This window comes from Phyllobates terribilis, unplaced genomic scaffold (assembly GCF_046119375.1).
Source record: "Phyllobates terribilis strain yellow unplaced genomic scaffold, ASM4611937v1 Scaffold_9__5_contigs__length_417890890, whole genome shotgun sequence".
In the NCBI taxonomy this organism is placed as follows: Eukaryota; Metazoa; Chordata; class Amphibia; order Anura; family Dendrobatidae; genus Phyllobates; species Phyllobates terribilis.
The window spans coordinates 207,654,765-207,726,853 of NW_027362769.1; the positions used below are offsets into that span (position 1 = coordinate 207,654,765).

Genomic DNA, 72,089 nt, shown 5'->3' on the forward strand with positions numbered 1-72,089 from the left:
ACCAAAAAAATGCCCTGTGCCCTTAGGAAGTAGAACAAGATTGTTTTTCTGAAGAGTAAGGCCTCATTCAGAAGTCTGATTTTTCCAGGTACGAGAAAAATGGACCAAATTTTTAGCTCAAACTTTGATCAGAGTGGAGTCTAAGTGTCATCAGTTTTTCTCGTACGTGGAGAAAAAAAAAGATGATGACATCTGAGTGCGGTCTGATTTTTTCAAGGACCCATAGACTTGTGCTGTTGATTTTGATCCGACCCTCTTATAAAAGTTGGACATGACTCCACGATTTCCCGCGGTCTGCACAAAAATTACAGACATGTGAATGGCCCCATTGACTATCACAGGTACGAGTGCTATCCATGAAAATCTCAGATAGCACTTATATGCAAAAATGTAACTTCTGAAAGAGCCTTGAGGAGGGACTAAATTCTTTTTAGTCTCTTACAAACCTGTGCCTTTGATCATCCCTGTTCACCCATCCTGGAAAGGAGGGCCTTCAAAGTTTACTTCCATAGGATAAAATTTTTTCCTGGTCATGTGATGAACACAACGATGCAGGACTCTGATAACTGTTAGGGCAGGTTCACAGAATCGGTTTATCGCCATCCTAGAAAAATGGTTCGATTATGCTGATCAAACTATAATCAGAGTTTGAACACAGTTTGATCAAAGTGACATCAGTTTTTCTCGGACGTGGAAAGAATAAAAAAGTTCCCCCGCTTTCTCCATTCTTTCAAAATTGGACTACACTCGGATGTCATGTGAGTGCGGTCTTATGTTTTTCAAAGACCCATAAACGTGCACTGACGATTTTGATCCAACATTCGGATCAAAATCGGACATGTCTGTGATTTTTTTCCTCGGACATTAACACAGCCTTGTGGAATATTATGAGTATGAGTGCTATCCGTGAAAACCACGTATAACACTCGTCCAAGATGATCGGTCACATGCACAAGCCTTTATTGTAATTGGTCCTGCACCCATTGTACATTTGTACATCACATACCCAGCCAGGACCAATTTTTATCCAATGGAAAAAAACATTGAAGATTCCTATAGAATAACAACCAGCAGAGAACTTGACAACTGCGAGGAATTAACTCAGAAAGCATATTGGAAAATGTTATAACTTTTAATAGTACAAAGTTCAATATTTTTATTTTATATTTATCTTGCATGGTAAACCCTGTAAAGAGATGCCAGAATTGCAGATTTTTTTTGTTACATTGCATCCCCCCCCTCCCCAAATGAATTAAAAAAACTATTAAAAAAAGCTGTATGCACCAATAAAACTATTATAGTTATAGAAATATTATAAAGTTGATATACAATTTTTACCATACAGTTAGAGCTGTACATACAAAATCCAAAAATAATAGCGTTATTTCATTTCATTTCCAGCCAATAGTTTTTTTTTACTTTTCTTATAAACTATGTGGTAAATTAATTGGTACAATTTAGAACGAGAACTTGGTCTGCACCTGTCAAAACTTTATGGCTCTTAAAAAGCTAGAAGAAAAAAACGAAAGTGAAAAAAGAAAAGAACTTGGTAGAAAGAGTTTAAGTTTGCACCTTCTCTATTAAAACAGTAGAAGTCTTTCAGTAAGCATTCTTTAAAAGGGATGGGCAGAGCTGAAAGAATTGTTTTGTATGAAGTCAAGATAGTCTAGTTTCAAACAATCATTGCATGTCACAGCAATGCACTAGTTCACTGGCTACGACAGATGGACTAGAATCAAAGGTATAATTTAGGGCTACTGGGCTCAGATTGAACTTACTGTATGTATCAAGGCCCTCACCTATTTTGTGACATTTATAGTACAAGCACCTATTCTTAAGGCCCCTAGGCTCATCCATGCATTATGACCTGAGTGCAAATGCTTCCTCTGCCCCCCATTATAACTACACCCTTGATTAGAACTTGGAGCCTGAATATCTACCTCTTCCGACAAGCCTACAACCTGCAGAAACCCTCGTTCCACCATATCGCTGCACGACCAGCTCTACCCTAACCTACTGTATCCTCACCCATCCTTTGAAGTCTGTGAGCCCTCGCGGGCAGGGTCCTCTCTCCTCCTGTACAAGTTAGTGACTTTATTTTCAAGATTATTGTACTTGTTTTTTAATATGTATACCCCTTTTCACTTGTAAAGCACCATGGAATAAATGGCGATTTAATAATAAAGAATAACTTTTAGAGCATTTGTAGTCTGATTCCATAGCTCGTAGACATACAGTAGCTACTACCTATAGACAGATTCTCCTTTATCCAAAACAAAGGTTCTGTTTGCTGCCCTTGACTTGTATGTAAATACATGTCCAGTCCATGGAACATGGCTCATTGGCATCTTGTTGGCATTTTCCTTGATGGATGGGGGTAGAAGAATCTGCCTCATTTAAGCCAAAGCTATAATTTAACACATTCCCGACATCAAACCTATGTGTACTGTGGATTTTGGCTGCACAGGTATCTGACAGGCTCAGGAGTTGAGCATCTTCCTCTAAGGGCTGTCATCTGCCTCTGATTGTTTCTATTAAACACTTCAGAAGCTGTGGTATAGCAGCATACAGTGGGTATGGAAAGTATTCAGAAACCTTAAATTTTTCACTCTTTGTTTCATTGCAGCCATTTAGTAAATTCTAAAAAGTTCATTTTTTTTCTAATTAAAGTACACTCTGCACCCCATCTTGATTGAAAAAAAAACAGAAATGTAGAAATCTTTGCAAATTTATTAAAAAAGAAAAACTGAAATATCACATGGTTATAAGTATTCAGACCCTTTGCTCAGTATTGAGTAGAATCACCTTTTTGAGCTAGTACAGCCATGAGTCTTCTTGGGAATGATCCAACAAGTTTTTCACACCTGGATTTGGGGATCCTCTGCCATTCTTCCTTGCAGATCCTCTCCAGTTCCGTCAGGTTGGATGGTGAACGTTGGTGGACAGGGATTTTCAGGAGGGCTCTCCAGAGATGCTTAATTGGGTTTAGGTCAGGGCACTGGCTGGGCCAGTCAAGAATGGTCACAGAGTTGTTCTGAAACCACTTCTTTGGTATTTTAGCTGTGTGCATAGGGTCATTGTCTTGTTGAAATGTGAACCTTCGGCCAAGTTTGAGGTCCAGAGCACTCTGGAAGAGGTTTTCATCCAGGATATCTCTGTACTTGGCCGCATTCATGTTTCCTTCAATTGCAACCAGTCGTTCTGTCCGTGCAGCTGAAAAACACCCCCATAGCATGATGCTGCCACCACCATGTTTCACTGTTGGGATTGGATTAGGCATGTGATGATGGTTTTCTCCACACATACCGCTTAGAATTATCACCAAAAAGTTCTCATCAGACCAGAGAAAATTATTTCTCATAGTCTGTGAGTCCTTCATGTGTTTTTGAGCAAACTCTTTGCGGGCTTTCATCTGTCTTGCACTGAGGAGAGGCTTCTGTCAGGCCACTCTGCCATAAAGGCCCGACTGGTGGAGGGCTGCAGTGATAGTTGACGTTGTGGAACTTTCTCCCATCTCCCTACTGCATCTCTGGAGCTCAGCCACAGTGATCTTGGGGTTCTTATTTAACTCTCTCACCAAGGCACTTCTCCCACGATTGCTCAGTTTGGCTGGACGGCCAGGTCTAGGAAGACTTCTGGTGGTCCCAAACTTCATCCATTTAAGGATTATAAAGGCCACTTTGCTCTTAGGAACCTTGAGTAATGCAGGAATTCTTTTGTAACCTTGGCCAGATCTGTGCCTTGCCACAATTCTGTCTCTGAGCTCCTTGGGCAGTTCCTTTGACCTCATGATTCTCATTTGGTCTGACATGCACTGTGAGCTGTGAGGTTTTATATAGACATGTGGGTGCCTTTCCAAATCAAGTCCTATCAGTTTATTTAAACACAGCTGGACTCCAATGAAGGAGTAGAACCATCTCAAGGAGGAACACAAGGAAATGGAAAACATGTGACTTAAATATGAGTGTCTGAGCAAAAGGTCTGAATACTTATGACCATGTGATATTTCAGTTTTTATTTTTGAATAAATTTGCAAAAATTTCTACATTTCTGTTTTTTTTCAGTCAAGATGGGGTACAGAGTGTACTTTAATGCGAAAAAGAAAATGAACTTTTTAGAATTTACAAAATAGCTGTAATGAAACAAAGAGTGAAAAATTTAAAGGGGTCTGAATACTTTCCGAACCCACTGTATGATACAACCAACCAAGTGATCACAGGTTCAAGTCCTTTTGGGGACTAAAAAAAGGGAAAAGTTTTCAAAACAGTAAAAAAAAAACTGTAAAATAACTCACAAACTACCAGTTCATGGAGGGGGTGATTGCTTAGTATTAGGATTGCACACAATCGCAATTATGAGGTAGGTCTTGTAAACTGGGGCGTCTGTCCTCATGAGGTACACTTATAGTGCTGGGCAGACAGCCTCATCTAATGGTATGGGCGTCACTAATAGGCTGTAAGCCAGACACTGTGCACTACCTGTGTGTGACCAGCACCCTATTCAAGCTTATTTTGTGTGCAATCCTAATACTAAGCTTTCACCCCATACATAAAGAAAAAGTGGGAAAAGTCTCCAATAAAAATCTAAACGTGTTTCTGGCTTATGCCATTAGTCACTGACTAAGTGCGTAAGCCAGAAACGCATTGAGATTGCATTTCCGCTATCATGGACCTTTATATATTTTAATATTTTGCACAAATAAAGTGAGAATTAATTTTTATTGGAGACTTTTCCCACTTTTCTTTATGTATATTGGGCAAGAGTCACGGCATTGTGGGTCTGAGCCCAGAAGATATGAGCAGCAGGATGGATTAAATGCGTGGTGAGGCATATATTGCGTTTGTTTGTTTGTAAGCTTTCACCCCCTCCATGAACTGGTAGGTTGTGAGTGATTGTCTCATCAGTATTTTGCACCTGTTTTGCTGCCATCTTTAATATATGGGTTTTCAGCATCCTGATAGTGCATTAGTTCCGAGACCTGGGCAGTTTAACACTGCTTTTTCATCATATCACCGAACAAAAAGTGGCATAAAACACGATTAAAAAGACAAATGTTAATAAAAATGGTATCTCTGAAAGCATCATCTTGTCCCACAAAAAACAAACCACAATATAGCTCCATCAGCAGGGAAATAAAAAAAACTAAATCTCTCAAAATTCTTTTTTTCTAAAAAATAGTTTTTATTGTGTAAAAGATAACACATAAAAAAACTCTTTAAATGTGGTATCACTGTAATTGGACTGACCCAAAGAATAAAGCTGCCTTACCACTTTTACCACTTAGTGAAGGGCATAAAAATGCCTTGAAAAAACAATTCCTGAATTTCTGTTTTTTGTATATTCAGCCTCACAAAAATCGGAATAGAAAGCAATCAAAAAATGTCATGTGCCCAAAAATGGTACCAATAAAAAAATGAAAAAAATATAGCTCTCAAATATGGCAATGCAAAATTTTGTTTTTTCAAAAAAAAGCGTCTTTTAGTGTGTGAAAGTAGCCAAACATAAAAAAACTATATAAATATGGTATCGCTGTTATCGCACTGACCCTATGAATAAAGTCATCTAATCACTTATACTGCACGAGGAACAGCATAAAAATAAATAAAACCAATTCTTCACCTACTATTGATTTGTTCATTTTGCCTCCCAAAAATTGCAGTAAGGCTCGGCCCACAATTATCCTGTGCTCCCAAATCCAAATGCCCCTCCTCCCTTCTGAGTCCCTGAGCTCCACAGTGTACCTAAATTGCAGTTAGCATCCACATTTGCCATTTCTTTAGCGATGAAAGCCCATTTAATTTATGGGGTCTGTGTCTCCAGAAGCACAAGCTGAGCACAATGTACTGGGAAGTACAATGTACTGGGCACTACAATAGCAGATTTGCAATCTACACTCATCAACATTCACTGCTACTTGTTTCTGGCAAACACCATGGAGTCAAAATCATCACTGCATCTATAGATAAATTCCCAAAGGGGTGTAATTTCCAAAATTGGGTCACTTAAGGGAGGATTCTGCTCTTCTGGCATTTAGGGGCTTTGTATATGGAGTCTGCAAACTATTGTATGATAATTTGTTCTCCAAGAGTCAAATAGCTCTCCTTCCGTTCCGAGCCTTGTCGTTTGACTAAGCTGTAATATACAGCCACATATGGGGTATTGCCATGTTCAGCAGAAATTGTGTGCCATATTTACCCATTTCCCTGTATAAAAATGTATAATCTGCTGCCAAAAATTTTTTTGTGTGGTAAAAATGTAATTGTTTTATCTTAATTACCCAATGGTGTAAAAGTCAATGACACACCCATGATGTCAATATGATTACTTCACTCCTAGATTAATTAATTGAGAGGTTTGAGAATTAGCGTACTCAGGAGAAATTGCGTAACATACTTTGTGGTCCATTTTCTCTCATTATATCCGTTTTGAAAATTTAAAACTTGAGGCTAAAAAAACAATTTAGTGGAAAAAATTGTAATTTTCCCTTGACTTAGACCAATGTTATACAATTCTGTGAATCGCTTGAGGGTTAAAAATCCTCTCTACATTGCTAGACAAATTTCTCAAGAGGTGTAGTTTCCAAAATGGGGTCACTTGTGGGGGTTTCTGCTGTTTTGGTATGTCAGTGGCTCTTGAAATGTGACATGGCATGCTCAATCTGATCCAGCCAAAATTGCACTCCAGAATTCAAATGGCGCTCTTTTCCCTCCTAAGCCTGTCTTGTGCCCAAACAGTAGTTTTTCACAGGAAGTGGAGTATCGGTATACTCAGGAGAAATCACACAATAAACTGTATGGTACATTTTCTCCTGTTACCCTTGTGAAAATGAAAAGTTTGGGGCTGAAGCTACATTTTTGCTGGAAAAATGTATTTTTGTCATTTTCACGGTTCAACGGTATACAATTCTGTGAAATGTGGTGTACATTGATGGGGTCAATTGCAGGGGACTTCCACTGTTTAGACACATCTGGGACTCTGCAAATGCCTCATGGCGTCCGTTATCTTTTCCAGTCAATTTTGCACTCCAAAGGTCAAATGGCTCCTTCCATTCTGAGCCCTGCTGTGCGCCCAAACAGTAGTTTTCCACCACATATGAGGTATCCGCATACTCAAGAGAAATTGCACAGCAAATTGTACAGTCCATTTTCTTCTTTTACCCTTGTGAAAAATGAAAAATTTGGGGCAAAAGGAACATTTTTGTGGGAAAAATGTAATTTTTCTTTTTCATGGCTCAGCATTATAAAATTCTGTGAAGCTCCAGTGGGTTCAAGCTGGTCACCACAACTCTAGATAAGTTCCTTGAGGGTTGTAATTCCAAAATGGGATGACTTGTAGGGGGGTTTCCACTGTCTAGCTATATCAGGGGCTCTGCAAATGCGACAAGGTGTCCACTATCTATTCGAGCCAATTTTACACTACTAAAGTCAATTGGTGCTCCTTTCCTTCTGAGCCCTGCCGTGCACCCAAAAAGTAGTTTTACACAACGTATCGGATACCGGCTAACTCAGTAGAAATTGCAGAACAAATTTCAAGGCTAATTTTCTCTTGTTAAATTTGTAAAAATATAAAATTTGGGGTTGAATGAACATTTTTTGTAAGAAAAATTAAAATGTTATTTTTTTCCTTCCACATTGCTTTAATGCCGGTGAAGCACTGAAAGGGTTAATAAACTTCTTGAATTTTGAGCACTTTAAGGGGTACAGATTTAAAATGGTATCACATTTGAGTATTTTCTGTCATATAGTCCCCTCAAAGTCTCCTCAAACGTAATGTGGTCCCTAAAAAAAAATCGCTTTGTAAATTTTGTTCCTAACTTCCTAAAAAAATAAGTTGATGCACATGTAAAGGAGATATATGGGAAATGTTATTTATACATTTTTTTGTACAGCATAACTAGCTGGTTTAAGGATATAAAATCTGAAAATTTTAAAATTGCAAAAAGTTCAAAATTGTCACCAAAATTCTGATATTTTCACAAATAAATGCAAAAAAATTTTACTTAAATTTACAACTAACATAAAGTACAATGTGTCACGAAAAAAACTATTTCAGAATCACTGGGATTCGTTGAAGTGTTCCAGAGTTATTACCACAAAAAGTGACACTGGTAAGAATTATAAAATTTGTCAGGAAGGTGAAAATAGGCTAGGGGGTGAAGGGGTTAAATATTCTGCTATTTTCTTCTTCATCTCTTATGTAGAATTATGTAACTATTATAGTCAACTAAAATAAACTCTACATACTATAAGTATTGATCCTTTAGTCATACTCCTTACCACCTATAGATTCATATGTGATAGAAAATAGAAGTAAACAGAATCAAGGGGTATGGCTGCAGGATTAAAATTCATCGCACTTGTAATTTGCAACCAGAATGGCCTCCAAGTGCCCTTGGATGATAAAGTCACAGTGTATCCACTTGTGCCTCAACTCCTTAAATCCCTCCAGTATACTATGCAACAATAATACAAAAGTTATAGTTTTTGTGAAAGTTTTTGCAGCATTTTCTTATGTGATCCCCCCCCCACCCCCACCTCCCGAAGTAAAAATAAATACCCTGAGAACCAAAGAGGCAGCAGTATGTCACAAATACTGTCATTTAAACCTTTAACTTCTGGAAACTGTGTTTTACTTTTTTAGATCACCACAGGAATTTTTTTTTTTTACATTTTCACATTTATACCTATAACAGCCATCCAGGGTGTCATGTAATTTTAGTAAGCACATTTTTAAAGTCTATTGCACCAATTCATCAAGACAGGCATCTGATGAGTGGCATGCACCTCCTTGTGTTTCACGACAAGCCTTACTGTAACATTTGTGCTGTAATGTACGCCACAGCTCAACATGAATTAGATGAGCTTTGGTGTCACATCCCAGTCGTGCCCCCATTTTGCCCCATCTCAGCCCATTTTGACAAAGCTTGGGCAAAACTGGAGGGAAAACACCAAAAGTGGCAACATTTTTGCACAACTCCATGTTGCGCAAAAATGTTCTGACTCTACAAAGCAATTTATGCCAGAATTCTGGGATAATTACTTTGATGAATCTGGGCATGTGCTTAAGAATAATTGGAGACACTCTCCTTTATGTCCTGTTTTATTTTCATACACTTCCAGGATTACAGAAACAAGTTTTTGACCATCTGTGAAAGGAATTTTGGAAGTACAATAATGAGGGTTCAAAACAAGCACATGAACAAGCAGTTCATCTTCCCACTTCATTGTCTTTTCATCTATCTCCACCCATTATTCTTTAACTGCCAATTCTGACTTGATAGAACCAGGGAAGAGTGGAGATAAATGGGAAAACAAGTCGATGGGAAGTTGCACTGATCTGTTTAGCCACCCAAGGGTGCAACACTTGGCAATGCTTGATTTCAACAATCATCACTTTTAGATATGGGATGGACCACCACTCCATCTTAAAACAACCATAACTACAGTAAACTTCGACACTGGACTAAATACACAAACACATTATTTTGGTTGTCAAAATGGCCACAACTTTATTTAAATCACAGGGTTAAAGCAATCACAGTAGGAGTCAGGTGAAGTGCTAGTACATTGGAATTCACAAATACTGTGATATCCCCAGTTGTCTGACATACTGCACCAGGACAGACAGCCATAAAGGGGCGGCACACATGGGCTTGCCATTCAAGCAGAACCAGTAAACTTTCAGGGCACCAATGACTTTATAATCCTCACTCCTGTGCTTAACCACTGTGTCCTCCCCTGATTGACATTACCAATATGATATCCTTCAGGTTGACCACCAAAGCTGAGTCTGTTCATCACCATGAGATTTTATATCCTCCAATAGTTAAAATTAGTCCACCTGGTACACACAGCATGATCAGTATATAGCACAGAGATGAAGGACACATACAAGTCTCCAGACTCTCTAAATGGGAAGGGGAACGAATCAGCCCAAAACAGGGGGCAGTATACACTGCACTGAAATAAAGTCATACATATAATATCCCGGGCCCTGGATCCTTTCTCACCAGTCTCTAGTACTTGTGACTGTCCAACACCACCATAGTAATGGCAGATACTGTATGTTTCTATGCTCTGTCCTCCCTCTATTACACAGTAATGGCAGGTATCAGCTCACAGCCTTTGTTCCCCATATAATACAGTCACCAAAAACCCTGGAGTCATGAAGAATCTGTGTAATACAGCAGTAATGTTTCATAAATCAGCTGTGTCTGCAGTGAGGTCACGCAGGAGCTGCATCTGCAGTGTGTGAGGTACATTGTAGCAGACCAAAGAAGGAACATGGTGGCTCCATGAAATTCTGAGATAATATTGATTCCATATATGATGTAGGAGCTGGGTGAAGTGGCGTGCACCACTATCCCTAGTTAATTTAGTAGGTTTGGTCTGTTGGATCACCTGAGTTTGGCAACTCTGGCCCATCCTGTGTTATGTGGATTAGGTGGCTACTCATGTCCTAACCATCAATTTGGTGATTCTGAGCTGATTGCTCGGAGACCCTAAGTTGATTGAGGAGGGCTGTTCCTGGTGAGAAAATAAAACGGCAAACATAAAAATGTACCCAAAGCATATAATAACATGTAAAAATATAGCATTAGTGCATGATTTCTGAGGTGAATGTGGTAATATCATTTCTAATGTGAGGTGATAACCTCAGAATTATACTCCCTGACACTGTAGACCTGTTTTCTCTAGTTCTTCTGGTGAGAGACAGAGGGAGCGAGATAAGTCAGAGAGTTACATCCTCTTCATAAGCCTCACTCTCTATGTTCCCAAATGTTGTGTTTTTTTTTTACGTCAGAAATCTGCAGCAAAACTTATTTCTGTCAGGAAATCGGCTGCAAAACGCAAGTTTTGCTGTGTTTTTAGATTAGTTTTTGATGCATTTTTTTCACTGCCCTTCTGTCTCTATTTATGCATGTACATAAAGTTCTGTGAGAAAAAAACCAACATTCTTTTTTGCCATCGAAAACGCTGAAAAACGTTGAAAAAATGTACCTGCGTTTTTTTCAGTGTTTTTTTTCACCACCCATTACTTCCTATGGGTGAAAAAATGCTGAAAAAACGCTGAAAGAAGTGACATGCTTTATTTTCCAAAAACCCAACCAAGGCACAAAATACGCAGCAAAAAAAAACCTAGATGTGTGAACAGAGAATTCTGGTTTCTCATAGACTTTGCTGGTACTGCAAAACGCAGCTGAAAATTTGCAGAAAAATCTGCAGCAAAAAACGCTGAAAAACCCAACGTGTATGAACATAGCCTAAGACACCAGGCAAAGACAATACTTTGCTCCTTCCCTTTGAAGCAGAATCACTCTTAATTAAAGTCTACACAGCCATACAAACAAAGCTCAAGGAGTTCTAGGTCCATCCCTCCCAAAGTCATGTCCTCCTTTGCTTAGTGCTTCGAGGGTGTCTTATTGTACTGACAGACTCCCTTCCACTTTTGGAATTGTACTAGATCAGCAAAGAGACTGTACAGAGATTTTAGAAATTAGCTCTTTTCACTTCTTGTAATTTGGAAGTGTTAAATGAATCATTCTGCATGTCAACTGAGTGTGAAGCGGTAGGAGTGAACTATGCCGTCAAAACATGTACGATGTCTGTAATTCAATCTTCAGTTGTGTTTAGGATTGCCAAACTTTACTATACTAAAAGTATATAATGGAGAAATGAAAACAACTGAAAGTGGTGCAATAACATCAAATTTTATTATATTTTATTTATGATTTGAAAATCAACATTTTATATACTTTCGACATATAAATATCATTTTATCTGTAGTTTCAGAATTTTATTACACAATAGATTTAAAAAATGTTCACAGAAATATGCTATTTATTAGCATGAGTCCTATTATGGTGACAAGGCTGAGACCAGAAGCTTGGCCTGCAAATAAATAAAATAAAAAATCTTAATCCCAGGGAAATAATGGCACATAAAGCACTAAGAATCATTTAGTAAATTTGCTCAAATGAACATAATAATAAGACAATTTATTCCTAATATCCTTTTTTACTTTAAAGGGAATCTGTCAACAGGTTATCTGGCAGCAGTAAGATGTGGGAGCAGAGATCCTGATTCCAGCAATGTATTCAGTTTACTTGGTGCAGCAGTTGTGATTAAGCCACAGTTTTCTCTGCTGCAGATCTACCAGCTCTCTGAATGCTGAGCCCTGTGTGCATTTTTAATAATAGACAACCACACCCTCCATGAATTTGTAGGTTTGTGAGTGGTTGGTTCATCAGTATTTTGCACCTATGCTGCCCCCATCTTTATCATGGGGGCCTACTACATCCTGCTAGTGCATTAGTAATCTGATCTGGTGTTAGTAAGGCTGTTTCTTTTTCTGTGATGTTTTTTGTTTCATATTATAATCAACATTGAGAAATACATAAAAAAAACATTCTGCATTTTCCCAGGAGATCAACCAATGTTCCTCCTCCTTTAAACTGTCCTGTGTCTGGCTGTAGGACAACTGGCTGCAGCAGGAGCCTCATTTAACTGCTTTGTGTCAATTAGAGACAAGGAAATCTGCCAGTTATCTGCCAGTGGAAGAATCCTGGAAGGATGTTTTCCCAAATTTTTAAAAAGTGGGCAAAAAAGAGTGAATATTTTTAAATGAAGAAATAAGCATGATCCCTTATGTCCCTTTTCCCTCTACCATTGATACTCCATTGGTTCCCATTGATGATGATATTCCAGTCATTGGCCTCAGCTAACTTGTACTATATATGCCAACATGATTGCTAAATTCGGGCGATGGGCTACAGGGGTCACATCATTTGTTGACATGAAGTCATCTCTTCTGGTACCAATCAATACAACTAAAGTATTGCTTTTTTATTTTAAATCATTTCATAGTCCAAAAAAACTATTTAAACCCTGTGTTCACTGACAACATTTCTACAAGACTGTTACAGAAACATGCAAAATACCCTACAGACTGAGAAGCATTGCATTCATTGTTCATCTCTCCTGTTTGCTTTTACTTTTCCATTTTAAATATAGGTTTTCTATAAGGAAATTAAATCCAGAAACTTACCGACACTATCTGTTGTATCATCTTCTGGAAAAAAATCTTCTGGAAAAAAAGACAGACAGATACAGTTTAAGATAATTTTATATTTGATGACAAAGTAGGTTCTAGTAAATTGTGTTTTTTTATTCACAGAATTGAGAATAATTTGTAGCTACAATAAAATGTCAAAATACAAAACAATATATATGAGAGTATAATGTAGTAGTGAAATGTACAGTACTAAACCCATCTGGAGTGATCTTTGGAAATTCCATAAAAAAGTATGATTATAAAAATAGTGATGGTGGTAAAATCCATACTATACTAAGCTACTTGAAAAGACTTAGGGGTTAAATAAATAATTTTAGTTAATTCAAATAAAATCTCGTCATATACCAGGCAAAAATTTGTTGCCTAAATTGTGCATCTAAACATGTTGGTTAAACCTAAGTGACTGGTTTCCACCTCCGCCTTAAAGCTCAGCACCTGCGGCACATGCCCTGCCAGTCTTGACACCCAACTATGCCCATTGATAATATAAAATCTACTATACTTTAGTAAAAAAATGTACTTTCATAAACTTAAAAATTATGTAAGATTCTTTTGCCTTAACTACATCAAGAGGTAAGTTACTGTTTTCACTTGGCAAAAACTTTGGAGTAAACATCTGAACTCCACTAAGATCATTAGTGCCCTATCCGATTTTTTATAAGTAAGCATCATCCTCTGGTATATTAAGATGACAATGAATATACGAACATCCAACTTATGTACAACTCATAGTTACAAATATAAGAAGTAAATAATAAACTAATCCCTCACTACTCAACACTTCGGTCACCCAGTTTCCCACCATCTGGTCCTCTTCTTTACATCATCACATGTTACATCTCTGGCTTTTTCACTATAGGCCAGAACTTCTGGTCAAGCCTAGGCCTTGGCGGTCACTTCACTGCGTGTTGTAAGGTCGCAACATCATGATTAGTGTTGAGCGAACATGCTCGACACTGTTCGGTACTCGCCCGAGCATCACGCTACTCGGGATGTTCGGCGAGCACCGAGCATTTCCGGGTTACTCGGGCGGGAGCTCGGGTCTCCACCCTGCATGTTTGGCGCTCTTTACAGAGCCAATGAACATGCAGGGATTGCCAGCCAGTCACTGTAATGCCGGAGCCATGTTGGTTGTGGGCATTACATTGATTGGCTGGCCGCACAGCGTCACCTCGAGTATTTAAAACCGGGTGCCGCCATCTTGGACACAGACGGCTGGGATCAGACAGTGTAGGGACAGCGCTTCTGATTTAGGGAGAGATATATACTGCGAAATAGTTAGTGTAGGGTCTGTAAAGGCTGCCAGATCAAACAAACAGTCCTTCTCAGGACTAATATCCATCCCATATATCAGGCAGGCAGGCAGGCTGTATAGGAGATGCAGTGTTTATACCAGCAAATGCTGCATTACAGTCTTGTGTGCTCCTGTTGCTGAAATTGCTGGACTTAGCTCCAGGTCTCGGGGGCCAGGAAAAATCCTTTTTTTTTCATCTAAATCCTCTTTTTTTTTTCCTCCATCAAACTGTACAAATACCCGTCTTATTAACCTTTTGGTGTCCCCCTCCACCAAAAAAAAAAAAAAAAAAAAAAGTGTGTCTGTGACAGTTTCAGACACAAATATATCTGTTAAAAATAGTCTGGTGTAGGCCAGAGAAACAGAAGTGTGGTTTTGCAGTTCCACGGGTCAAACCTCTGTATTATCCACTTTTGGGCCATTTGTATCTAAAGAAAAACAGTTTGAGTGTGTCGCTCACTGTTCACCCGCAAATATATATATTTAAAAAAGTGTGGTACACCAGTAAATTATAACTGTGGTTTTGCCGTTCCACGGTAAAAAATCTCTATTAACCAGCTTTTGTTATTTTTTCCGTAAAAAGAAAACTAATAGTGTCTTCCTGATTGTTCAGATTGTTTAAAAGAGTCGGGTGTAGGCCAGAGAAATAGAACTGTGGTTTTCCTCTTCCACGGTTGTAATCTACTTTCTACTACCCTTTTTCCATTGATAGTGCGAGTGTAAGCTATTTTACTTCATTTACAATGGGCAAGGCGCGTGGCAAGGGACGTGGAACTGGACGTTCTGGTGATGGTGCGTGCAGAGGACGGGGCCGTGGCCAAGGTGAAAATGTGCCACAACCAACAGCCACATCTTCTCGCTCCCACTTCTTGACCGAATTACTAGGGAAGCACACAACAACACCACTATTGCAAACTGATCAGTGTGAACAGGTTATTAATTGGATAGCAGATAATACTTCCAGTTACCTGGGCACCACCACCTCCGGTCTGTCTTCCACACGGTCAAATCTTAGTAGCCGTGAGTCTCGACCGCATACTCCTCCTCACCCTGATGCTTATTACTCCCACCATGCCGAGTGTCGTCAGACAGCAACTGATCCCACACTTGGACACTCTGAAGAGCTGTTCACTGGTCCATTTCCAGATTTGTGCCCCTCGCCTGCTCCGCTTGAAGTGGTGGAAGAGGAGATCCCATGTAGCGATGCCCAAATATTTGAACAGCCACGGCCATAGGAAGTCGACACTGGCAATTTGTCACAAGAGGTGGACGATGACAAGACACAATTGCCAGGAAGTGAGGAGGAGGATCGTGGTGCGCAAGTGGAAGAGGAGGAGGTGGTGGATGATCTTGTAACTGACCCAACGTGGCAGGAGGACATGCAGAGTGAGGCCAGCAGCACACAGGGTGAGGGAGGCAGAGTATCCCAACAGGCAGGAAGAAGCAGTGTGGTGGCCGCACACAGAAGGCAGGCAACACTTCCCCGTAACACCAACACGAGGGACGTTGCCAGTACAACCAGTAGGTCTTCCAGAGTCTGGAATTTTTTTAAAGACTCTGCTGATAACCCCAAAAAGGCCATTTGTACCACCTGCCATGCCAGCATCAGCAGGGGTGACAAAACTACCAGCGTGACCACCACCAGCATGATCAGGCACATGGCAGTAAAGCACCCGACTTTGTGGGGCGAACCCCAGGGTCTACGACCAGTGTCAGCGGGTGTCACCACAGCTTCTTCCGCTGTTGTGCATGCAATAAAACCCCCTGTTGTGTGTACAAGGCAATTCCCTGTGCATACTGCATGCAAAGATGCCCCCTCCTCTCAGTCTTCACTTGTTATGGCAGTTTCTCAAGAAACAGCATCAACGTCCACGTCCACGTCCCACCGCAGCGTTCAATTGTCCATATCCCAGACCTTTGAACGAAAGCGGAAATTCGCAGCTAACATCCCACAGGCCACAGTCCTAAATTTGCACATTTCACGACTGCTTACGTTGGAAATGCTGCCTTTTAGGCTGGTGGAGACGGAATCCGTCCTCAACCTTATGGCGGTGGCCGTCCCTCGGTACTCGTTCCCCAGCCGACACTATTTTGCCCGGTGTGCCATCCCCGCACTACACAAGCACGTGTCCCAAAACATCTGCCGTGCCCTCAACAACGCAGTTACTGGGAGAGTCCACCTGACAACGGACAGGTGGACGAGTGCTTGTGGCCAGGGACGGTACATCTCCCTGACGGCACACTGGGTAAACATAGTGGAAGCTGGGACCCAGTCGGACCTTGGGACGGAACACATCCTCCCCACACCAAGGATTGCGGGCCCTATGTCAGTCAGAGCTGCCCCCACAGTGTACAGCTCCTGTGCATCATCCTCCTCCTCCTCATGTTCAGCCTCCATCTCAGATATCACCACATCAGTTTTAAGCTGGAAGCACTGCTGTACTGCCTCCGCCAAGCGGCAACAGGCTGTGCTGAAACTCATAAGCTTAGGTGAGAAACCTCACACTGCTTGTGAGTTGTGGACAGCTGTGAAAGAGCAGGCAGATCTGTGGCTGAAACCGCTGAACCTACATCCAGGCATGGTCGTGTGTGACAATGGCCGTAACCTGGTGGCGGCTCTGAGGCGAGGCGAGATCACACACGTTCCATGCCTGGCTCATGTGCTTAACCTCGTGGTTCAGCGGTTTCTTAAATCGTACCCCAAGTTGTCAGATCTGCTTGTCAAAGTACGCCACCTGTCAGCTCATTTTCGCAAGTCGGCTACAGCGTCCGCCGCCCTTGCTGTGTTGCAGCAGCGTTTGTAGCTTCCGTCACACTGACTGGTGTGTGATGTCCCCACACGTTGGAACTCTACCCTCCACATGTTGCAAAGGATTTGTGAGCAGAACAGAGCAGTTGTGGAGTACCAGCTGCAACAAGGCCGTCGATATTCATGTCAGATTCCACACATAAGACCTCAGGAGTGGAACTGGATGTTTAACATATGTACCATCTTGACAAACTTTGAGGAGTCCACCAAGATGGTGAGTGGCGATGACGCCATCATTAGCGTCAGCATTCCACTTGTCTGTCTTTTGCAATGCTCTCTGCAGAGAATTAAAGAGGAGACATTGCAGCCAGAGTATGATGAGAAGGATCAAGAAGCCGTAGCGGTCGATTACACACAGCCCAACCTCATCTCATCCCAATGTGCATTGGGTGACAATGAGGGAGAGGAGGAGGAGGAGGAAGAACAGGAGCTGGTACAACTGTCATACTGACATTTCAGCGTGGGTGGCCTGAGGACAGGGGGGAGGAGGAGGAGGAGGAGGAGAGCATGGTTAGTCGTCATCTTGGTGAGGACACGGAAGTCTTGCCCATTACCAGTCTGGCACGCATGGCTGACTTTATGCTACGCTGCCTTAACCGTGACCCTCGCATTGTCAAAATGTTGGGTGACAGTCATTACTGGTTGGTGACACTTTTAGACCCCCGCTGCAAGGAGAACTTTCACTCTCTTATTCCGGAGGTGGAGAGGTCTACAAAAATGGGGCAGTACCAGAAGGCCCTTGCTGCAGAACTGTTAAAAAAATTCCCATCTGAACACGCTAGCGGCAGAGGTCACAGTTCGTTGCCCAATCAAGGCGTACATGCGAGAGAGACGCAACTCAAATTCAGCAGAGGCAGGGGAACACTGTCAACGTTCTGGGACAGTTTTCTCAGACTCTCCCTTCGGACAGACACTGAGGCGCGGGGTACTCTCACAAGGAGTGTAAAGTTTCAAAAGATGATGAGGGAGTACCTTGCTGACCGTACCAGCATCCTCCGTGATTCCTCTGTGCCTTTTAATTATTGGGTATCCAAGCAGGACACTTGGATGAACTCGCTCTGTACGCCTTGGAGGTCCTGGCCTGCCCTGTCGCTAGCGTCTTATCGGAGCGTGTTTTTAGTGCCGCTGGGGGAATTATAACTGATAAGCGCACTCGCATGTCAAGTGACAATGCTGACAAGCTGACCCTTATCAAAATGAACAAGGGCTGTATTGGGCCAGACTTCTCATCACCACCAAATGACAGCAGAGTAACATAAAGTCAGATCCACTGTGTTATTTCGGGAGGTGTATTCACATGCACCGCTTCACACCCAGACATGGGTCTACGCTTCCTCATTTCGGCTGTTTTATGTTCTTCTCCTTCTCCTCAGCCTCCACCACCACTATACCACCAGGGTGACCGTGGTCCGTGTTGCCATTATTGAAAGTTCCTCCGTCCTTATTTTTGTCAGCTTTTGCTTAGAAGGTATAAGCTAAGACTGTGGGAGACCCACTCCTCAATAATGGGAATAATATTTTTAAGATGCTGTACTTTATGGCTCTTGTAAGGGGCATTAAAACCGTCTTGTTAAGCTACTGCGACCTCCACCACTTTTCCAAGGGGCATTAAAACTGTCTTGTTAAGCTACTGGGACTTCCATGTCTCCTCCAAGGGGCATTAAAACCGTCTTGTTAAGCTACTGCGACCTCCACCACTTTTCCAAGGGGCATTAAAACCGTCTTGTTAAGCTACTGCGACCTCCACGTCTCTTCCGAGGGGCATTAAAACCGTCTTGTTAAGCTACTGCGACCTCCACCACTTTTCCAAGGGGCATTAAAACCGTCTTGTTAAGCTACTGCGACCTCCACGTCTCTTCCGAGGGGCATTAAAAGCGTCTTGTTAAACCACTCTGAACTCCACAGCTCTTCCAAGGGGCATTGAAATGTTGTTTTTAATTAACTCTAACTTCCACGACTCTTCGAACGGGCATTGCATTTCCTCCTAATTTTTGGCAGCTTTTGCTTGGAAGGCATAAGCAAAGACTATGGGAGACTCACTCCACAATAATGGGAATAATGTTTGTAATATGCTGTACTGCATGGCTCTTGTAAGGGGCATTGCAAGTTCCTCCGTCCTAATTTTTGGCAGCTTTTGCTTGGAAGGCATAAGCAAAGACTATGGGAGACCCACTCCCCAATAATGGGAATAATGTTTGTAATATGCTGTACTGCATGGCTCTTGTAAGGAGCATTGCAAGTTCCTCCGTCCTAATTGTTGGCAGCTTTTGCTTGGAAGGCATAGGCAAAGACTATGGGAGACCCACTCCCCAATAATGGGAATAATGTTTTTAAGATGCTGTACTGTATGGCTCTTGTAAGGGGCATTAAAACCGTCTTGTTAAGCTACTGGGGCCTCCACGTCTCTTCCAAGAGGCATTCAAACCGTCTTGTTAAGCTACTGTGACCTCCACGTCTCTTCAAAGGGGCATTAAAAGCATCTTCTTAAACCACTCTGAACTCCACAGCTCTTCCAAGGGGCATTGAAATGTTGTTTTTAATTACCTCTAACCTCCACGACTCTTCCAACGGGCATTGCATTTCCTCCTAATTTTAGTCAGCTTTTGCTTTTCAATGCAAAGGCGAAAACTAAGGGAGACCCACTTCCCAAAATTGGGTATAAGGTTTTTAGTATGCTGTAATCCACGTCTGTTTCAAGGGGCATTGCAGTTCCTCATAATTTTTGGAAAGCATTCCATTCACTGCTTAGGGCAACAGTGTACAGGAGAGCTAGTTGCTATAAATGGAAAAAAACAGTTTAGTTAAGGCCCTCTGACCTCCATGTCATTTCCAAGGGTGTTTGGAGTGCCTCGAAATTTTTGGCAGGCATTGCACTCACTGTATGCCCTATAACTGTGTTGCCGAACCGCTCCTTTTGGTACAGAAACATATCCTACAATACATATGTGGTTGACTGGCCTGATATTGATGTTAATGGTCCCTGTTCCTCCTGCTCTTTCTCCTTTGCCACCACCTCTTCCATCATTCATCACCTGAAGCTTTGTTTTAATGGGAGTCATAGAATGGGGATAGTAGCAGGAAAACATCCAGCAATCCTCGGAGGAGGTAGGATATGCGCCAAAACGCTGATCACCTCAGGCCTAGCCACTACTACATACATGCGCTTGCATTCCAAGAAAACAAAGCAGATGCTAACTTCTGTCATCATCATCATGCTCCTCACCTTGGCACTCTCAACTCCCCTGATGGAGAAGCCAGGACCCACCGGAGGAGTCAGGTTGGTTCTCTGGTGTGCTCGTCCAATGCTGCCCTAAAGCAGGCCAGGCTAAGAAAAGTGTGTGGGAAGGTGACAGGAGAAATAGGGGCGGCTGGGGATCGTTTATGGACACCCGGCCGCCCCCAGGTGGCTGGGGACCGTGTGTAGACACCCGGCCGCGGGGCGGCTGGGGACCGAGCGTGGACACCCGGCCGCCGGGCGGCTGGGGACTGAGTATGGATACCTTGCTGCCGAAGCAGCCATGAGGTAGTGGCCAGCTTCGACCTCCTCCAAACTAAAAGGCCCCATTTCAAGTGCAAGCTAGCAGTATGAAATTGCAGCCTGGGGGTGGGTGGGTGGCAGGCTGCACACTTACGCTTGCATTCCAAGAAAACAAAGCAGATGCTAACTTCTATCATCATCATCATGCTCCTCACCTTGGCACTCTCAACTCCCCTGATGGAGAAGCCAGGGCCCACCAGAGGAGCAGGCCAGGCTAAGAAAAGTGTGGGGAAGGTTACCGGGACAAATAGTGGCGGCTGGGGACTGAGTATGGAGACCTCGCCGGCGACGCAGCCATGAGATAGTGGCCTGCTTCGGCCTCCTCCAAACTAAAAGGCCCCATTTCAAGTGCAAGCTAGCAGTATAGTATTGCAGCCTGCGGGTGGGTGGGTGGTTGGCTGCATATTTGCGCTTGCATTGCAAGGAATGGGGGAGGTGCAATTGAACACTGCCCTGGGACAAGGACTTGCACTGGGATAGTTGCAAGTCTGCATCTTCTGATGCGGCAAGGATCACTTCTGATGGGCACACTTTTATGCAGTGACCTGGGTGTCAGAGATGCTTCCAGGGGTCTTCCCCATGCTGTTTCCATGTATTTTCAGCACTGTGTGCATGTGTCACACAGCACATGGCCAGATAAGGTTGTAAAATGTTAAAATGACATTTCCTGGTGAATGCATTTGTCATGGTTGAAAGCAATACAAAACTGCAAAAACGCATAAAAAATGCTACTTGTGAACATAGCCCAAGGTGTGGAGGAGTATTTTTTTTTTGGTTATTTATTTTACCTTATACACAAGTATTTACCCTGGAAAGGAACTTCCTTAACATATTTCACAGGAAAGCAGTTTCAGTTTCGTTTTTGAACGTTTTATTATGAGCCCGTTAAAGTGGCTTAATACCTCTGACCACGTTGTTGACAGCAGTGACCTGGGGGTCAGAAATGCTTCCTGGGGCGATCCCCATGCTGTCCCCATGTCATTTGAGCACTGTCACTATCGTTTTGGGCACTTTTTAGGCTTTCTACCGACTGCCGGGGGTGCAGCCGTAAAAATGCTCGGGTCTCCCATAGACTAACATTGGGCTCGTTGCTCGGGTCGAGCACCTGAGTATCACGGCTCAACACGTGCTCGCTCAACACTAATCATGATGTCACAATGTGCGTCTTGAGATTAGGACGTGCAGTGACTTCTGACACCTGGATGCGGCTGAAAGTCCTGGCCTACAGTAAAGAGACCAGAGATGTGGCACATAGTGGCTTATAGAAAAGAACCAGACAGTGAGCAGCAGGGCGGCTGAAGAGGTGAGCGATGAGGTGAGTATTAGTTTTTGGGTTTATTTTGCCAGCCCTGCACCTGCTCCAATCTACATATAAAATCAAGTTTTGAACAGACTTGCAGAACCTATCTAATCTGAAGACTGCCTATACTTATCTAATGGATTTGGTACAGATATGAGGCATCACAGCATACCTGAAAGATATATTGGTCCAAGGGTTAAAGATCCTTGGATTTCATCAGCGTCATTAGCGGATCTAGAGCCAGAGCAAGACTGTAAGAAAACAGAATTAGATGTTAGCATTTCTGGGAAAGCTTAGGGATAACATTCCACAACCTCAGATTCTAACATGTCTAGCTCTACACGTGATATGGGAGGTTCAAGTGTGGTCTGGGCTCATGGGCAATGTAGGACATTGTCATTAACAACCAACTCATTTTTTTAATGGAGAGATTTTGGAATAAACCACTGACAAATCATTCTGGACAAAGATTTGGGCATGTTTCAGTGCAAAATACCTACGCCCTTCAAAGAATTTTGCGGCTGGTGTAATAACCTATGTCTGATGGCTACCGCTATATGACACCTGTTACCGGCCTTTGACAGACATATACAGTGGGAACTCCAGTGACAAAATTATGTATATAAAGGCAGTTATCACTGTAGATTTCCTGTGACATACTTCAGAGAGAGTCACTTTGCCCTTCATAAAATGGCAGGCATCGGTGAAACGGGTCTCTCCTTACTCCTTCTATCAACAAGTTCAGCAGGACAGTGACAAGTTCATGGCTGCCAAATGCCCCCTGGAGGAGTCCTTCTATAAGGAGGAGTCCTGATTAGTGATGAGCGAGTATGTTCTGTTAACCCTTTCGGCAAGCATGCTCGTGCGAACACCGAGTATCTTCAGCGTGCCCGGGTGTTATGTTTCAGTCTCTCTGTGTGCATGATTTGCGACTGTTTGACAGCTTTAATATATGTGAGGAATGCCGAATGAGGAATGTGAGGAATGAAGAAACAGACATTCCTCACATGTATTAAAGCTGTCAAACAGTCGCAAATCATGCACACAGAGAGACTGAAACATAACACCCGGGCACGATGAAGATACTTGGTGTTCGCCCGAGCATGCTCGCCGAAAGGGTTAACAGAACATACTTGCTCATCACTAGTCCTGATTGATACATGCAAATGCATATTTATATAGACATTGGGTTCAATTTTATAGGAGACCAATAACTCAGCAATTGTAAAGAAATACTTACAGGCGCACACGACCCGGAGCAGAGTCTGACTCCGCAGTGGAGGTATACATAGCTGTAATCCCCTACAAATTTAAACATTTGTATATAGAACTTCCCAAAAGGGCTAACACCATTTTGAAGTATGACTATTGTATCGTCTCTTGGGTTACGACATCTGTAAGATAATATTAGCATACTAAGTGTTACTACAGTATATACAGTAGAAGCGTGAAACAATAAGTAAATACAACTAAGTAAAGAAGAAGTTCAGAAGTTTCAGTAATTTTCAACATTACTCCTGTAGAGTACTAGCCATAATTTCTGCTAATGGATCCCTAAATGCAGGCATGGCGAAGTAGATGTTCCCCAATATCCCTGCACATTTATTATACGGTAGTTGACATTACTTTCCAGAGAAATGCTATGAAAGGCCATTTGGTGTAAACTATGAGGAAAGTTTATGTCAAGTTCTGGTGTATGGAACTAAACTATACCCAAGAGATGCTGACTGTGATACCCTGCAGGCATAGTGCTGTAGCAGCAGCAACCAGAGCTTTCTCTGATCAATGCAGTTTAACCATTTAAATGCTGCTGTCAATCAATGATAATGGCATTTAAATAGCCCAATCGACAGAGCGCATATTCTTTTGGTCCCATCGTCCCCTATGACTTATGGATTGTGATGGCAGTCGGAAACCTGCTTAATGCCCCCCATGGCTACCATATTTGTCCTCCTGTGAAGCTCAAGCTGAGGCTCTACTACTTAGGAGAACATAGTTTTGTCTATATACTGCAATTTTGTGATATTGCAATTTGTAGAGAAAGTGAGCAGGTTCAAGTCTCCTTGGAAGGCTAAAAAAAGGTAAAAAAAAACAAAGTTTTAAAAATATATACAAAATATATAAATATTTGAATCACCCCTTTTTCTCTCCCATTAAAAATAAATGAAAAAGAAGTTAATAAATATATTCGGCATGACCACGGTTGTAAAAGCTCCATCTATCAAAATATATACCGTAATCAACTAATCCGAACAAAGTGCGATATTTTTCGTTTTGTTCCAGCACCTTTCAAAAAATGTAGTAAAAAAGCAATTAAAATGTCATATCTTTCAAAATGCAATCATTAAAATCATCAGCTTGCCATGTCAAATACCAAGCCCTCATGCAGCTCCATCAATGGAAAAAATATATATATATATTTTTACAAAATTAAAATGTTTTTTTCATTACTTCAGTTAAAGAAAACTACACATGTTTAAAGCGTAAGTAAACTTTTGTTACTTTTTGAGGTATTTTGCATGCCTTTAAAAGTTCTCTAATCATAAGGGAGTTTTGGGGGTGAACCCTGTGATTCTTATTGATTGATTTATTAAGGAGCTGAGACCTTCTGGTCTGCAGATTTAGAGATTGGTGGGAATCTCGGGAACAAGGCTCCCACAGATCTCCAGGGCTTTTAAGAGGCTATAGTATATATAAAAAATAACAATAAAAATGTAGTTATGGTGTAAGCATTTTTAATAATCATCACTATTATTAAGGTGTTTCTTCAACCACAAAACATTAAGAGATGGTTCTTCTGCTACATAAGAAGATGCCAGTATTATAAATGGTCTATCGTAGGTGGAGGATACTATTCTAAATTTTGCATTGAGTCAAAGGGTCTTGAAGTTGAACCTCTTCTCAAGACAAAAGATTGCAATAAACCTCATTTTGTATTCTTAGACAGGCAAGGTTCAAAGAATCTGGATTTTCCTTGTAGCCGTGATATAAATGTGGAACCATCATTTACATAATATATATGGAATTTTGGGCACATGCAGATGACCATATTATTGGTCCAAGTGCGATCAGACCAAATATAGGATCGCACTCATATCACCTATATCAATGGATGGCAACCAACTATATCCCCCATCCCATTCTTACACTGACTGTCATTTCAATTATTATACACCAGTTTTCTCCCTAAAGATACCAATAAAAATGATTCCATCTAAGACAAAACAGTATGGAGTTAAGTATTCTGAATATGATCTTACTTATTTTGAATGATGTCATATCTCTTGGAGTCATAGAAATTGTTGGTCGGCGTGCTCCAGCAATTGACCATCAGAAGACTATAGGCTTGGATAGGGTTTACAATGTAGACTCCTACATATAAATTAGATGTTGTTGAGAGCTTAACTTCTGAAGAATTATATGGAGTTGTGTAGCTAATGTTCGTGTAGATCGACATCTTCACCTCAAATGAGCCGATGTTTTCAATGGGTATATAGGTGATGCTATCAGGATGAAAAGAAAGTTTTCAAATGGTTAGTCTTACGCATATTCAATGTCATAGACTTGGTAATGGTGATGCTAGAATGTATGTCACATAACTGTTGGGGCAATGATTGAATGTAGCCGTTATATTATTACTATGCTGTTTTTTATTAAACTTTTAGACAACATTAAAGGGATTGTTACTATGCCTGATGAAGAGACTTGAGTAGTCTCGTATGCTTGCAACCTGTTACTATCTTTTCAGTTAGGCATTAAAAGGTATCAACCACTGAGGACTCTCAAATCTAAAGGGATTGTGTGACCAGCTTTTTGCTATGTAATTTGAGAGCAGCATGATTTAGGGGCAGATATGCCTATTCCGGCAATGTATCACTTTCTGTGCTGCTTGCTGTGATTTTCATAAAATCCTTGTTTTATCTGCTGCAGATCTAGCAGTTTTCTGAATGCTAGGCTCTGTATAACCTCACTGATTGGCAACTTTCTGTGTACGCTGTGCTGCCAATCAGTGGTGGGGGCTGGGTTACACAGAGCAAGAGGACTACATGGCATAAGTCAACTAGTTCTCTAGCGATAAGCTCCTGCCGATAAAACACTGATTTTATTGAAAATGCAACAAACAGGGCAATAAGTGACACATCACTCGAATTGGGGTCTCAGTCTCAACATCGTTCTGCTCTCAGATTACATAGCAAATACCTAGTGACAGATTCCCTTTAAGGAAGATTGATTTTCCTGTTACCACTATCAAAAATATAACATATGTGTAACATAATGGTGTGTCAAATTGTTTCTGGACTACAAGAAAATCCGAACTCTCTCACAAATAAAAAGGTTAGGAACATGGAGAAACATTTATACTGCACCTCACATCAGGTCGTAAATGTTCTGGAAGTGTGACATTGTAGTTGAGGGGATACGAACAGGTCACGTTAATGACATATTGATACCGGTAAATAATTCCTCCTGGTGGAAGGAAAATCTGATTTTTGTATACTGCATAATCTTCGTTGTCCTACAAAATATATCAGATGTTATCAGAGGAAGAGTCAGGAATATAACTTACCTTTCATATTACCCTCTAATATTATCAATATGAGAACAGATATTGAAACTGTATTATTGGGTGGCCTAAATTCATATACTAAATGTAGGCCTAATAAAATAACATAAATCCCAAATCGTTCAACTTTTTAAACTTTTTTAAGCTCCACTTTAAAGCACTCCCAAACAGCATCTCTTATGTAAATTTTCATAAATCATAATCATGTTATATTCCATTTTGTGGGACAGTCTGACAAATAATGGAGATGGAAATCACAGCTGGACAGATGTGTCCTTCTGAGATGACCAGCTTTGGAATAAAACATGGGTACATTGCTGGAAAAGGAAAAAAAAAAAAACTCTTTAAATCTCTTAGTTTGCGAGTGTGAACGAGCTGCGTGTGTCCGGAGCGTAAATGCGAACGAAAGTAAGTGTGTGACTTGTTTTTCAGTGAAGAGGTATTGGGAATCCTGCAGAAAATACCTGTGTGAATTGCGGTGAGTGGCTGCATTGTGACCTGCTGAGTGCTTTTCTACCTGTTTAGATTTATTGGGCTTTTTAAAATCTATTTTCTCACTACAGTTTTAGTTTCTGAGTTTACTACCTGTGTATTTAAGGGTTAACTACATTGCACTAAAATCCTGAGGTGTAGATTTACTCACAAGAGGTTAATTAAGGGGAAGGGGTCATAATTAAGGGTTTATAAGGGGCAGCTGGTTGGGCATCAAGTCCTTTGGAAGTGCATTGAGGTGAAGGGTACATTGCTGGAAAAGGAAAAAAAAAAACTCTTTAAATCTCTTAGTTTGCGAGTGTGAACGAGCTGCGTGTGTCCGGAGCGTAAGTGCGAACGAAAGTAAGTGTGTGACTTGTTTTTCAGTGAAGAGGTATTGGGAATCCTGCAGAAAATACCTGTGTGAATTGCGGTGAGTGGCTGCATTGTGACCTGCTGAGTGCTTTTCTACCTGTTTAGATTTATTGGGCTTTTTAAAATCTATTTTCTCGCTACAGTTTTAGTTTCTGAGTTTACTACCTGTGTATTTAAGGGTTAACTACATTGCACTAAAATCCTGAGGTGTAGATTTACTCACAAGGGGTTAATTAAGGGGAAGGGGTCATAATTAAGGGTTTATAAGGGGCAGCTGGTTGGGCATCAAGTCCTTTGGAAGTGCATTGAGGTGAAGGGTACATTGCTGGAAAAGGAAAAAAAAAAAAACTCTTTAAATCTCTTAGTTTGCGAGTGTGAACGAGCTGCGTGTGTCCGGAGCGTAAGTGCGAACGAAAGTAAGTGTGTGACTTGTTTTTCAGTGACTTTGGATTCAGGGAGTTTGGAAGGGAGGACTTAGGACTGAATTGCTGACTGTATTTCATTCTTCTTTACTTTACTTTTTACTTAATTAATCCACCTGACCTACTTAGCTGATTCCCCCGTCCATACTTGATACTTAATTGATCCCCTGTCCATACTTAACTGATCCCCCGCCGATATCTAATTGATACACTTGCACATCCCTAATTGATCCCCGTCCATACACCTATATATAAATAATTGTGTTTCGTACTTGTATATATATATACTGACTGTATCCCCATATTTAGAATGACGTCCATGTTGGCCGGAGCCGTGCAGTGTACATCTTGCGCAATGTATGCATTCTGTGAGCAACCGCTCGAGGATCCATACTGCTGCGTGAGATGTGAGCATATCGTGCACTTGGAAGCCCAAATTCTGGATCTAAGTGCTCAGATAGCGATACTGAGGAGCATCAACAACATGGAACGGAGTTTGCTGCTCACCGAGCAGACACTCAATGGGTCAATACTGGGGGTGGAGCATAGAGGGGAAGTGCAGGCTGAACAGGCAGGGAGCTGGATAACAGTTAGGAGGGATAGAGGGAAGAAGTATAGGAAGGCTGGTTCAGAACCGGCATTATTGGAGCACGACAGATCCTCTGACCGCCGGGGGAGTGTATGCTCCAGTAATGAGGGGGAGGGGGGAAGTGTAGGGCAGGCAAGACAGGTTCTGGTAGTGGGTGACTCTATTATTAGGGGGGCAGACAGGGCAATCTGTCACAAAGACCGGGATCGCCGAACGGTGTGCTGCCTCCCTGGCGCTCGAGTCCGGCACATCGCGGATCGGGTTGACAGGTTACTGGGTGGGGCTGGCGAAGACCCAGCGGTCATGGTCCACATCGGCACCAATGACAAAGTGAGTGGTAGATGGAGGGTCCTTAAAAATGATTTCAGGGACCTAGGTAGAAAGCTTAGGGCAAGGACCTCCAAGGTAGTTTTCTCAGAAATACTTCCAATCCCGCGAGCCACACAGGAGCGCCAACGGGAGGTTAGGGGGGTGAATAAGTGGCTAAAGAGTTGGTGCAAGGCAGAAGGGTTTGGGTTCATGGAGAACTGGGCCGACTTTGCGGTCGGCTACAGGCTCTACCGTAGGGACGGGCTGCACCTCAATGGGGAGGGTGCAGCGGTGCTGGGGAAGAAGATGGCTAATAGGTTGGAGGAGTTTTTAAACTAGAGACGGGGGGGAACCAAGGAAATAGCTGGGATGTGAGGCAAGCAAGGGGGAAGGGGAGAAGTGAATATAATGAGGGTGGAGAGGGGGGTGGGGATAGTACAGTTAGATCGTTAGAGAAGAATAGGATGCTAAATAACCCCAAAGTTTTATCTTGCATGCTGACCAACGCAAGAAGCCTGACCAATAAGGCGGATGAGCTGCGGGCGCTTATATCGGAGGAGAGGTATGACATCGTAGGTATAACAGAGACTTGGCTAGACGATAGCTACGACTGGGCGGTAAATTTATTAGATTATAGTTTATTTAGAAGGGACCGGAAACAGGGGAAAGGCGGAGGAGTCTGCTTATATGTAAAGTCATGTCTAAAACCCAGACTAAGGGAAGATATAGGAGAGGGAGAAGAGTGGGTCGAGTCCATGTGGGTAGAGATAGAGGGGGCAAAAAATAATAATAAAATATTACTGGGGGTCTGCTATAAGCCACCAAATATAACAGAGGAGAATGAGAATCTGCTATTAGGACAAATAGACAAAGTAGCAAAACATAATGAAGTGATTGTTATGGGGGACTTCAACTACCCGGATATTGACTGGGAAACAGAAACCTGTAGATCTCAGAAAGGAAAAAGGTTCTTGACAAATATTAAGGATAATTATCTCTCCCAACTAGTGCAGGAACCAACGAGAGGGAAGGCCGTGTTGGACTTAATATTGACTAATAGGCCTGATAGAATAACTGAGGTACAGATAGGGGGGCACCTAGGTAATAGCGACCATAATATTATCGACTTCAAAATGCCCTTCAGTAGGGTTATCAATAAGGGAACAACAAAAACATTAAACTTTAGGAGGGCGAAGTTTGATCAGCTGAAAGAAAGCCTTCAACTTATTGACTGGGACAAAGTTCTTAACCTTCAAAAGAATTCTGAATACTCAGTGCGAGAGGTATATACCGTATGGGAATAAAAGGGCCAGAAATAAGAGGAAACCAATATGGTTGAACAAGAACGTAAAAGGGGCGTTAAATAGCAAAAAAGAGGCATTCAAGAGATTAAAACAGGAAAACAGTAAGGAGGCACTAAAGTGTTATAAGGAAAAAACGAGAACCTGCAAAAAACAAATAAAAATCGCGAAGGAGGAAACAGAGAGACGTATTGCTAGGGAAAGTAGATCAAATCCCAAACTGTTCTTTACGTATATAAATAGTAAAAGGATTAAATCGGCTAATATTGGACCGATAAAAAGTGAGGAAGGCAAAATCATAGAGAAAGATGAGGATAAAGCTAATCTATTAAATAATTTTTTTTCGACAACTTTCACAAAGGAAATCGAACTAACAGGAGAAATGAGAAGTGACAAGCTTAATCCTCCACTAAGTATGACTAATGTAACCCAAGTTGGGGTACAGAAACGCCTCAGTAACATTAAAATAAACAAATCACCAGGACCTGATGGCATACACCCACGGGTACTAAGGGAACTAAGTAACGTGATAGACAGACCGTTATATCTTATATTTAAGGACTCTGTTGAGACTGGGTCTGTGCCACTTGATTGGCGACAGGCGAATGTAGTGCCAATATTCAAAAAGGGAGCGAAAAGTGACGCCGGAAACTATCGGCCGGTGAGTCTGACGTCCGCTGTGGGCAAAATTTTTGAAAGCTTCATTAAAGAGGCAATTACGGAGCATCTTGATGCTAATAATCTTTTAATCCCGAACCAACATGGATTCATGAGGAATCGCTCCTGCCAAACAAACCTGATTGATTTCTACGAGGAGGTTAGCTCTCGATTAGATCAGGGGGAACCAGTGGATGTCGTGTATCTCGACTTCTCAAAAGCGTTCGATAGCGTGCCACATAATAGGTTGGTATACAAAATGAGAATGATGGGGCTGGGGGAAAATGTCTGCAAGTGGGTAGCAAACTGGCTAAAGGATAGAAGGCAGAGGGTGGTTATAAATGGAATATACTCAGATTGGGTAAGTGTCACTAGTGGGGTACCACAGGGGTCTGTACTAGGCCCAATGTTATTTAATATCTTTATTAACGACATAGTCAACGGGATAAATAGTAAAATATCAATATTTGCAGATGACACAAAGTTATGTAAAACAATTAATACAAAAGAGGACAGTGCAGACCTACAGAGGGATTTGGATAAGCTGGGTAGGTGGAGCATTAAATGGAAAATGAGGTTTAATGAGGAGAAATGTAAGGTCATACATATGGGAAGGAAAAATGGAAGTCACCAGTACTCACTGAATGGGAAATCATTGGGGAATTCAGAGATGGAGAAGGACTTGGGCATCTTAATTGATAGCAAACTAAATTGGAGTGCCCAAAGTCAGGCCGCTGCTGTAAGGGCAAACAGGGTAATGGGATGTATCAGAAGAGGTATAGCTGCAAAGGATGAGAACATTGTTCTTCCACTATACAAAGCACTGGTCAGACCACACTTGGAATACTGTGCTCAGTTATGGGCCCCAATATATAGAAAGGATATAAACGAGCTTGAAAAGGTACAAAGGAGGGCAACAAAATTAATAAAGGGAATGGAAGGACTACAATACCCAGAGAGGTTGGCAAAACTAGGACTATTCAGCCTGGAAAAGAGAAGGTTGAGGGGGGACATAATAAATGTGTACAAATATGTTAGGGGACAGTATAGAGATCTTGCCAGGGATTTGTTCAAAAGGAGGGATATTACGGTAACAAGAGGGCATTCACTAAGACTGGAAGAGAAAAGGTTTCAGCATCATCATAGGAAGGGGTTCTTTACAGTAAGAGCAGTGAGAATATGGAATTCACTGAGTGAGGAGACGGTAATGTCGGATTCACTACACCAGTTCAAGCGGGGACTGGATGCTTTTCTAGATTCCAGGCAGATTTCAGCATATACTTAAAAATAGAATAGAATAGTAGGTTGATACAGGGATTTATTCTGACTGCTGGTTTCAGAGTCGGGAGGGAATTTTTCCTCAGGTGAAGATTGGCTAAATCATTTGGGGTTTTTGCCCTCCTCTGGATCAACTTTAGCAATTACAGAACTAACAGGTCGAACTTGATGGACGCAAGTCTTTATTCGGCTTTACAAACTATGTAACTATGTAACTATGTAACTATGTATGGTGATTAGAGTTGAGCCACCCCCGTAGTGTTCAGGTTCGGTTCGGTTCGTCGAACACCGGTATATTTGCCGAACTGTTCGTCGAACTGTTCGTCGAACACCGTTAAAACCAAAGGCAGGCAAACAAAAACACATAGAAACACATAGAAAACACATAGAAAACACCTTCAAAGGTGTCCAAAAGCTGACAAACTGCTCAGAAGACACAACTAACACATGGAAAAGTGACAAGTACATATAGTCATGCGAAAAGAAAAGAGGTGGAGGAGTAAAAGGAGGAGGAGACACAGATATAGGCATGTCATGCCCTTCTAAAATCAAGAAAGGCTGGAATAAAAATCTAAAATCAGCCTACCAACACCCAGACGTCGTCATAAGAAAATTAAAAAAAGAAATATCTTTAGGTAGAATGGCAATTCCATTCAGAACAATTTCCTTACAAGACGTAGTGGTATCCCCATTGGGAGTCGTGCCAAAAACGGAACCCAATACATTCGGACTAATCCACCATTTGTCATATCCAAGGGGCAGGTCAGTAAACGACAACATCGACGCGGAACCAAGTACAGTAGTATATACTGTACCTCCTTTGACAAGGCTATCAGGCCGGTCAAGAAGTTGGGAAGGGGCACCCTAATGGCCAAAACAGACATTGAGTGGGCGTTCCGGTTACTTACTACCTGTGCCTCCGAATAGTGTCCGCCTATTGGGCTGCTTCTGGGAAGGAGCATACTATATATCGCTGTTTGCCCATGGGGTGCTCCATATCCTGCTCACTATTTGAGGCGTTTAGTTGCTTCCTCGAATGGGTCATCATGGAAGTTTCTAAGGGGGCACATATTATCCATTACCTCGACGACTTCTTATGCCTGGGCCCAAAAGATTCGCCACAGTGTGAATATACGCGGTAGTCCACCTGTGAGAAGGAGAGAGCTGGAGGGAAAGCAGACACCACAGAGCCGAGGGGTTAGATGGAGAACGTAAGATAGAAAGAGGGCGAGGGAGGTAAGGGACTACGGTGGAAGGCCGACCTGAGCTCTCCCATGTTCCTGCTGGGCGGAGAACAGCCCTGGGAAGAAAAGCCGCTTGCGCATCCCTTTGAGGTTATGGGCGCGAGCGGGCAGAGGGACTATGCTGGAGTGCGAGGCCGACACTGCCAGGCCGTTCCTGCCCGTGCGACCTCCATATCGCCAGGTTTGTGCCAGAGCCGCGGTGGACCCTGATGGCTAACCCCCTCTCCCAATACTGATTCCTGTCCGCTGGTGGGTCGAAACCCCCTGCGGTGGAGGCAGGTCTAAGCTCTGTAATTTAAATTGACTCTGTAATTTGAATGAGTACACTTTAAATCCTTTTACAAGGATCTATTGGAGGTCAAGTCTGGTGCCAGCTCCAGTAGGGTCCACTAAAGCTGCTGCAGTTAAAAAGCTTTTATAAGGATTGAGCTTGGTGGTCCGCCGCAAGGCGTGCTACCGCCAGTCCCAGCCCCTTTGCCTTTGGGCGCCTCCCCGATGCTCTTGACTGAGTGTCCCAGGGGCCCGAAGCGTTTCCTTTGAAAAAATTAAGTGTCCAAAGCACAGGTGGTGTAGCTTGCTTAACAGCTGGGCTACTCCGCTGACTAGCAGACACTGCTACTTGGCCCAAAGTATTGCCTGGGCTAGATGCAGTTAAAAATTTGTAACTGGATCTACAGGCGGTGTAGCTTGCAAAACAGCTGGGCTACTCCGCTGACTAGCAGACACTGCTACTAGGCCCAAAGTATTGCCTGGGCTAGATGCTGTTAAAAATTGTTATTAGATATAAAGGCGGTGTAGCTTGCTTCAGATGGGCTACTCCGCTGACTATGAGACACTGCTACTAGCCCAAAATGATTGGCTGGGTTAGATGCAGTAAAAAATTGTTATTAGATACACATGCGGTGTAGCTTGCTTCACAGCAGGGCTACTACGCTGACTAGCAGACACTGAAGCTTTGGAGCAGACCTCTGATTCCCAGGCTATAGTATGAGTAAACAGCTCTTCAGACTCAACCATCTCTGTTACCCCAAGCCATAGTGTATGTAGTTTCTTACGGTTAAAAGGGGGGGGGGGGGACCCGACCCACCTGGAAATGACGATGCCAATGTCACGTAAAACACAGCAAGGGAACTCCAAAAAGAGTCTCCATTTTTTCCAAAAATTGTGGCACAGACACCACTTAAGAGGCATCAATTGCCCCAGAGTTGCTTAAAATGCTTAGTGAGGTGATTTTCCCAAATCCTCAAGCTTTTAGTCTCCCCAGGATGACACAGGGGTAGAAAAGTCCTTGCGGATCCATGATTTGTTGATCTTTATGAATGTGAGTCTGTCTACATTGTCAGTGGACAGCCGCGTGCGCTTATCTGTCAGCACACCACCAGCAGCGCTGAACACACGTTCAGAGAGAATGCTGGCTGCAGGGCACGACAAGATCTCCAAGGCGTGAGTGGCGAGCTCAGGCCATTTATCTAGATTGGAAGCCCAAAATGAGCAAGGGTCCAGTGACACAGTCATGGCTTCGATGTTCACTTGGAGATACTCCTGTACCATCCTCTCTAGTAGTTGACTATGTGTCAGACTTCTTGTCTCCTGTGGCCTTGCAAAGGATAGTCTAAAAAATTGGTGAAACGATTCCACAAAATTGCTGTTACCAGCAGATACGGTGTTACTGTTACGGTTTGAGTGATGAAGACTTGACAGTCCCACGGTTGGCAAGTTAGAACTGTGAGATTCACTACGTGCACCACTGGTATTTTGCGGAAAAGCAGATGTAAGATTCTGTAACAGCCTCTGCTGATACTCCTGCATGCGTGAATCCCTTTCTATGGCAGGAATTATTTAGGCAAATTTACTTTTGTACCGGGGATCTAACAGTGTGGTAACCCAGTAGTCGGGATTACTTCGAATTCTGACAATCCGAGGGTCATGTTGCAGGTAGTGCAGCAAGAAGTCACTCATGTGTTTTGCGCATCCAGGAGAACCAAGTCCTTGTTGTGTTGGTGGTGAGGTAATAATCATGCTTCCTTCCTCTGCCCTCTCCCCCCAACCTCGCACAGCAGAAATGTGATCAAGGTCTCCTTCATCTGATGAGTCTTCCATGTCCATTGCCAGTTCGTCCTCCACTTCTTCCTCGGCTCCTGCACATTCCTCAACAGTTTGGCTGCTACCATGCACCCTGGTTAATCCCTCTCCCCCACCCTCCCATGCCAGCCGCCTTGCTGCTGCCGACCGTCTGGACCTTGGAGATGTTATCAATTCTGCATATGACTCCTCCTCAACTTCCTCCCCCTCCTCTTGTCCCACCACCTGACTCCGAATTTAGTTTAACGTGTGCTCCAGCATGTAAATCACCGGAATAGTCATGCTGATAATGGCATCGTCAGCACTAAACATCTTCGTCGCCATTTCAAAACTGTGCGGAAGGGTGCATAGGTCCCTGATCTGAGACCACTCCTGCAGCGTGATTTGCCCCACCTCTGGATCTCGTTGGCCCAGGCTATACGTCAGAACGTATTGCACCAGGGCTCGTCGGTGCTGCCACAGTCGCTGCAACATGTGCAGAGTTGAATTCCACCATGTCAGCACATCGGATTTCAGCCAGTGAACTGGCAGGCCCAACGACTTCTGTAGAGATGTAAGTCGTTGAGCTGTGGGATGCGAACGGCGGAAGTGAGCACACAGCGACCGTGCCCTCTGCAGAAGACCATCTAGTCAGGGATAGTGGGCTAAAAATAGCTGGACAACCAGGTTCAACACGTGAGCCATACAAGGCACGTGTGTGACATTGCCCCGGAAAAGGGCCGCACCAAGGTTTGCAACATTGTCGCACACGGCCTTCCCTGGCTGCAGGTCCAGTGGAGCCAACCATTCATGAAACTCGGTCTCCAGAGCTGACCACAACTCCTCAGCTGTGTGACTCACATTTCCCAGACATTTCAAAGTAAACACCTCCTGATGCCGTTGAGCCCTGCTGCCAGCATAGTAAGGAGGTGTGCAGGATTCCTTCTGCGCAGTTAGAACGCTGGATGCATTACCAGACAGGCTTTGGGTGCAGGTGGAGGACCGAGAAGAGGTTGAGGAGGCAGAAGCAGTGGAGGAACACCTAGATAAAGAGGATTGACGCACAACTCGTGGAGACGGCAAAACTTGGACAGCAGCCCCTTGTCCTGCTGTCACCATAGCAATCCAGTGCCCAGTCAGCGACATGTAACGCCCCTGTCCATGCCTACTCATCCAAGTGTCTGTGGTGAAATGCACCCTGTCACACACAGAGTTTCTCAAAGAAGCGGTGATGTTGTGTGTGACATGCTGGTGGAGCACAGGCACGAGAAGTAGTGCCGACTGGGCATCTGGTACTGGGGCACTGCGACGGACATAAGGTCTCCAAAATCCTCTGTGTCCACCAGGCCGGAAAGGCAGCATTTCTGTAGCCAAGAGCTTGCAGATGGTGAAATTCAACCTCTTAGCTTTGTCATGGCTAGGAGGAAATGGTCTTTTACTTGTCCACATCTGAGGGACCGAGGGCTGGCTGTTGTGATTAGACGGGGTTGAGTAGGATGTCCCCGGCAAACTGCCGGTCTGTGAGGAAGATGCAGGCAGACATGTTAGGTTGCCTTGATCCAAAGGTGGAGCTCTCAATGTCGGAGAGCGCTCAACACCAGCTGGTGTTTCCATTTCCAAATGAACTGATGACCTGCCAATCACACTGGCTGTTGCGGGTAAAGAGGTGGCAGGTCAGATGAAGAGGCCGCGGATGCACAAGATGGGGCAGACGGTGGTTGGCCCAGCCCGTTAGGCTGCATTGTAGCACAGTGAGCTTCCCACTGCAACTTATGCTTCATATCCATGTGACGGTTCATGCATGAAGTACTCAAACTATGGATTTTTTGGCCTCAACTTAGCTTTTGGTGACAAATGTTACAGATAACATGAGTTGGGTCATCCTTATCGATCTGAAAAAATGCCCAGGCTATACAAGGCTTAGAGCCCATGCGACCTGAAGAGCCACCACGACTTGTGGTCAGAGGCAGAGCTGTGGTTGAGGATGCAGTTGTTGACGTGCTTCCAGTACTCCGTCTCTGTCCAGGGAGGCGCAACCTAACCTCGACATCAAAAGCATCCTCCTCCACCTCCTCTGCTGACCTCATCGACTGGCTGACTGTGGGTTGACAGTAAGTGGGATCTCTAACCTCGTCAACATCACCCCGTGTGTTCTCACACCCGTCGTCCTCAGAGCCAACCTCTTCCTGCCCTGACCGAAAAGTCAAGTTGTCGCTCCAATCAGGTATCTGAGTCTCATCATTGTCTTCCTCATTGTCTCCACCAACAGGAGTTACAGTTTGCGAATGAGGGTCTACATTATGCTCATAACCTTCTACATCCGGGCCTGGATCCGACTCATAAACATTCTGGGCATCAGTGCAGATCATTTCCTCGTCTGGATTCACAGAAGCTCTGGAGCAGACCTCTGATTCCCAGGCTATAGTATGAGCAAACAGCTCTGCAAACTCAACCATCTGTGTTACCCCATACTCAGATGGGCAGCTGTAGACTTGGGAGCTGTGAGGAAGCAAGTGCGATTGGGGTGACACCTCTGAGGACTGGAGTATTTGTGATGTTGAAGTTGAGGTGGAGGAGAGCCCACTTGAAGGAGCACTTGATATCCGTTGAAGCACCTGCTGTTTTTGTGCCTCATCTGGAATTTGTAGCGATGGGCGTGTCCGTAAGAAAGGGATCGTATCACATTGTCCACAAAAAGAAGTAGACATCTTAGTTTGGCTGGAAGATGGTCTTTCTTCTGCAGATGTTACTGTTGCTTTAACACCTACCCCACGGACACAACCTTTTTTTCCCTTTCCAACACGCCTATTCCCCTTTCCACCAGCAGCAGGCCTTTTGCCACTCATTTTGGTGGTTAACTAATTGGCAACTCTGTAGTTGTTTGCACAAAAAACGATGGATGGAAATGAGCAGAGCTGAGTGGCCAAACTGTGGTACTAGCCCAAAAGGATTGGCTGGGTTAGATGCAGTAAAACAATTTTATTAGATACACAGGGGGTGTAGCTTGCTTCACAAGTGGGCTACTCCGCTGACTACGAGACACTGCTACTATGTCCAAAAGGATTTACTGTGCTAGATGCAGTAAAAAATTGTTGATACACAGGTGGTGTAGCTTGGTTCAGATGGGCTACTCCAATGACTAACAGACACTGCTACAGGCCCAAAAGGATTCACTGGGCTAGATGCAGTAAAAAATTGTTATTTGATACACAGGTGGTGTAGCTTTGTTCAGATGGGCTACTCCAATGACTAACAGACACTGCTACAGGCCCAAAAGGATTTACTGGGCTAGATGTGTGGCGCCCCTGAGGGTTCAGTCGCCACAGGGGTACTGCACCTCACTTGGAGGTGTGGTATCTCCTTTCCCAAGGTAAGGACGGCCTCGAGATGAGGAGTGGGGCAGAGTTATTGGCTGCTCTGTCTCGGTCAGGGTCCCAAGAAAGAAGGCCCAGGAGAAGAGCAGAGGAGTTAGGCTCCACAGGTGAAAGGATCCCAGGGGGATACGGACGGAGCAGAGTCTCAACCTGTATACCCTAATCTGGCCTAGCCAGAGGGACCCAGCCCCAAGAGGGGAAACCGGTCCCCGATCTGACTTTGCACTTCAGTTCTCTGTCGGAAAAAATGGAGGCTTTTGTGGATCCCAGGGGGATACGGACGGAGCGGAGTCGCCACATGTACACCCTAATCTGAGTTTATCCAGAGGGACCCGGCCACAAGAGGGGCAACCGGTCCCTCATCTGACTCTTCACTTCAAATCTCTGTCAGAAAACTGGAGGCTTCTGTACTTGCCAGGTGCAATCGCCATCACCCCACCACAAGTCACCAAAAAGGGCACCAAGTCGGTACGGGAACTCCATGTTACCCATAGGGACATCGCAGTACCCGTACGGGACTTAGTGGGGGACTCAAGGCGGGAGAAGTTGATCAAGAGAGGAACACACTAGAGCGGGGTCCTGACAGGTGCTCCTGAACAACCAGGGAAAGTGTTGAGCCCCTCCCTGGCGGCCGCAGCTCGCCGCGAGTAAAGACTCGGATGACTTCAACCACTGCCTCTGTCTGTTATTTCCTCCGCGACACATCGACCGTCCTCTTTCTACACTTCTTCATTGCCCTGAGGCCTGCTCCGCCTGTGGGGAGCCGTCCCATCAAAGCTGCCCCTAAACATCAGCCTCAGTGGACAGTCGCAGCGCTGGTAACCCCTTTACCAGAATCCACAGGTGGCGTCATGAACTATTCTAAATCCCCTATAAATATATTTTCATTCCCCACTTTTGTTGACCGCCCTGGGTCACGGACTGGGCCAGCCACCGTGATTTCCCCCAAAACACCACCAGCCATCTACGAGAAGGCTGCCGAGTACCCCACGGCCCTAGGGGCACGTCAGATGCAGTAAAAAATTGTTATTTGATACACAGGTGGTGTAGCTTGGTTCAGATGGGCTACTCCATTGACAAACAGACACTGCTACAGGCCCAAAAGGATTGGCTTAGCTACATTTATTTAAATGCACTTGCTTTTTATTTATTTACAGCAGGGTTTATTTTCATTTTGCTTCTTGTAGGTTTTTCTGATTTATGGCCATTGTGAAACATGCATTTATGTGCTGCATGTATACCATTTTAAACCTCAAATTTTCTGTTTTTTTTCAAAGAATAACATTGGTCTGAGTGTGATCAATTGTTTTGTTGCATCGCGCTTGGACTGATAATATCATCATTTGCACGAGCCCATATAATGATAAATTATGCTATCTGAAAGCTGCTGGCTACAATTATGAGGGAATTTTGTTTTACCCATCTTTGAATTAAAATAAAGTTGGGACATACTTACCAAATTGCTTGAAACATCCAAGAGGCTCCAAGAAAAGGTGAAATCTCTTGGATTCCAGAAATAGTTATAAAATGTCCCAGGCATTGCTAAAATTTTGTGTAAAACAGCGCTTCAGGAAGGTTTGGTGAGCTTGAAAATAGTTGTGGAAAAATAGGGCAGGGAATGGGTTTAGGTGGAAATGTCCTGTAGGGGTTAGGGCCAAATAAGCCAAGTAAAGATTGAACATGATGGACTATAGTATTTTTTTTATAAATAACTATTGAACTATACAATATAAGAAAACAGGACCTTAAAGCCATGCACAACTGTTGACATGTTTTTCAATGGAAGCTGCTGCATGGGAAATGGCTTCTTAAAGAATCACTTCCATCAAAATGTCTAGCCTCTTAATTTATTGCAGTCATCATGTTATACAGCACTGTGTACTTACAATTGCTCATTTTGCCTTTCTACCCAGCTAATTCTGCTCTTTTCCATTAGGTTTATGACATTGCTCTATATAAAAACAGGAGGTCAATTTTCCCTGCAGGAGTCATCACTGCAAAAGTCCCTGGCGGGGGGGAGGAGGGAGCAGCTGGGTCTGGAGGTGAAAATGGGAATGATTTTTGCAGGGGCAAGAGACTTCCTGTGTCTACATAGATCAAAGAAAAGAGTAGGATTAGCTGGGTAGCAAGGCAAAATGAGCAATTTTAAGTACACAGTGTAATATAATATGATGACTGAAATATATTAAGAGGATAAAAACTTTGATGGGAGGAGGAGGAGGAGTGCTTTTTTAATACTGCTAGTTTTACACAAGGTACTCATGGACAGGGATATACTTACAGTGAAGACAGTTCCACATATATGTTGACCAAGAGACCATTTGACGTCCATTTTTACATCATCATATTTAAATCCAGTGCACCTTCTGTCTAAAAGATGGATGTTTGGAATGTCAATGTCCTTCTCTTTTAATTTGGCCACATTGAGAGTTACAGAAATGCTATCATTTGCGCACACAAGGTTTGAGCAGAAACCATCTGAAAGAAAAAAAAAAGTGTATAGTACTTTACTTTTTCTAAACTGTACATTTCTCTATTTTGCTTATAGTCATGGTTTGAATAGTAATCCGACTTTAAGGGATTTAGAAATGATGTATTATCAATGACTCACAATTTAGGAAACACATTGGACACATTGTTAGCTCTAAGTGAATATTAGTGGTAAATGGTATGTAAAATAATTAAAGTTTCTGTATATTTTGGTTCATTTCTGGGGAAAAAACAGCATAATTCATGCATATTCATGCCAACCCATGCGTAACATCCTATGGCTTGATGTACTCAACCACGTGGAAAATTGATACCAATTGTCACTGTATGTAAATGTAAATATTGTACTTGTCAAATTCTATATCATACAATAAATGAATTATATATTTCCATTACGGCATACAGTAGTGCTATGATCTTATGTATGAGTTCTATATAGTACTCAATACAGGTAGCGTATATGTTTCGTATAAGGTCATGAAAAATTTCCTGCTTTATCAGTCCTCTATGCTAGTATATAGTTGAAGAAGGTAAAATGATACAATACAGAAATTTTTTAAATCTGTCTACTTCAATGCGACTTTGTTTTTTGCAATGGTGAAAATGCACATGTGTAGAACATCATACGGTATATGGTGCCGTATCGAAACATCACAAGGACATATGGGAACCTTACAGAATACTATTACTACCATATTACAGCTCCATAACACACAGAATGAACTGGTCTAGAGCTGGGAAATAATCAGGGGCATGAACACTAATCTGCACTTATTACACACAGTATGCTGAACACATTACATTCACATTATATTATTAATGTTATAATAGGTTCCCGTACCGGTATCCGCACAGAGAGACCTAACTTCATATGGCAGGATATGTTCTTCACGCACTGTATAGAAAGAGGACATTTATTTTATTACTTAGCAGCTTTATCATTTATTGTAGAATACGATTTATACCCAGGAATTGGATTAAACAGAATCTGTCAGCAGCTTTTTGCTACCTCATCTGAGAACAGCCTGATATAGGCAAAGAGACCCTTAATCTAACGATGTATCACTTACTTTACTGGGTGCCGCCCTTCTGACATAATCAGAGTTTTTAGATTTAGCAATACAACAACGTCTATAGACAGTGAGCTGCTTATCACAGAAGGGGGCGGAGTTGGACTAGCATGCACTCGCTGCTGTAGCTGATGTAGCCCAGACAATGATAATCACCAGGTAATAAAACCTTCAGTTTAACTAAACAAGAGCACACAGCCAGACACGTAACACTTTGCTGAGTTCAGTGTTTTAACCCCTACCTCATGCTGTCCTTAGATTACATAGCAAAAACCTGCTGACAGATTCCCTTTAAATGTAGCATTAATCACAAAAATAACATTTCAAGAGCATAGGTCACGTTCACACGTTCAGTATTTGGTCAGTAATCTACATCAGTATTTCTAAGCCAAAACCAGGAGTGGAACAATAAGAGGAAAAGTATAATAGAAACACGACAACACTTCTGTGATTTTTACCCACTCCTGGTTTTGGCTTACACTTACTGAGGTAAAATACTGATCAAATACTGAACGTGTGAACATGACCTCAAAGGGAAACTGTCACCACGTTTTTGCTACCTCAACTGAGAGCAGCATAATGTAGGAAAAGAGACCCTGATTCCAATGAAGGATCACTTAGTTTACCCGTTCAAGCACAATCAGAGTTCTTAGATGAAGCATGAAGCAGAGCTCAGAAAGCTAACCCCTCCTGCCCTGACTTTAAGTACATTGTGTATTGACAGTGAGCTGCTTATCACAGGAGGGGGCATGGTTGGACTAGCAGTCTCGTGAGCATCAGACCTGGCAATGATAATGTCCTAGTGATAAAAACTTAATTGTAAACATTAGCACACAGCTTAATAAATGACACATCACTGAATTCAGTGTTTCAGCCTCTATCTCCTGTTGTCTTCAAATTACATTGCAAAAACCTGATGACAGATTCCCTCTAAGCTGGTTATCTATTAATGGCAAAGCTTTGTAATATCAGCTAGGGCTCAATTGTTTAACTTTCCAAGAGCCCAGAACAGCAATTCTGCCTAGTTAAGCAGCGATATGAGGTCAAGAATATACAGTATGACTACTCAACTAGGTAAAGCTGCCATTTAGGAAAATGGAAAACATGGGTAAGAACTCTGCTGTGAATTCTGTAATTGCTTTATTCCTGGAGTACTAGTCAAATAATGGCTCTGAACTTTATACCAGGGCTGGGTCATCTCTGGTACTCCAGCACTAGATTCCTGCTATGCCCTCAGCTCATTTCTTACCTCCCATACACTGTAATTGAAGATATAAAGTACTATGTAATGGTATACAGATCGTGCCACACATTGAGATTATCCTATAGCTAACAACTATCTTTCCTAATTTCCCATATACCTAAATAAACCCCTAATAAATTTCTTTATACAGCACAAGTCGGAGGCAGGTGTATGGAGTGGGCTTATGGGGTGCCTATACTCAACAGGTAATGGCTGTGTGTTACAGCCAGGACCTGCCTCTAACAATTGTGGGTGGCGCAGAGCGCCCCCAAAGTTGTTAACCTGTTAAACGCCGCTGTCAAACTCTGACAGTGGCATAAAAGACATGTCAACATGAGGATGCGTCATTCCATGCACCCTTTGGTGCGCCTGTGACGTGATCACAGGTCGTCGATGGGTTGGTATGACAGCAGATGGTCTATTGAAGGCCTCCATACCTGTCATTACAGAGCTCTCTTCAATCCCCGTCTGTGGCCGGGCTTCAAAGGAGACCGTGGTTTATACTATATGCAGCAATGCTATGGCATTGCTGTATATAGCACAAGCCATCAGAAGATCGCAGCTGCAAGTCCCCTAAGGGGACTAATAAACATAGTGAAAAGTAAAAAAAAGTGTTTTGAAAAATCTGAAAAAAAATAAAACAAATTCAAATCTCCTTCACCCATTACAAATAAAAATAATAATAATAATAATAGTAATAATAATAATAATAATAAAAATACACAAATGTGGCATCCGCGCATTCAGAAAAGTCCTATCAAAATATAAACATAATTAACTCGATCAGTAAACACTGTAAACGAAAAAAAATTCAAAAACGCCAAAATTTAATTTTTTTGGTCACTGCAATTCTACCAAAAAATGCTGTAACAAGTAATCAAAATGTCATATATATCCAAAATTGTATCAATAAAAACATCATCTCACCCCGCAAAAAATAAGCCATCAAACAGCTCCATCAACCAAAAAATAAAAATATTACGTGTCTCAGAAAATGGTTACCTAACCAAAAAAGTTTTTTTTTTTAAACTTCAGATTTTTTTTTTCACCACTGAAATAATAAAAAATACTGTACATGTTTGGGTATTGCCAAAATCGTACTGATGAGGAGAGTCATATTGCGGGGTCTTTTTTACCACAAAATGCACTATGTAAAACGATTCCCAATAAAACAATGTCAGAATTGCGTTTTTTTGTAATTTTTTTTCTCGTTTTCCATTACACTATGTGGTGAAATTAATGGTGTGATTCAAAAGTACAACTCTTCCCACAAATACAAGCCCTCATGCGACCATGTGGACAGAAAAATAAAAAAGTTATGGGAGGAAAAAATGAAAATGGAAATTGGCCTCGTTGTGAAGGGGTTAATGTTTATATCAGGCACCGGTGGGGACCACAGGGCTAAGAGATGAGCAGTGGCACTGGTCCTACAGGTAACTATCATTTTTTTATTATGAAGCCCCCTCTGGCCAGTAATAGGGGGCTGTGTACTGCACAGTGGACAACTAATGTGGAATCATCCAAGGATTGGTGGGAAAGTGGCCCCACAAAATGTATGCTTTTAATTAATGGTATCTTTGATTTGACCCTATTAGAGAAGAAGAATTGATTTTGGTTGATCAAGTATGGTACTGTAAGTGGTGAGGAAGCGTAGCAGGTATCTGGTGTGAGCTGTAGTCACAAATGACATCTCAGGTGAATAACTTTGGGCTATGCTTTAAAATTTTTCCATTATTTGCCAATTTCATTTACTGTAAGAATTCTAATAATGTACAAATACCAGTCACTGCACATTTCAAGAATGAAAATTAGTTCCAACCCTGTAACGAAATTTATCGTCCGCATTGTCCATCAACTTTGCCAACTGCTGATGTTTCAAAAATTTAACGAAGTGTACAAGGAAATGTAAAACTCATCACATACAATGTGTTTTAGTTTCTGAAACTTTTTTTTTGCTATTTTTATAAATCCCCATAGGACATCAAATGCACTATAAAAAAAAAAACATGTTACAAAGTAACAAAATAAAAAAGCCCTTTAAAAAATGATTGAACATCATGGCAAATAAAAAAATATTTATAAACTTTAATCACCATATGAAAACTATTTTTTTTATATTTCCAGTTTTTTAGTTCAACAATTCAAGATATTAGTTATCAGTGAATGAGAGCACTGTACAGAGGTCTAGATGGGACAGAAGTGCACAATAGGGCAGTACCCCAAAATAAATGAGAGGGTGACACAACACCTATAAAAGCCTTAGAATCCGCCGCTAGAGCCTTGTAGCTGGCGGAAAAAAAATTCTAGATAGCAACTACCTTTGTGGATATATCATGGTACCTAAGCTTGCGGGAATGAAGAATCCTCGATGGTATAACATTAAGGTTTTTCTTAAACTAATGCGTGTCGGCTCTGGTCTGATGCTTTTTTAGGGTAAAAAAAAAATGCGTTGGTGTAATAAAAAATCTTAATTTTATATCAATGAGGAGTCTTCGTTCCCGAAGCCGCAGCCCAGGTAGCATGATATCTCCACAAAGGTGAAACCTGTATGGTTGTATCTGGTCAAGTGTACTGTTTCTCAACCTTTCTAAAGCAAGTACCCCTAGTGACAAGAATATCTAACCAAGCACTCCAAGGAAACAATCAGTTCTAAGTGTTTACAAAATGAGGCTATGCTCACCGATATTGGCAATCCCATTAGATTTCACGGAAAGAATAGCACAGCATGTGGTGTTATTCTTCCCGTCAAACTGTGGACAACACATATCAGACCTTCAACATGGGTACAGATCAAAACCAAACCAAGAGACCACACTGATATACTGTGACACATTAGCCCACCGGTGTACGAGATGCTCAGTCTCTGACACCATATTGGATCCTTATTACAATAGGGGACCAAAAGTCCAGTAGAAGACTATCACATATAAAAAATAACCATCATTTTACATTTTATTTCATAAATAAAAAATACATCTAAAAAGAAGCAAATTTGTAATATATCTAATCAGAGAAATATGCATCTTTCACCCTCTTGATTGATCTTTCACCATGAATTCATGGGTAAAATTTGTATTTATTTATTTTATTTGCTTATAGGTTCATTCACAAATAATATATTAAACCTTATTCATAAAATGTCCTGTTGGTACAAGAACAACAACAAAACCTATAAATAAACTAAAAAAGGACAGTCATATGTATAGATAGACTTTTTTGTGGTGTCCCCAAACCTTGGACAACACAACATTTTCTCTAGTGATTTCAATGGGGAAACACATACAAATCTAAATTCTAATGTACAAAAAAAAATCACTGCAATACTGATAGATGACAAAATTTAAAAATATAAATTCATAGGAAAAATATCTTACCACCATCAATGTTTAACGCAGCGGCTAAGCTTGTGCTCAAGAGAACCACCAATGTCAGCACAGCAGGATACATCATTCAGAAGTCTTGTGTAATTCTGTGAAAAAAAAAGAAGCATAAAAGAATAAATTAAATGGAAAAAGACACAAGAATCCTTATACAAAGTCCTTTTGGAAACCTGTAACATATTATAACCATATTATATTGATCTGCTTACTTGATGTGTTGGCACAAGAAAGTCTCTGCAGGACTGACTTGCATCGGTTTGCGAGCTACCCTTTATACTGAGAAAATGATATTAACTTTTTTACTGCCATGTGCCTATTGCCATGAACCTATGCTAAGGAGGGACATAATCCCAAAGCAAAAAAATAAAAAAGTAAAAAGAAAACAACGGAATAAAATAGAGATCATGACCCAATGGAAGCAATTCAAGCTATATTTGTCACCCGAATTGATTAAAGTGGCGAATATTTAACTTTTAGGGCAGAGTAATCTGAACAGAAAGGACATAATCTTCAAGATTATTTCCAAGTACTGTAGCATCAGCCCGTCTATAAATCAGTTCATGTCATGAGGACAATCTTCTTCTTGATTGTTTGATTGCTGTATAGTTATAAAGATTTACTGGAGAGAATATTACACTTGAGGCAGTTTTGATGCAAGAAGTCTATAGGCATAAAATGAGATTGCCATCAAAAGCAGCTGTGTGTATGTGAGGTATGACGCCAATGAAGACTATATGAATCTTAGTCAAGGGTTTTTCAATATGATTGGGTGTTCACATCACATAACAGAAACTACAAGGTCAAGTCTAAAATTAAAATTACTATCCTCCCCTTGGAATGAAAAATTATTATAGATTTTACATGTAGGCACTAGTGAAGACCGAGCATGCTCGCTACTGCTTGGTGTTCGCCCGAGCATCTCACTGCTCAAGATGATTGGCGCTCGCCGTGTATTTCCGGGGTTGCTCGGCGGGAGCTCGGGTCCCCTCCCTGCATGTTTGGTGCTCTTTAGAGCGCCAATCAACATGCAGGGATTGCCTGGCACTCATTGTAATGCCACAGCCATGGTGGTTGTGGCATTACAGTGATTGGAATCAGGCAGAGTAGGGAGAGGTGCTGCTGCGTCAGGGAGAGATTTGCTTGTGTATTAGGTAGTGTAGGGAGAAAAAACGTACATTATACAATACAGGCCAAAAGTTTGGACACACCTTCTCATTTAAAGATTTTTCTGTATTTTCATGACTTTGAAAATTGTACATTCACACTGAAGGCATCAAAACTATGAATTAACGCATGTGGAATTATATAATTAACAAAAAAGTGTGAAACAACTGAAAATATGTCTTATATTCTAGGTTCTTCAAAGTAGCCACCTTTTGCTTTGATGACTGCTTTGCACACTCTTGGCATTCTCTTGATGAGCTTCAAGAGGTAGTCACCGAAAATGGTCTTCCAACAATCTTGAAGGAGTTCGCAGAGATGCTTAGCACTTGTTGGCCCTTTTGCCTTCACTCTGCTGTCCAGCTCATCCCAAACCATCTCGATTGGGTTCAGGTCTGGTGACTGTGGAGGCCAGGTCATCTGGCGTAGCACCCCATCACTCTCCTTCTTGGTCAAATAGCCCTTACACAGCCTGGAGGTGTGTTTGGGGTCATTGTCCTGTTGAAAAATAAATGATGGTACAACTAAACGCAAACCGGATGGAATAGCATGCCGCTGCAAGATGCTTTGGTAACCATGCTGGTTCAGTATGCCTTCAATTTTGAATAAATCCACAACAGTGTCAACAGCAAAGCACCTCCACACCATCACACCTCCTCCTCCATGCTTCACGGTGGGAACCAGGCATGTAGAGTCCATCCGTTCACCTTTTCTGCATCTCACAAAGACACGGTGGTTGGAACGAAAGATCTCAAATTTGGACTCATCCGACCAAAGCACAGATTTCCACTGGTCTAATGTCCATTCCTTGTGTTCTTTAGCCCAAACAAGTCTCTTCTGCTTGTTGCTTGTCCTTAGCCGTGGTTTCCTAGCAGCTATTTTACCATGAAGGCCTGCTGCACAAAGCCTCCTCTTAACAGTTGTTGTAGAGATGTGTCTGCTGCTAGAACTCTGTGTGGCATTGACCTGGTCTCTAATCTGAGCTGCTGTTAACCTGCGATTTCTGAGGCTGGTGACTCGGATAAACTTATCCTCAGAAGCAGAGATGACTCTTGGTCTTCCTTTCAAGGGGCGGTCCTCATGTGAGCCAGTTTCTTTGTAGCGCTTGATGGTTTTTGCAACTGCACTTGGGGACACTTTCAAAGTTTGCCCAATTTTTCACACTGACTGACCTTCATTTCTTAAAGTAATGATGGTCACTCGTTTTTCTTTACTTAGCTGCTTTTTTCTTGCCATAATACAAATTCTTACAGTCTATACAGTAGGACTATCAGCTGTGTATCCACATGACTTCTGCACAACACAACTGATGGTCCCAACCCCATTTATAAGGCAAGAAATCCCACTAATTAAACCTGACAGGGCACACCTGTGAAGTGAAAACCATTTCCGGTGACTACCTCTTGAAGCTCATCAAGAGAATGCCAAGAGTGTGCAAAGCAGTCATCAAAGCAAAATGTGGCTACTTTGAAGAATCTAGAATATAAGACATACTTTCAGTTGTTTCACACTTTTTTGTTAAGTATATAATTCCACATGTGTTAATTCATAGTTTTGATGCCTTCAGTGTGAATGTACAATTTTCAAAGTCATGAAAATACAGAAAAATCTTTAAATGAAAAGGTGTGTCCAAAATTTTGGTCTGTATTGTACATATCCATCTTAACAAACAGTCCTTCTGATGACTAACTAATCCATCTGCAGAGATATCAGGCAGGCAGTGTATATAGGCAGGCAGGCAGGGTATATAGCAGACTGCAGTGCATATAGCACAAGAGGCTCCATTCCAATTCTGCCTTCTGCTGCTGTTAGATATTTCTGTACAAAGACCCAGGTCTCAGGGACCAGGAATACTTTTTTTTGGATCTTAATCCTTATTATTTGTTTAAAAAGCAATCCAGAGAACACCATTTTTCTGTGCCATTTGCTTGTTTGAACTGCAGAATACAGCCAGGTCCTTTCCATATTACAGCACTAGAAATCCAGCTACTTAAAACTGTTTTTTCTCCATCACATGGATCACATATACGTTTTCAGAAAATACTGCAATTTTTGGCCTCCATTCCAATTTTTTTTCACTGTGTCAGGGACATTTTTGACACCGGTTTGCTGTTCAAACTAGTTACCTACAGGCCAGGTATTTAAAACTCAGTATTCTCCGTCACACGGATCACATATACGTTGTCAGAAAATACTGCCATTTCTGGCCTCCATTAAAAATTTCCTTCAATGTGTCAGTGAAGCAATTCCCACCAGTTTGCTGTTCAAACTAGTTACCTACAGGCCAGGTATTTAAAACACTGTTTTCTCCGTCACATGGATCACATATACGTTGTCAGAAAATACTGCCATTTCTAACCTCCATTAAAAATTTCTTTCAGTGTGTCAGTGAAGCAATTCACAGCAGTTTGCTGTTCAAACTACTCACCTAGATGCCAGGTATTTAAAACTCTGTTTTCTCCGTCACACGGATCACATATAAGTTTGCTCCAAACGCAGTCATTTGTAGTGAGCGTGGAAGATACTGTCCTCCATTTAAATTGGGCAAGGCACGTGGCAAGGGACTGGGAACTGGACGTGATGGTGATTGTGCATGCAGAGGCTGAGGACAAGGCCCTGGGCAAGCTGAAATTGTGCCACAACAAACACCCACATCTTCTCGCTTGACCTTCCTGTCCCAATTCCTAGGAGACCGCAGCACACCACTATTGAACTCAGAGCAGTGTCAAAAGGTTGTTAGTTGGATAGCGGATAATGAATCCAGTCACTTAGCCACCACCACCACCCTGTCTTCCACACGGTCAAGTCTCAGTAGCCGTGAGTCTGGACTGCATATTCCTCACCTTGATCCTCCTTCCTCCCACTATGCCGAGTGCCCAGAGTAAACTGATCCCACACTTGGACACTCTGAAGAGCTGTTCACTTTTCCATTTATAGATTCGGGCCTCTCGCCCGGTCCACTTGAAGCGGGGCAAGAGGAGAATGCGTGTAGCAATGCCCAAATATTTGAGCAGCCAAGGTCACATGTAGGCGATGGTGGGAAATTGTCACAAGAGGTGGACGATGATGAGACACAATTGCCAGAAAGTCAGGAGGAGGACCAGGGTGCGGAAGTGTAAGACGAAGTGGTGGATGATATAGTCAGTAACTGACCCAACCTGACTGGAGGACATGCAGAGCGAGGACAGCAGCACACAGGGGGAGGGAGGCAGAGCACCCCAAAAGGCAGGAAGAAGCAGTGTTGTGGCCACAGACAGAAGGCATACACCTCTTCCCCGTAACACCAACACGAAGGAAGTTGCCAGTACAACTGTTAGGTCTTCCCGAGTCTGGTTGCTTTTTAAAAACTCTGCCGAAAACCCAAAAAGGCCATTTGCACTACCTGCCAGGCCAGCATCAGCAGGGGTGGCAAAACGACCAGCCTGACCACAACCAGCATGATCAGGCACATGGCAGCAAAGCACCCAACTTTGTGGGCCGAACCCCAGGGTCCCGGAACAGTGTCTGCAGGTGGCACCATTGCTTCTTTCGCTGTTGTGCATGCAAGTCAATCCCCTGTCCATGGTGTATGCAAAGATGCCTCCTGCCCTGCACCTGTCATTCCTCACTCTCAAGTAGCAGCATCAGGAAGCACGTCCATGTCCTTGTCCCAGGGCACCGTTCAGTTGTCCATACCCCAGTCTTTGGAACGCAAGCGCAAATGTGCAGCTAACTCCCCACAGGCCACACTAATAAATTCTCATATTTCACGACTGCTTGCGCTCAAAATGTTGCCTTTTAGGCTCGTGGAGATGGAAGCATTCCGCAACCTGATGTCGGCGGCCGTCCCTCGGTACTCGGTCCCCAGCCACCACTATTTCTCCTGGTGTGCCGTCCCCGCTTTACACAAGCACGTGTCCCAAAACATTAGCCGTGCCCTCAACAACGCAGTTACCGGGAGCGTCCACCTAACCACGGACACGTGGACAAGTGCTTGTGGGCAGGGACGGCACATCTCTCTGATGGCACACTGGGTTAACATAGTGGAAGTCGGGACCCAGTCGGACCTTGGGACTAGTGTTGAGCGAGCACTAAAATGCTCGGGTGCTCGAGGCTCGGGCCGAGCTCACCGTGATACTCGGGTGCTCGACCCGAGCAACAAGCCCAATGTTAGTCTATGGGAGACCCGAGCATTTTTGCGGCGGCACCCATCGCAGTCTGTAGAAAGCCTAAAAAGTGCCCAAAACGATAGTGACAGTGCTCAAAAGACATGGGGACAGCATGGGCATCACCCCAGAAAGCATTTCTGACCCCCAGGTCACTGCTGTCAACAACGTAGTCAGAGGTATTAAGCCACTTTTATGGGCTCACAATAAAACGTTCAAAAATGAAACTGAAACTGCTTTCCTGTGAAATATGTTAAGGAATATCCTTTCCAGGGTAAAGACTTGTGTATAAGGTAAAATAAATAACCAAAAACAAAAATACTCCTCCACACCTTGGGCTATGTTCACAAGTAGCACTTTTTATGCGTTTTTGCACTTTTGTATTGCTTTCAACCGTGACAAATGCATTCACCGGGAAATGTCATTTTAACATTTTACAACCTTATCTGGCCATGTGCTGTGTGACACATGCATACAGTGCTGAAAAGACATGGGAACAGCATGGGGAAGACCCCTGGAAGCATCTCTGACACCCAGGTCACTGCCTAAAAGTGTGCCCATCAGAAGTGATCCTTGCCGCATCAGAAGATGCAGACTTGCAACTATCCCCGTGCAAGTCCTTGTTCCAGGGCAGTGTTCAATTGTACCTCCCCCATTCCTTGCAATGCAAGCGCAAGTATGCAGCCTGCCATCCACCCACCCCCAGGCTGCAATACCATACTGCTTGCTTGCTTGCACTTGAAATTGGGCCTTTTTGGCATGTGGAGGCAGAATCTGGCCACCATGTCATGGCTGCGTCGGCGGCCTGGTATCCATACTCAGTCCCCAGCCACCCGGCGGCCGGGTGTCCACGCTTGGTGCCCAGCCGCCAGGGGGCGGCCGGGTGTCCATACTCGGTCCCCAGCCGCCCCGCGACTGGTTGCCCACACACGTTCCCCAGCCGCCTAGGGGCGGCTGGGTGTCCATAAGCGGTCCCCAGCCGCACCTATTTGTCCCCTTGCGCCTTATACATAAGCGCGCATACCAAAACATTACCTGTGCCCGCCCTCCCCAGTGCATTTAGTGGGAAGGACAGCCTAACCACAAACACGTGGACAAGTGAATGTGGCCAGGGATGGTCCATCTCACTGACGCCTTCACACTGGGCTAATATTGTGGAAGCCGAGACACAGTTGGACACTGGGATGCAACACGTCCTCCAAACATAGTGGATTGCGGATCCTGGGTCAATCAGGCTTCAACACAAAGTTCAGAAGGTAGACAGCAGCAGTGGTCGGCCTCCTACACAACGAGTAAAATATTCATGATCATGAGGCCATCCATCTCTTTAGCTTTCTGTTCCTTGGAATGCAAGCGCATTTGGAAGGTGAAACTGTTATGATCTGCTACAAGCACTAAGGAAAGACAGGAGATCTGTCCCTACAATAGAACTAAACTGGATCCCTACGATGTAACGGGGAACCTGATCCTGCGATCAGACCCGCTAAAGTCCTCGGCTAGTATGTACGAAGACCTATAGATGCAAGGGAGGGATCCCTACAAGAACTAGGGACTGGGATAAAGTTGGACACCTCCTAGCAGAAATTGTAGCAGTAAAGACAAACACACAACATAGAACATAGAGGTCAGAAGACCTAGCAAAACTAACAGAGAAAGGTAACAGAGTACCAAGCTAGCTCAAGAGTAGAAAATACAATGAAGTCCAGGAAGGCCAGGAGGGCGGAGCCGGATTAAATAGGCAAAAATGGTCATGTGACCAGCAAACTAGAAAAAACCTAACAGGAGAGTTCTAACAGTACCCCCTCTTCTAAGAGGATCCTCCGGATCCCCTAGGACCGGGCTTATCAGGAAACCTCCTGTGAAACGCTCTGACAAGTCTGGAAGCAGAAATATCATCCGCCCTCACCCATGAGTTATCCTCGGGATCGAAACCCTTCCAAGCGACGAGATACTGCAAACTCCCTCTATACCGTCTAAAATTTAGGATGCGGGAAATTTCATATTCCCCGTCCTCCACCACCGGAGGAACAGTGGCAGAGGCGTCACCCACCGACACATCAGCTTTTTTCAACAGAGAAACATGAAACACCGGATTAATCTTCCAGGAGGTAGGAACCTCCAACCTAACAGCAGATTGGTTAACTATCTGAAGCACCTTAAAGGGCCCTACAAACTTGGGACCCAATTTTTTCGAAGGAATCCTCAATCGCAGATTCTTAGAGGACAACCAAACCATGTCACCAACAGCAAACGAAACCTCTTGCCGTTTCCTATCAAAGTACCTCTTAGATTTTTTGTTAGCCTCCTGAAGATTATCACGCACATCCGTCCAAACTCTCTCCAAATCACCGGAAAAACTTCAATTTGGAGAATGACCCAAAAGACGGATGTCTCCCAGAACAACAAAAAAAAGGCGAACACCCAGCAGAAGAGGATGTATGGTTGTTAAGAGCAAATTCAGCAAGTGGCAGAAACTCAGACCACCCCTCTTGATTGTCTGCCACAAAGCAACGCAAAAACTGCTCAACATCCTGGTTCTTTCTTTCTGTCTGGCCATTAGACTCAGGATGATATCCGGATGAAAACGACAAATGAACTCCCAACCTGTCACAAAAGGCACGCCAAAAACGAGCCACGAACTGAGGTCCCCTATCAGAAACAATCTCAGTAGGAACGCCATGTAGTCTGACAATTTCCTTGACAAAGGCCTTAGCGAGTGTCTTAGCGCAAGGCAGTTTGATGAAGGGAACCAAGTGACACATCTTGCTAAAACGGTCCACGACCACCCAGATGACCGTGAAACCTTCAGAGGGGGGAAGGTCAGTAATAAAGTCCATAGCCAGATGTGTCCAAGGTGCACTAGGAACCTCCAGAGGGCAAAGCAACCCCGCAGCAGGAGCATGTGAAGACTTAGATCTAGCACACACAGTACATTGACGCACCCACTTAATGACTTCCTCCTGCCATCCAGGCCACCAAAAACTGCGACCCACAAGTCCCTTGGTCTCAGAAATTCCTGGATGACCTGCCAACCGAGACTCATGACACTCAATAAACAAATCTCTCCTAAAGGTCCTAGGCACAAACAACCTCCCATGCGGAGTGTTAGATGGGGCATTCTCCTGAGCTTTAAGAATCTCATCCTCCAAAACGGAGTCCAAAGCAGCAATCACAACACCTTCTTGTAAAATGCTCTCCTCCTCCTCCTCAGTACTGACCGTGGGAGAAAAGCTGCGAGACAAAGCATCCGCTTTAACATTCTTGGTACCCGGGATGTAAGTAAAGGAAAAATTAAACCGCGAGAAAAAAAGTGCCCACCTAGCCTGACGAGCATTCAAGTGCTTGGCAGCATCAAGATAGATCAGATTTTTATGATCAGTGAAAACCTGAATGGGAAATTCAGCACCTTCCAAGAGATGACGCCAGTGTTCAAATGCGAGTTTAATAGCCAGCAATTCCCGATTACCAATATCGTAATTAAGTTCAGTCTCAGAAAATTTTTTTGAAAAAAAGGCACAGGGATGTACTCCATCCTTGCTTTCCTGAGACAACACCGCACCAACCCCCACCGAAGAAGCATCAACCTCAACCAAAAACGGCTTAGTCACATCAGGCTGCATAAGGATGGGAGCAGAGGTGAACCTCTCCTTTAGAAACACAAAAGCTTCAATGGCCTCAGAAGTCCACTGAACCGCATTAGCACCTTTCCTAGTGAAATCGGTCAGCGGTTTGACAATAATAGAATTTTTTTTTATGAATTTTCTGTAATAATTGGCGAAACCCAAAAACCTCTGTATCGATTTCAAACCAATAGGCCTAGGCCATTCCTGCACAGCTTGAACTTTAACCGGGTCCATCTCAAAACCTTCACTGGAGATAATGTAACCCAAAAAACTATTTCTCTGTACAGCGAACTCACATTTCTCTAGCTTAGCAAAAAGCGAATTGTCCATTAATAACTGTAAAACCTCACGTACGCTCCGCCAATGAGACTCCAGATCAGGCGAATAAATCAGAATGTCAACCAAATACACAACCACATTTTTGCCGATCAAAGGTCTAAGGATGTCATTAATAAGATTCTGAAAAAATGCTGGAGCATTGGTGAGACCAAAAGGCATAACCAGATTCTCAAAATGACCCACAGGAGTGTTAAAAGCAGTCTTCCATTCATCACCCTCCTTCATGCGCAACAAATTGTATGCCCCCCGGAGATCAATTTTAGAGAACCACTTGGCCCCCACTAACTGGTTAAACAAGTCAGGAATCAATGGCAGTGGGTAAGGATTGCGTACAGTAATTTTATTAATCTCACGAAAGTCCAGACAAGGACGTAAACCGCCATCTTTTTTTTTAACAAAAAAAAATCCAACAGCCACAGGAGACTTGGAAGGCCTAATGTGACCGGCGGCCAAGCTTGTCTGTATGTATTCCTCCAAAGCCTTTCTCTCAGGAATAGTAAGATTAAATAAACGACTTTTAGGAAGAGTCGCTCCAGGGACAAATTCAATGGTACAATCATAGTCTCTATGGGGAGGCAAAATTTGTGACTCCTCCTCAGAAAAAGCTCTCCAAAAATCCTGAATAGGTACAGGTAATTCCCCTTTTTCCACAGCAGCAATACGTCCGTTACAACACTTGTCATAACATTTAGGGCTCCAGGACTTAATTTCATTAGTAGACCAATCCAGTACAGGATTATGCAATTTTAACCAGGGCAACCCCATATTACTGGAGAAGGCAAATTATTCAATACTACCAAATCCAAATTCTCTTGATGAACACCATTAATAGTGAGGGGAAACTCACAGACCTTGTGAGTAACACTCTTCAAGGGAGAGCCATCAACAGAAACCACAGCAATAGGGGATGACAAAGGTTTAGGTTTTAATGTGAGTTTTTCCAAGAATCCCCCATCAATCACATTCAGAGTAGAACCACAATCCACAAATACCCGAAATTCAATTAATTCTTCCTGAGCAGCGGTAGTAGCAGATAGGAATACTCCCTTAGAATTTAAACAGGCTATACGTGCATAACTGACCATTTTTTTTTCTTTGTTCATACGAAGCACACAGTTCTTAATAAAATGACCAGAATTTCCGCAATAGAAGCACAAACCTTCAGAAAGCCTGCGGTCTTTTTCCTGAGAGCGGGGTGTCATCGCCCCAATCTCCATCGACTCTCCTTTGTCAGCACAGACCCTCTCAAGACTTGGAGCTGACATAGCAGAGGATTTGCTCTCATTAACCCTTGCACGCAGTCTCCTGTCCACCCGTATAGCTAATTGCATAGCTTCCTGCAAGTTTCCAGGTGTGGGATAAGCAATCAACAAATCTTTAACCCTTTCACCTAGCCCCGCAAGAAACAAACTTTTCAAAGCTGAATCGTTCCACCCCACCTGGGCAGACCACCGACGGAAGTGAGAGCAATATGTTTCCACATTACCTGATCCCTGCCTCAAACGTCTCAATTCAGACTCAGCAGATGAGACACGATCAGGATCATCGTACAACAAACCCAAAGCAGAAAAAAAACTATCCACTGATCTAAAGCACGGATCACTAGGTTGGAGAGAAAAAGCCCATCCCTGAGGATCCTTGTGCAAAAGTGACATTATGAACCCTATGCGCTGTGATTCATCACCAGAGGATCCGGGTCTTAAACGAAAATACAATAAACAAGCATTTTTAAAAGAAAAAAAATCTTGTTGTTCACCACAAAATAGATCAGGCAGACGTACCTTTGGCTCCACAAAATGTGCTCCAGGGCAGCTACTCACGTGTTGTTGGAGCTTGACCACCTCCAGAGAGAGTCCCTGCAAGCGTTGAGCCAAATCCTGAACCGAGACCATGATGGAAACTGGGGGTCTTTCCAAGAGAAATTTTTTTGGGCTGGACTTACTGTTATGATCTGCTACAAGCACTAAGGAAAGACCGGAGATCTGTCCCTACAATAGAACTAAACTGGATCCCTACGATGTAACGGGGGACCTGATCCTGCGGTCAGACCCGCTAAAGTCCTCGGCTAGTCTGTACGAAGACCTATAGATGCAAGGGAGGGATCCCTACAAGAACTAGGGACTGGGATAAAGTTGGACACCTCCTAGCAGAAATTGTAGCAGTAAAGACAAACACACAACATAGAACATAGAGGTCAGAAGACCTAGCAAAACTAACAGAGAAAGGTAACAGAGTACCAAGCTAGCTCAAGAGTAGAAAATACAATGAAGTCCAGCAAGGCCAGGAGGGCGGAGTTGGATTAAATAGGCAAAAATGGTCATGTGACCAGCAAACTAGAAAAAACCTAGCAGGAGAGTTCTAACAGAAACGCGCGTCGAGGCTTTCACACGGGTCCTTCACTACTTGCTCTCTACTACACCATGACTCAAGGTATTTCCATGTCCTATATCTTGTCTTGGTCTTGTCTCTGACTTATGGATAAGACAGAATCAGGCTGCATACTATTAACTCTTTGATTGACTGTTGAGTATAAACTCTGATACTTTTCTAATACTCCAGAGTAGCCTTTAGTAAGAAGCTGTATGCAGTGTGCATAGGATCTGTGGCTGTTGCACGGATCCCTGTTAATACCTACCGCACATATATTATGACTCAAAGTATTTCTATTCTTGTCCTTTTTTGACATACAGTCTAGATAGAATCAGGCTATTTAATACTCATTTTTTGAGTGATTACTAGGCGTAAATCTTATTGCTTTGCAAAATATCATTGCAGTCTTATTAGGAAATTATGCAGACAAGATATAATTAGGCTTCATACTATTTACCTTTTTGATTGATTGCTAGGCACTTAATTTACTGCTTTGCTATACAATTGAGCAGCCTTACTTGGAAGCCATATGTAGTTTGAGCAGGATCCCATGTGTCTCTATTTTCTATTTGTGCTGGATCATTTTCAGCATTTTTTCTATAGTACCATTGCAGTATTTTTTTGTCACTCCAAACTATTTTAACCGATATTTTCTATGTTGTATATCTAGTACATTAAATAAAATTTGTTACTTTCTTATAAACTGATCCCACGGTTTTTCTTTAATTCCCGTTTGCTTGTACTATATGTTATACTATTGGGATAGCAACACTGATCAGGGAATGTTCTGTTTTTCGGCTCCTCATTTGATTTGGGACTGTTTTCACTTTTTAGTGAATACTTTATAGGTTTATATATGTAGTAGCGGCTATTCCTGAGGTGGTCAGCGTTTTGACGCATATCCTACCTCCTCCGAGGATTGCTGGATGTTTTCCTGCTACTATCCCAGTTCTATGACTCCCGTTAAAACAAAGCTCCAGGTGATGAATGATGGATGAGGTGGTGGCAAAGGAGAAAGAGCAGGAGGAACAGGGACCATTCACATCAATATCAGGCCAGTCAACCACACATGTCTTGTAGGATATGTTTCTGTACCAAAAGGAGCGGTTCGGCTACACAGTTATAGGGCATACAGTAAGTGTAATGCCTACCAAAAATTTTGAGGCACTCCAATGTCCCTTGGAAGTGACATGGAGGTCAGAGGGCATTAACTAAACCGTTTTTTCCATTTATAGCAACTGGGTCTCCTGTACACTGTTGGCCTAAGCAGTGAATGGAAGGCTTTCCAAAAATTATGAGGAACTGCAATGCCCCTTGAAACAGACATGGATTACAGTGTACTAAAAAACTTCTACCCATTATTGGGGAGTGGGTCTCCCTTAGTGTTCACATATGCTTTGAAAAGCAAAAGCTGACTAAAATTAGGAGGAAATGCAATGCCCGTTGGAAGAGTCATGGAGGTTAGAGGTAATTAAAAACAACATTTCAATGCCCCTTGGAAGAGCTGTGGAGTTCAGAGTGGTTTAACAAGACGGTTTTGATGCTCCTTGGAAGAGACGTGGAGGTCGCATTAGCTTAACAAGACAGTTTTAATGCCCCTTGGAAGAGACGTGGAGTTCAGAGTGGAATAACTAGACGGTTTTAATGCCCCTTGGAAGAGACATGGAGGTCCCAGTGTAATAAAAAGACAATATCAATGCCCCTTGGAAGAGTAGTGGAGGTCTCAGTGGAATAAAAAGACAATATCAATGCCCCTTGGAAGAGTGGTGGAGGTTACAGAGGAATAAAAAGACAATATCAGTGCCCTGTGGAAGAGTGGTGGAGGTCGCAGTGGAATAAAAAAGACAATATCAATGCCCCTTGGAAGACACGTGGAGGTCACTGTAGCTTAACAAGATGGTTTTAATGCCCCTTGGAAGAGACATGGAGGTCACAGTAGCTTAACAAGACGGTTTTAATGCCCCTTGGAAGAGACGTGGAGTTCAGAGTGGTTTAAGAAGACAGTTTTAATGCCCCTTGGAAGAGACGTAGAGGTCCAAGTGGAATAAAAAGACAATATCAATGCGCCTTGGAAGATTGGTGGAGGTCCCAGTGGAATAAAAAGACAATATCAATGCCCCTTGGAAGAGTTGTGGAGGTTACAGTGGAATAAAAAGACAATATCATTGCCCCTTGGAAGAGTGGTGGAGGTCGCAGTGGAATGAAAAGACAATATCAATGCCCCTTGGAAGAGACGTGGAGGTCACAGTAGCTTAACAAGACGGTTTTAATGCTCCTTGGAAGAGACGTGGAGGGCACAGTAGCTCAACAAGATGGTTTTAATGCCCCTTGGAAGAGACGTGGAGTTCAGAGTGGTTTAACACGACGGTTTTAATGCCCCTTGGAAGAGACGTGAAGGTCACAGTAGCTTAACAAGACAGTTTTAATGCCCCTTACAAGAGCCATGCAGTACAGCATATTAAAAACATTATTCCCATTATTGGGGAGTGGGTCTCCCATAGTCTTTGCATATGCCTTCCAAGCAAAAGCTGCCAAAAATTAGGACGGAGGAACTTGCAATGCTGGCAACATGAACCACGGTCACCCTGGTGGTATCGTGCTGGTGGAGGCTGAGGATAAGGAGAAGAGCAAAAAACAGCCAAAATGAGGAAGCGTATACCCATGTGTGGGTGTGAAGCGGTGCATGGGAATACACCTCCCGAAATAACACAGCCGCTAGCGTGTTCAGATGGGAATTTTTTTAACAGCTCTGCAGCAAGGGCCTTCTGGTACCGCCTAATTTTTGTAGACCTCTCCACCTCAGGAATAATAGAGTGAAAGTTCTCCTTGTAGCGGGGGTCTAAAAGTGTCACCAACCAGTAATGACTGTCACCCAACATTTTGACAATGCGAGCGTCACGGTTAAGGCAGCGTAACATAAAGTCAGCCATGTGTGCCAGACTGGTAACGGGCAAGACTTCCGTGTCCTCACCAAGATGACAACTGACCATGCGCTCCTCCTCCTCCTATGACAGTTGTACAGGTACTACCGTCTACAGCGCATGATACCAGCTCCTGTTCTTCCTCCTCCTTCTCCTCCTCTCCCTCATTGTCCCCCAATGCACATTGGGATAAGATGAGGCTGGGCTGTGTGTAATCGCCCGCTACGGCTTCTTGATCCATCTCATCATACTCTGGCTGCAATGCCTCCTCTTTAATTCTCTGCAGAGAGCGTTGCAAAAGACAGACAAGTGGGATGCTGACGCTAAAGATGGCCTCATCGCCACTCACCATCTTGGTGGACTCCTTAAAGTTTGTCAGGATGGTACATATGTCAGACATCCAGGTCCACTCCAGAAGTCTTGTGTGGAGTCTGACCTGAATATCAATGGCCTTGTTGCAGCTGGTACTCCACAACTGCTCTCTTCTGCTCACAAATCCTTTGCAACATGTGGAGGGTAGAGTTCCAACGTGTGGGGACATCACACAGCAGTCGGTGTGCCAGAAGCTGCAAACGCTGCTGCAACACAGCAAGGGCGGCGGAAACTGTAGCCGACTTGCGAAAATGAGCTGACAGGTGGCGTACTTTGACGAGCAGATCTGGCAACTCGGGGTACGATTTAAGAAACCGGTGAACCACGAGGTTAAGCACATGAGCCAGGCATGGTACGTGTGTGATCTCGCCTCAGAGCCGCCATCAGGTTACGGCCATTGTCACACAAGACCATGCCTGGATGCAGGTTCAGCGGTCTCAGCCACAGATCTGCCTGCTCTTTCACAGCTGTCCACAACTCACAAGCAGTGTGAGGTTTATCACGTAGGCTTATGAGTTTCAGCACAGCCTGTTGCCGCTTGGCTGAGGCAGTACTGCAGTACTTCCAGCTTGTAACTGGTGTGGTGATATCTGAGTTGGAGGAGGATGATGCGCAGGAGCTGTACACTGTGGGGGCAACTCTGACTGACATAAGGCCCGCAATCCTCGGTGTGGGGAGGATGTGTTCCGTCCCAAGTTCCAACTGGGTCCTGGCTTCCACTATGTTTACCCAGTGTGCCGTCAGGAAGATGTACCGTCCCTAGCCACAAGCACTTGTCCACGTGTCCGTTGTCAGGTGGTCTCTCCCAGTAACTGCGTTGTTGAGGGCACGGCAGATGTTTTGGGACACGTGAACACCGGGCAAAATAGTGTCGGCTCGGGACCGAGTACCGAGGGACAGCCACCGCCATAAGGTTGCGGAAGGATTCCGTCTCCACCAGGCTAAAAGGCAGCATTTCAAACGCAAGCAGTCGTGAAATGTGAAAATTTAGGACTGTGGCCTGTGGGGCGTTGGCTGCGAATTGGGCTTTCGTTCAAAGGTCTGGGATATGGACAATTGAACGCTGCGGTGGGACGTGGTCTTTGATGCTGTTTCTTGAGAAACTGCCATAACAAGTGAAGACTGAGAGGAGGGGGCATCTTTGCATGCAGTATGGACAGGGAATTGCCTTGCACGCACAACAGGGGGTTCTCTTACACGCGCAACAGTGGAAGAAGCAGTGGTGACACCCGCTGACACTCGTCGTGGACCCAGGAGTTTGCCCCACAAAGTCGGGTGCTTTGCTGACATGTGCCTAATCATGCTGGTGGTGGTCAGACTGGTAGTTTTGTCACCCCTGCTGATGCTAGCCTGGCAGGTGGTACTAATGGCCTTTTTGGGGTTATCAGCAGAGTCTTTAAAAAAGTTCCAGACTCTGGAAGACCTACCGGTTGTACTGGCAACGTCCCACATGTTGGTGTTACGGTGAACGGTTGCCCGCCTTCTGTCTGCGGTCACCACACTGCTTCTTTCTGCCTGTTGGGGTACTCTGCCTCCCTCCCCCTGTGTGCTGTTGGCCTCGCTCTGCAAGTCCTCCTGCCACGTTGGGTCAGTTACTAGATCATCCACCACCTACTCCTCTTCCACTTCCGCACCACGGTCCTCCTCCTCACTTCGTGGCAATTGTGTCTCGTCATCGTCCACCTCTTGTGACAAATTGCCAGCGTCGACTTCCTGTGGCCGTGGCTGTTCAAATATTTGGCCATCGCTACATGGGATCTCCTCTTCCACCACTTCAATCGGAGCAGGCGAGGGGCCCAAATATGGGAATGGACCAGTGAACAGCTCTTCAGAGTGTCCAACTGTGGGATCAGTTGCTGTCTGACGACACTCGGCATGGTGGGAGCAAGGAGCATCAGGGTAAGGAGGTGTATGCAGTCGAGACTCACGGCTACTAACACTTGACCGCGTGGAAGACAGACCGGAGGTGGTTGTGCCCAGGTGACTGGAAGTATTATCTGCTATCCAATTAATAACCTGTTCAAACTGATCAGTTCGCAATAGTGGTGCTGTTGTGTGCTTCCCTAGAAATTCGGTCAAGAACTGGGAGTGAGAAGATGTGGCTGCTGCTTGTGGCACATTTTCGCCTTGGCCACGGCCCCGTCCTCTGCACGCACCATCACCAGAACGTCCAGTTCCACGTCCCTTGCCACGCGCCTTGCCCATTGTAAATGAAGTAAAATAGCTTACACTCGCACTATCAATGGCAAAAGGGTAATAAAAAGGAGATTTGAACGTGGAAGAGGAAAACCACAGTTCTAGTTATCTGGCCTGCACCAGAATCTTTTAAACAGATATATTTGTGTCTGAACAGTCAGCGAGACACTGAAACTGTTTTTTTTATGCAAAAATGTGGATTACACCCTGCTTTGAACCGTGGAAGAGGAAAACCACAGTTCTAGTTATCTGGCCTACACCAGAATCTTTTAAACAGATATATTAGTGTCTGAACAGGCAACGAGACACTCAAAATGTTTTTTTTTTATGGAAAAAAGGCAAAAAAGTGGATAATACAGAGATTTGAACCGTGGAACTGCAAAACCACAGTTCTAGTTATCTGTCCTACACCAGACTATTTAAACAGATATATTTGTGTCTGAACAGTCAGCGAGACACTGAAACTGTTTTTTTTTATGCAAAAAGGTGGATTACACCCAGATTTGAACCGTGGAAGAGGAAAACCACAGTTCTAGTTATCTGGCCTACACCAGACTCTTTTAAACAGATATATTTGTGTCTGAACAGTCAGCAAGACACTGAAACTGTTTTTTTTTATACAAAAAGGTGGATTACACCCAGATTTGAACATTGGAAGAGGAAAACCTAAGTTATAGTTATCTGGCCTACACCAGAATCTTTTAAACAGACATATTTGTGTCTGAACAGTCAGCGAGGCACTCAAAATGTTTTTTTTTATGGAAAAAAGGCAAAAAAGTGGATAATGCAGAGATTTGAACTGTGGTACTGCAAAACCATAGTTCTAGTTATCTGGCCTACACCAGACTCTTTTAAACAGATATATTTGTGTCTGAACAGTCAGCGAGACACTCAAAATGTTTTTTTTAATGTAAAAAGCTGGATTACACCAAGATTTGAACCGTGGAAGAGGAAAACCACAGTTCTAGTTATCTAGCCTACACCACAATCTTTTAAACAGATATATTTGTGTCTGAACAGTCAGCGAGACACTCAAAAGGTTTTTTTTTTATGGAAAAAAGGCAAAAAAGTGGATAATACAGAGAATTGAACCCTGGAACTGCAAAACTATAGTTCTAGTAATCTGGCCTACACCAGACTCTTTTCAACAGATATATTTGTGTCTGAACACTCACAGACACACTCAATTTTTTTTGGGGGGGGGAGAAATACCAAAAGGTTAATAAGACGGGTATTTGTATAGTCTGACTGAGGGAAAAAAAAAAGAGGATTTTTCCTGGCCCCTGAGACCTGGGGCTAAGTCTAGCAAATTGAAAAGCAGCACACAGGACTGAAATGCAGTGTTTGTTGGTATAACCACAGCGTCTCCTATACAGCCTACCTGCCTGATATCTGGGATGGATATTAGTCCTGAGAAGGAATGTTTGTTTGATTTTGCAGGCTTTAGAGACACTACACTACCTATTTCGCAGTATAAATCTCTCCCTAGCTCAGCAGCACTCTCCCTACACCGTCTGATCCGGAGCAACTGTGTCCAAGATGGCGGCGCCCGGTTTTAAATACTCGAAGTGACGCTGTGCAGCCAGCCAATCACTGTAATACCCACAAACAACATGGCTGCGGCATTACAGTGACTGGCTGGGCAATCTCTGCATGTTTATTGGCTCTGTAAAGAGCGCCAAACATGCAGGGCGGAGACCCGAGCTCCTGCCCGAGTAACCCGGAAATATTCGAGTAGTGAGATGCTCGGGCGAGTACCGAGCAGTGTCGAGCATGCTCGCTCAACACTACTTGGGACGGAACACGTCCTCCCGATGCCAAGGATTGCGGTCCCTAGGTCAATCAGGGTTGCCCCCATGGTCTACAGCTCCTGCACCTCATCCTCCTCAGCCTCCTCCTCCTCTTCAGCCTCCACCTCCGAAATGACTACATCAGTCCCAAGCTGGAAGCACTGCAGCACTGCCTCGGCCAAGCAGCAACAGGCTGTTCTGGAGCTAATATGCTTAGGTGACAAACCGCACAATGCTGAAGAGTTGTGGACTGCTCCGAAAGAGCAGGCAGATCTATGGCTCACACCGCTAAACCTACAGCCAGGCATGGTCGTGTGTGACAATGGCTGGAACCTGGTGGCAGCTCTGAGGCGAGGCGAGCACACACACGTACCATGCCTGGCCCATGTGCTTTTCCTCGTGGTTCAGCGGTTTCTCAAATCCTACCCGAAGCTGCCGGATCTGCTTTTTAAAGTACGCCACCTGTGTGGCCATTTTAAAAAGTAAGTTACAGCTTCCTCCGCCCTTGCCGTGTTTCAGCAGCGTTTGCAGCTTCCGGCTCACAGACTGGTGTGTGATGTTCCCACGCATTGGAACTCTACACTGCAGATGTTGGGAAGGATTTGTGAGCAGAAGAGGGCAGTTGTTGAGTACCAGCATCAACAAGGCCGTCGGTACTCAGTTCAGACTCCACACATAAGACCTCAGGAGTGGAGATGGATGTCAGACATATGTACCATCCTCCAAAACTTTGAGGACTCCACCAAGATGGTGAGCGGCGATGACACCATAATTAGCGTTAACATCCCACTTCTCTGTCTTCTGAAACGATCTCTGCTCACAATCAGAGAGGATGCATTGCAGGCAGAGCACGATGAGATGGAGCAAGGAACCATACAGGGTGATTACACACAGCCCAGCCTCATCTCATCCCAACGTGGATTGGGTGACAATGAGGAAGAGGAGGAGGAAGGACAGGAGCTGGTTTCCTGCACTATAGACGGTACTACCTGCACAACTGTCATACCGTCTGTTCAGCGTGGATGGCCAGAGGACAGAGAGGAGGAGGAGGAGGAGGAAAGCATGGTCAGTCATCCTCTTGGTGAGTACACAGAAGTCTTGCCTGTTAGTGGCCTGGCACGAGTTTATGTTACGCTGCTTTTCCTTTGACCCTCGCGTTGTCAAAATTTTGGGTGACATTCATTACTGGTTGGTGACACTTCTAGACCCACGCTACAAGGAGAACTTTATATCTCTTATTCCTGAGGCGGACAGGTCTACAAAAATGGGGCTGTACCAGAAGGCCCTTGTTGCGGAACTATTAAAAAAATTCCCATCTGAAAACGCTGGCGGCATAGGGCACACTTCGTTGGACAACCAAGGAGTACAGGCTAGAGAGACACAACTTCAATCCAGCAGAGGCAGGGGAACACTGTCAAAGATCTGGAAGAGTTTTCTCAGACCCTCCCATCGCACAGGCCCTGAGGTAGATGTTGAGGGAGTAGCTTGCCGACCGTACCAACGTCCTCTGTGATTCCTCTGTGCCTTATAATTATTGGGTATCCAAGCTGGATACGTGGAATGAACTGGCTCTCTATGCCTTGGAGGTCCTGGCCTGCCCTGCCGCCAGCGTTTTATCAGAGCGGGTTTTTAGTGACGCTGGTGAAATTATAACCGATAAGCGCACTCGCCTGTCAACTGAAAATGCTGATAGGCTGACTCTTATAAAAATGAACAAGGGCTGGATTGGGCCAGACTTCTCAACACCACCGAATGATAGCAGCGTAATATAATCTCCAATCCAGTGTCTTTTCTTGGGAGGTGTATTCCCATGCACCTTTTCACACCCACACATGGGTATACGCTTCCTGATTTTGTCTATTTGCTCTTGTCCTCCTCCTCCTCCTCCTTCTCCTCATCCACATCCCCCACCACCATATCACCAGGGTGACCGTGGTCCGTGATGCAACACCCACATAATTTTTTTAAAGGGTGTTTATGATGCCCGTAAAAATTTTTTTTTATACAGTATGTTTATGTATACCACCCATGGGTAAACGTTTGTCAGCCCATATACTTAGTACATGGGCATTACAAGTATAAGAGGCCCACTCCTTTCTAATGGGAACATTTTTTTATGAGGCCCTTCTCCACATCTCTTCCAAGGGGCATTGAAGTGCTTCCAAATTTTTGGCAGCCCATGCATTCACTGCATGGGCCAACACTATGGGAGACTCTCTCGTTTCTAATCGGAATTTTTCATTACTGTGGCCCTGCTCTATGTGTCTTTAATTTCTTAGTGGGGTTTTTCCTAAATTTGGTGGGCCGTTAGACTCACTGCATACCCTATAACTGTATAGCAGACTCTCTCCTTTCTAATGGGAACATGTCGTACTTGTTACTGTGGCCCTGCTCTATGTGTCTTTCAGAGTCCCTCCATCAATGAAACAGGATGTGTCACACACCACATTTCCAGATAAGGTTGTAAAATGTTAATATGACATTTCCCAGTGAATGCATTTGCCTTAAAAAATAACGTAAAAAAAAGAAAACAGTAAGATCTTTCCTTAGTATAAATACAGAGTCGCCAATGTAACCTCAATGTAATCACATTGTTCAGCTCCTGCACCTCCTCCTCCATCTCCGAAATGACCACATCAGTCACAAGCTGACAGCACTGCAGCACTGCCTTGGCCAAGCAGTAACAGGCTGTGCTGAAGATAACATGCTTAATGCTTAGGTGACAAACCGCCCAGCGCTGCAGAGTTGTTGAAAGCTGTAACACAGCAGCCTGATCTCTGGCTCTCACCGCTGAACATACAGCCAGGCATGGTCATGTGTGACAATGGGCGGAACCTGGTGACGGAGAAATGACAGCCGGAGTAGATACGGTTTCCCTCTATGCCAGTTCTTTCACCGAGCTTAAGAATATGGCTGTGGTGAAATACAACTCCCACTGAGAAGCTGTTTCAGATTGAAAAACATTGTGCCCACCAGAGGATTTGATTCTGAGGGCTCACCATTCTCCCCCGCTCAAGAGCCCCATAGCAGCTGCAAAGTTAGCGCTATCATGAACTCTCCTGATGTAGAAGCCAGGGCACACGAGAGGATTCTCTGGTGGGACCTTCCAACCCTGCCGAGAAGCAGTCCTGGCTAAGAAAAGTGTGTGGGAAGGTTCCCGGACACTCTATGGCTGCTTTTTTACTGAGGTGGAAACCCACACAAAACATACAAAATCCTTGCAGATGTTGTCCTTGCAGGGATTTGAACCCAGGATCCCAGCGCTGCAAGGCTTCAGTGCTAACCACTGATCCAATGTGCTGCCGTTCACCCTCTGATATCTAACAGGCTGGAGAAACTTGCACCTACTGCCACTCTATCTTCAGCTCCTTTGTAAGAAACTAATGTATTTAGGCAGCCACTCAGTCTACCAAATAAAATTCCTGAGAAGGAAATTGGGGAAGGTTTCGCTACTGGTACTGGGGGCAGTGCTAATACCATGGCATCGTACCATAGTTTACTGGAAATATTCGAGACTGGTAGGAGGCAAGCAGATTCCCACAGAAAAGTACCAGCGGTAATGTTCAGGGACCCGCGTTTGTAGAAGGCGGAGACAACACCGGGAGAAATAGTGGCGGCTGGGGACCGAGTATGGACACGAGGCATGAGGTTGTGAAAAGCTTCCGCCTCCACGAGCCTAAAAGGACACATTTCAAGTGAAAGCAGCTTTAGAGGACTTTCAGAGAGAAATCACAGCTGGAGTAGATATGGTTTCCCAAGTCCTTTCACCAAGCTAAAGAATATGACTGTGGTGAAATACAACTCAGCAAAAAAAGCTGTGGACTGGCTCCATACCCTCCCTGGCCACATTCACCTGTCCACGTGTTTGTGGTTAGGCGCTCCTTCCCAGTAAGTGCACTGGGGAGGGCACGGGTAATGTTGTGGGACCCGTGCTTGTGGAAGGCGGAGACGACACTGGGAGAAACATTGGCGGCTGGGGACCGAGTATGGACACTCGGCCGCGGCCAGCATGAGGTTATAAAAAGCTTACGCCTCCACGAGCCTAAAAGGCCACATTTCAAGTGCAAGCAGCTGTCAAAAATTTGGCAGTATAGTATTGCAGCCTATGGGTGGCTGGGTGGCTGGCTGCATACTTGCGCTTGCATTCCAAGGAATGGGGTAGGCACAACTGAACACTGCACTGGGACAAGGACGTGGACGGTGATTGTTGCAAGTCTGCAATGACAGGTGCATGGCGGGAGGCATCTTCGCATGCGCCAAGGATCACTTATGATGAGCACACTTTTAGGCAGTGACCTGGGAGTCAGAGATGCTTGCAGGGGTCTTCCCCATGCTGTTCCCATGTCATTTGAGCACTGTTCCCATCGATTTTGGCAATTTTTAGGCCCTCTGCAGACCACCGGGGGGGAGCCGCCTGAAAAATGCTTGAGTCTCCCATAGACTTACATTTTGCTCGTTGCTCTGGTCGAGCACCCGAGTATTCCAATGTGCTCGACCCGAGCAACGAGTACCCTAGCATTTTAGTGCTCGCTCATCACCAGTAGTCACCCTACTTGGTGACCCCTATTAGCTTTCCGAAGCCTCGTCTGCTCAAATCGGTGTACAATACCTTTGCTCCTGCTTACAACATTACCACCACTTTGGCATTGGGAGTGCAATGATAAGTCAAAACTATGCCTCCTCTGTGCTGTAGGATACGAAAGGCAGGAAAAGTGTGGTTTAGGTTTACGTCTGAAGTCCCGTTGCCACTGTGGTGGCCTTCTTGGAAGCAGGAGGAAAGGTTCACCAATCTGAGCTGAGGAGGCATTGAGAAGTAAACGGTGTGCACCAGGTAGGGTGAGTATACATGTGAAATGTATAGTCACTTTTCAGTCCATGGGGTGGGTGGTCGCTTTCATTTTAGACTTTACCTTGTAGTTTCTGTGATGTGATGTGAACTCCAGGTTATATTGCTAAAGGAATGCCAATCTAAGCAAAGGAGACAGAGGGAGGGAATCAGAAGCTGCTGAATATGGTGACTTTTAGAGATAAGAGAATATATCCAAGTGCAATTGAATGCTCTTTGAATATTCCAAAAATCTGCATTCGCCAAAATGCGGATTTTTTTGTAATTTTATTCTGCGAGGATTCAACAAAATTGTTCTTGGCTGGTTGTTGTTTTACTGAACCGATAAGGGCCATCAAAAGTTTAAATAATCTAAAAAAATACTCATACTCACCTTACCGCTCACCTTCCTGGCCCCTCCACTATGCACCGCCCCCCGTCATGTCCTCAGCCCATTTTTTCATCACAATCAAGCCTACTCAATGTCACGGCGCATGTCATGACATCATTGCGTAGAAACATCATGGGCCTCATCAGAGCCAGAAGTCCCAGCCTAGCAGGGATTCAGTAGTCGGTGAGAAGATGCTCTGAGGACTGGACAGAGGATGGGGAAGAGCGGAGGGGCCAGAGAGGTGAGTTGTATGGTTCAATTTGCAGAGAATAACTTTGCTCTGAATCGAATTTCCATATAAATATCTGCGCAATTTGGCAGATTCGAAATTTTTCAGATCTGATCATCTCTAGTGACTGTATGTGTGAACTATATAGACATTTTCAACGTTGGAGGGTGCCTTTAATATAAGTTGACTGTATGCTTCTCTATCACTATCGGTAAACATTCCACCTGCCATTTTCTTACGCAGTCAATTAATATTCCTTGTTTCCTGTTTGATGTCTCTTAGGTCTTCTCATATTCTTTAAATACATGATGTAGCTCTAACTAAATTATTTTTAGTACAGGAAAAGGTTTAAAACAACTAAACATAGTGTCCCAGTGTCTGTCATTGCTCTTGTAGCACTTACAGTATGAGCTTTTTAGGACCCATTGGTCACTTGGTAACTGTTGCTTCCCACCAAGTGATGTCAATTCTATTCTTGGGTGGATTTAGTTATTTAATCATATCTGTTGACAAAGTTGGACATTTAGGCAGGTATTTAGGCAGTGCTTGAGGAAGAGAAGACTAGGGAATACTCTTTGGGTGGACAATCCCTCTTAAGCAAAAACTAGTAAAATAAACAATGGCAGCAAGTGTAAAGCATAACTCGATAAAAGCAATTTAAGCTATATTTAGTTCCTAAATTGGCCAAAATGGCAAATGTTTAACTTTTAGGGCAGTGATATAATCTTCAAGCTCCCATATAATATAATATATAATGAATAATATAAAATAACATAAATACAGAACTCACCTGGGACCCACAACAATCTCTAAAATGTTAGCCAACTTGTTGTTTTTGGTGCATGTCCAGCCATATTCATCTATCTTTCCATTCCAACAGCCGT

General features: G+C 43.6%; 1 protein-coding gene across 3 annotated transcripts; it reads right to left on the reverse strand.

Moving 5' to 3' along the window:
* Positions 1 to 11,691: 11,691 nt before the first annotated feature.
* On the reverse strand, positions 11,692 to 47,201 carry LOC141162007 (uromodulin-like). Of its 3 annotated transcripts, none has more exons than XM_073647617.1 (10): positions 47,053 to 47,201; positions 46,838 to 46,932; positions 41,992 to 42,045; positions 40,942 to 41,138; positions 26,383 to 26,531; positions 25,276 to 25,518; positions 23,256 to 23,409; positions 22,188 to 22,266; positions 13,048 to 13,083; positions 11,692 to 11,891 (listed from the first exon to the last, which is right to left on the reverse strand). In XM_073647617.1, the coding sequence occupies exons 2-10, from the start codon at positions 46,911 to 46,913 to the stop codon at positions 11,824 to 11,826; spliced, it is 1,056 nt and encodes a 351-aa protein (XP_073503718.1). In that variant the 5' UTR covers positions 46,914 to 46,932; positions 47,053 to 47,201; the 3' UTR covers positions 11,692 to 11,823. The 3 variants fall into 3 exon arrangements, with proteins under 3 accessions (XP_073503718.1, XP_073503717.1, XP_073503719.1); XM_073647616.1 differs by having other exon boundaries at positions 13,048 to 13,086; XM_073647618.1 differs by lacking the exon at positions 41,992 to 42,045 and having other exon boundaries at positions 13,048 to 13,086.
* Positions 47,202 to 72,089: the final 24,888 nt, after the last annotated feature.

Coding starts and splice junctions, on each gene's coding strand:
- LOC141162007 (XM_073647616.1), bottom strand. CDS start 46,913: ATGATGTATCCTGCTGTGCTGACATTGGTGGTTCTCTTGAGCACAAGC. Junction 23,410..25,275: donor TATGACATCATTCAAAATAA/GTAAGATCATAT, acceptor ATTATCTTACAG/ATGTCGTAACCCAAGAGACG. Junction 13,087..22,187: donor TGGACCAATATATCTTTCAG/GTATGCTGTGAT, acceptor CTTTTTTTCCAG/AAGATTTTTTTCCAGAAGAT.